The sequence below is a fragment of the Quercus lobata genome, chromosome 9 (assembly GCF_001633185.2).
Source record: "Quercus lobata isolate SW786 chromosome 9, ValleyOak3.0 Primary Assembly, whole genome shotgun sequence".
NCBI classification, from domain to species: Eukaryota; Viridiplantae; Streptophyta; class Magnoliopsida; order Fagales; family Fagaceae; genus Quercus; species Quercus lobata.
Window position 1 is genome coordinate 45,009,226 of NC_044912.1, and position 72,089 is coordinate 45,081,314.

At 36.7% G+C, this 72,089-nt stretch overlaps 2 protein-coding genes and 1 pseudogene across 3 annotated transcripts in view; 1 reads left to right on the plus strand and 2 right to left on the minus strand.

Annotated features, from left to right (window-relative positions):
• Positions 1-14,839: 14,839 nt before the first annotated feature.
• Positions 14,840-19,113, minus strand: LOC115961839 (annotated as a pseudogene). The gene is made up of 2 exons (XR_004085322.1): positions 19,081-19,113; positions 14,840-16,804 (listed from the first exon to the last, which is right to left on the minus strand). The product of XR_004085322.1 is annotated as a pentatricopeptide repeat-containing protein At5g48910-like (transcript).
• A 7,881-nt stretch (positions 19,114-26,994) lies between these two features.
• On the minus strand, positions 26,995-29,692 carry LOC115961841 (phosphatidylinositol/phosphatidylcholine transfer protein SFH9-like). Its single transcript, XM_031080753.1, has 11 exons — positions 29,613-29,692; positions 29,451-29,533; positions 28,748-28,847; positions 28,232-28,498; positions 28,059-28,136; positions 27,861-27,962; positions 27,724-27,773; positions 27,506-27,605; positions 27,310-27,384; positions 27,123-27,230; positions 26,995-27,057 (listed from the first exon to the last, which is right to left on the minus strand). The coding sequence occupies exons 2-11, from the start codon at positions 29,474-29,476 to the stop codon at positions 26,995-26,997; spliced, it is 969 nt and encodes a 322-aa protein (XP_030936613.1). The 5' UTR covers positions 29,477-29,533; positions 29,613-29,692.
• A 38,620-nt stretch (positions 29,693-68,312) lies between these two features.
• LOC115959767 (alcohol dehydrogenase-like) overlaps positions 68,313-72,089 on the plus strand; it is a 4,260-nt gene continuing 483 nt past the window's right edge. Inside the window, exons 1-10 of the mRNA XM_031078322.1 lie at positions 68,313-68,417; positions 68,646-68,782; positions 69,353-69,399; positions 70,270-70,595; positions 70,707-70,789; positions 70,893-70,968; positions 71,050-71,111; positions 71,226-71,321; positions 71,776-71,937; positions 72,054-72,089. The exon at positions 72,054-72,089 is cut by the window's right edge and continues 483 nt beyond it. Coding sequence (XP_030934182.1) covers positions 68,381-68,417; positions 68,646-68,782; positions 69,353-69,399; positions 70,270-70,595; positions 70,707-70,789; positions 70,893-70,968; positions 71,050-71,111; positions 71,226-71,321; positions 71,776-71,937; positions 72,054-72,089 — 1,062 coding nt within the window. The 5' untranslated portion in view covers positions 68,313-68,380. The remainder of the gene's footprint in view (positions 68,418-68,645; positions 68,783-69,352; positions 69,400-70,269; positions 70,596-70,706; positions 70,790-70,892; positions 70,969-71,049; positions 71,112-71,225; positions 71,322-71,775; positions 71,938-72,053) is intronic.

Here is a 72,089-nt window from a genome sequence, read left to right on the forward strand (position 1 = left end):
ACTTTAAGTAACTCGATTTTAGTGTCATCAAGTATCGAAACAGGGGTACGCTCCTATATAGTTTGAAAATAGGGGCATATTGCCAAATAGGGGCAAAAGGCTAGATTCTCCATAATTATAGTATATAAGAATATAGTGGTATTCTATTGCATTCTCTCTCTCTCTCTCTCTCTCTCTCTCTCTCTCTCTCTCATTTGTTTGATTTTTGTTTGACATAATAGTTAGTTATTTTGGAAGTGAGAATTTAAATTTATATCAAAATACAAATTTGGCTATGTATTGAAATGTGCCTATCTACTATTTCAATAATATCAACTATTTGAGAAATTTGAATACTATATTTGAAACTTTAAAGAGTTTATTTGTACTAAAAACAAATTTAGGAAAATATAATGCACCATAACATAGTTTAGAAAAATATGGACCACCTCAAAAATGAATAATATCAATCAAACACACCCAAAATAATAAAATAATATATTTGTAGAGATGGATAGATGGAAACAATTTTAGAAATTGTTTAATTTTTAGGAAAAAAAAATTATCCTCCACAAAATTTAAAGAACAAATTATACATTATATCACAATTACAAAATAATTATCTATTCCTACACATCATGTGAGTTTGTGTGGACACAACGGATGAGAGTCACTGCCTAGTTTTTGCAATGGTTTAGGAACCATATATATAGAGTCATCTCAAGAAATGACCTTTTGATCTTGTTACTAGAGATATGGGTTTGGACTTAAGGTATGGTTTTGGGAAGGTGTTAAGCATCCAAAACCACCTAACCCTAAGGCTGGTTTCCCTTCATTGTGTCTTATGCTTTAACCCTATTAAAGGCACACTCAACATTGCATCTACTCACACACACACTAGCATCAATCATCCCTAACCATACATCTATCATGGCAACCAAACGAAGCCTAACATTCATCTAATATGGCATACCCTAACATACATCTAGCATACAAATAAAACAATCTAACATTCATCTAATCATGGCATACCACAACTTCAAACTATCATACATCTAGCATGGCATCTCCTATCATATTACATCATCTAAGGTAGCAACAAAATAAGGCAGAGACACAAACATGAAAAGATTCATGCAAGCATGTGATCAAGCATAACTCATCAAGCAAGCATGTTCAAATATATTGTTAAGCAAAATCATATTTGAATATGCATATTCACGTGAATGCGTGACTTACCTCACTTACCTTGCAGTAACTCAGCACCTATGACATTATGCACAAACATATGAATGAATGGCATAGCATTTAACAAAGAAATGAAAACAAACCCTAATTTAAACATGTGAAAGGCAAATAAACAACCATACATGTGAAACAGAGACTCAAACTTATATACATATAAAAAGAGGAACAAAACAGAAGCTTAACATGTGAGACAAATAGAGAAAACAAAACAGAAACTTGAACAAGCCTGTGTATGCATAATTTGGCTTGCGTTCGTGTGCTGAATTATGCATACGCGGGTTTAGCCCAGAAACCCTTGCCAAAAACACAGCAACACAGAAAATAGAGTAGAATTTTAAAACAAAAAATCTAACAATCTAACATGCTATAAAATGTAAAAACTGCATAGACTTGACTAAACAAACATATTAAAACACATAAAAGCAAAAATTAAAGCAAACAAAAAGATCAAAGTCAAAAAAGAAAAAGAAAAAAAAAGAAAGAATATCTCAAAACAAAGCTCTTCAAGTTTGATTTTTGACCATTCCCCTCAGTCAAATCTATTTACAAATCAATAAAAATGCGATTAGTAATCTTAAAATTCAAAGATCAAGGCCAAAAATGGTCATAATCAAATAAAATTGACTTGAAGATATTTTATGAAAAACTCCCTTTTTGATTCACTATTTCTAGTGAATCTTAGTGTTTTCTAGTGGGATTTCTATGTGTTTAAAAAAGGTACAATGTATGGCTATTTATATTGTGAAAATGAGGGGTTGGAACGGCTTTTAGACGACGTGGGATTTGTTCCAAATCTCAGTCTTTAATGCAGCAAAATTGTCTTTCATAGGTTTCCGAAAGCCTACCTGCTTGTGCAGGCTTATGCCTACGTGTGCAGGCTTATACTTGTGTATGCAAGCCGAGGGTTATTTTCCAAAAATAGATTTTTTGCTCATTAAAAAGTTATATTTTCCTTTTTAACATCCTTCAAGTCAATTTGTAATTTGATTGAGCCCTAAACCAACCTTAGGTCTTAGGATTTTGGCATCATTGAAGAACAGGGGCTTGAGTTGCAAAAGGTACAAAATGCAGTGTCTACAGTTTGAAACTAGTTTAGAAATAAAAACTTTGACTTGAAATCCATAAGCATGAGGGGAAAAAAAGAGAGAAACCCTTGGAATCAATACTTATAGGAATGCTTGAAATTAGTATTGTGTGGGTCAAAAAATCTATTAAAATTGATAAAGAACTAACCGTCACAATTAATTTATAGATAACTTGTACAATAATGGAATCTGAGAAGAGAGAATCTATGTAAATGGGCAATACAAACACGAGAAGAAAAAGACATCAGTTGTATCATTCATAATTAGTCCTTGGGAGTGTTGATGATGGACTTTTGAGTACAATTGTTTCGCACTTACTCTATTTTATATTTCACACTTTTTACTTGAATTTTTGAATCCCTTATTTGTGGGATTCCCATCTTATTTATAGAGGAAAAGTTCCTAGAATGGAAGATACTTGTCTCATCTTGTTTTTTCCCTTCTTTTAAGGTGAAGGTGGGTGGAAGCCTGAGTGTATGACATTATTCTAATGAGTCATTCCATAAAAAATGCAACCTGACTAGTAGGTAGAAGGCATTTAATGTGAAGGTGATGGTTTTTGAGTTTTGACATTATCTCACCTGGCTTGCTAGGTGCACTCACTCTTTCAGCTAAGCAGAGTCTTCTATAGACTTTAGAGAAGATCCTTGGATGGATGGTCGAAAATAAAACAATCCTTGGTTGGACCTTCCTAATTGGGCTTTTTGTTGGCTTTGTATGCTTCCTTGAGGCCTGCAAGTTAGACTTATCTTGCCCTTTTTGACCCTTCTCTTTCCTTTTTGCCCTAGGTTTACTATGCTTATCTGATCCACCCCTTCACCCCCCCCCCCAAGTACCAAATACTAGAAGAATATTCCCAACCAAAATTTTATTAGCCCCAAATAAGCGGTTTTACAATAGTGAATCCAAGAGCCATGTTCCTAAATTACATCATAAAAGGAAAGAAAATAACTGGGAGGATTCTGGCATTTTACCCCTCATTTTATAAAAAAATTAGCAATATGCCCCTGTTTGCAAACTATATAGGAGCGTGCCCCTGTTTTGATACTCGATTATCCTAAAATCGAGTTCAATTAAATACTCGATTTGTAAAAAATCGAGTTATGCTCGATCAAACTTATAAAAATATATATAAAAAAAAAAAAATTCCATGGAACTCGAGTTTCAAGAAATTGAGTTCCATGCAAAAATATAAAAAAAAAAAAAAAAAATTCAAGGAACCTTATAGTGGCATTTTTATGCCCTATAGTGACGTTTTAAGGCCCTATAGCGGCGTTTTCCTGCAAAAATTTTTTGTCCCCTGTTTTGGGTGCCCTATAGTGGCGTTTTTAGGCCCTATAGTGACGTTTTAGATCCCTATGGCGGCATTTTCCTGCAAAAAATTTTTATAAGTCCCCATACCAAGTTCAACTGGCCCTATAGTGGCGTTTTTAAGCCTTATAGTGACGTTTTAAAACCCTATAGCGGCGTCTTGGAACTCGACTTCCCTAAAATCGAGTTCCATGTTTTTTTTTTTTTTTTTTTTAGTTTTATTTGGCATAACTCGATTTTCTACGAATCGAGTATTCCATTGGAACTCGATTTTAAGATAATCGAGTATCGAAACAGGGGCATATCCCTATATAGTTTCGAAATAGGGGCATATTGCTAAATTTTAAAAAAATTAAGGGCAAAAGGCTAGAATCTCCAAATAACTGGTAATCAAGTAATTGAATACAAAAATAAAAGTAAATTAAATTAAATCTCATCATCAATTACGATTAATGAGGTCTAGTAGAATCAATTAGCATAATCAAGTCAATGGATATAACTGGTTGTGAGTGATCGTGACCCCGGCTTACCAATTTGTTCTCAAACTGGGCCTAACCCGCCTAACGTGTGGGATTGTGATGCTCAAAATGTCGAATTTACTATAAAATGTACTCCCCTTAGATCGAGGGTTTTACATAGAGTCACCACTTATTTAATTTAAATGGAAAAATAAGAAAACATTCTCTATAAAAAATGCTTTTGTTGTATTAATATATATGTCAATTTACATCAATTTTGTAACAAAATTTACGATGTTTTTTTGGTCCTAGATACAATATAAGAAAGTAAATTACATTACTTTGTTTCCTAGTTACATTCTAAAAAAATGTAAAATTGCATATACAAGAGTCTAGTCTAGAGCCCTTGATCTTGGTTCGGAGGCTAATTTATGAGATAAGAAGGGACTAAGCACCCATCTCACCTGGTAAAATCGGTCTCCTAGGTTAAGTTGGTCAATATCATGTCATGTCAAACAAATGCAAATTCACATAAACATGTTAATTTTCAAGAATTGTAAACAAGCAAGTGTTGGGGAATTTAATGCAAAGAGAAACAAAAAATGAAATTTGTTAGATAACAATGTAAATGTAAAGAAAGCATGAAAGCAATGGCATGTTCATCCAAGAATTTAATGTAAAACAGAGAATTCCTAGATTAGACATGTTCATCCAAGCATGTTTGATAGATCAGAAAATTAGATATGTTCATCCAATCGTATTATAAAAAGTAAAAAATAACTTAGAAGTGTTTATCCAAGCATGTGAAGGAAAACAAAGAATTGTCATGTTATTTGTCATCCACACAATTGCAAAGAATTGTCATGTTATTTGTCATCCACACAATTGCAAAGAAAAAACAAAACGTTTAAGCATATTTGATCATTCAAGCAATTATGGAAAAAAAAAAGTAAAGAAAAATCACTTAGACATGTTCATCTAGAGAAAATCAGAATATTTAGACATGTTTGTCTAAGCATTTAAAAAAGAGAGTAAAACAACTATCTGGACATGTTAATCTAAGCATTCAAGTGAAAGTTGCGCATTAGCCTAGAAGTGTTCATCTAAGCATGTAAAAGGAACATCAATGAGATATTTAGACATGTTCATCCAAGTATATCACCAAAACTTTAGAAAATTTGAATGTCATGTGTCATGGGATTAGGGAATGTCATTACATTAATTTCATGTGAAAATGCATTGTATTACAAGAAACCAATTCAATATACATATTTGTTAAAAAAAAAAAAAACCAGCATGTGTTATAAGAACAAATTCAACATATAGAGGAAAGATCAAGGATTGGCATACAAAAGGAATTCGAGTATTTAGTATGTGACGAAGAACTAACATTTGAGAATGTTGGAGGAAAAAGGAAAATCAAGTATGTGGCAGAAAATAAAAGTTTAAACATGTTAGAAGGAAAATCAAGCATGTGATAGCAAACAAGAGTTTAAGCATGTTGGAGGAAAATGAAACTTAGGCATAGGATAACAAACCAAAGGTTTAAGAAAACTCAACATTTAAGCATGAATATCAAAATAAAGGCCGAATATAAAAAATGTATGAGATCATAAACTCAAGTCAATGCAATACATATAGTTTATATACATGTGACAGTACATATAGTTTATTAATATGATACATTATATAAACAAGATTAAAAAGAAAGAAACCAAGTAATGAAAAGAAAACTTAATCAAAATCTACATATATTTTATGAGAACATAAAGGAAAGCAAATCAGCAATTTGAGACAAATTATAATGAATCTTAATTTTTTTGAAAGACTAAAGAGATAGCAAGAAATATAAGGAATAATAAACTAGTGCAAAAATTTAAGGAACATAATTAACTACTTACTAGCATAGAACATAAATTAAAGGGGGAAGTGATCACTTAAAGGGCTAGAGAGAAAGTAAGGAAGTACTAAACTACAACCAAAGCAAGAACAATGGTTGCACAACAACTATTCTTTTCTTCTTTCTCCCTAGCTCACCAGAGGGAATATGGGTGCTAGAAATGGAAGACGTCTTCTTTATTTATAGGGGAAGGGATGGCTTAGCTTTAAAGCTAAGTTGTTAGCTTTCTTCTGAAGCTAAGGGAGGAGATAAGCCTATTAGATAAACTGGAACATACTTGGTGCTGATCCCTATTTGAAATTTGAAAGGAATTTAAAGATGATGCTGAACTTGTGTTATCTTCTGCACTTGTTTGGTGTTTTAGCTATAACTTTCTGCACAAAATTCCAATTGATTTGGGATTGATATTTTCCAAAAGGAAATTTAATTCTCTACAACTATTCCAGAGATAGAGAAAACCAAATTTCAATGTTTTCTAGGCCAAAAATGCGATTTAATTTGCTGCTGAAATAGTAAATTTTTTTGAGCATTTTTCTATTTTTTGAAAATTTTCATAGAATGTATCTTTTTCTCTATCCAACTTGTTTTTCAAAAGCTTTCTTCTGAATCTAAGGGAGGAGATAAGCCTATCAGATAAGCTAGAATAGATTTGGTGTTGATCCCTATTTGAAATTTGAAAGGAAGTTGAAGATGATGCTGAACTTGTGTTATCTTCTGCACCTATTTGGTGTTTTGGCTCTAACTTTTTGCTCAAAATTTCAATTGATTTAGGATTAGTGTCTTTTGAAAGGAAATTTAATTCTCCACAATTTTTCTAGAAATAGAGAAAACCAAATTTCAATGTTTTTAAGTTGCTGTTGAAAATGGTAACATTTTTTTTTAAAGCATTTTTCTGTTATTTTTTGAAAATTTTCATAGAATGTATCTTTTTCTCTATCTAACCTGTTTTTCAAAAGAGTTGATAAAATGCCATAAAGGAAAACTCTTTTTATTATTTTTTTAAAACTAATAAAATGAAATGAAATCCAATCAAAATTTACACTTAATTAATGTTAAATTAATTTTTGTTGGAACCAATCAAAATTTAGTGTTTAAAATAAGACGTGATCGGGGCCCATTGTGTAGGTGAGCCACGATCATTGAAAATTGTTTATATGATAACTTTTGATTAGGTCGTCTGATTAAGGCCCATGACGTACTATTGTGATTGTTAGAGCATCAAAATTTGTTTTGTATCACAAATCTGAAGATCTAATTATTGAAATTACGATCATGCCCTTGGTGCAAAATTACTGTTTTATCCTTGAATGTCAGTTAAATATAAATTGTAAAATGGGCTGTCTACACTGATGTCGTCAACAAAGTCACTCCATTGTTGTATGCATGTACTGTTAACCCATATTTGAGTCCTACATTTCCCATAATAAGCCAAAGCCAGTAGATTAAGTTGTGTTGCCATTTAGAATTTGTGAATTATATCTTTCTTTCTTTTAAATTTTTTCTTTTGTTATCAAACAGTAAAAGTTATAGTCATCTCCAAACACCTCGCTACAAAAAGGAATCACGTTTCTTTGCATGAAAAGAGACACTCACAACATATGGGCCTCACAACAATAATGAGGCCCATTTGTTTTGAGTGTCCTTCCGCAAGCAGTGAAAACACAAGATACCTTTTCCCTCACTACCCTCTTCAGTAATAAATTAAATTCTAATTGGAGATTGAACACGCCCGGTGCAATTCCAGTTCATTGCTCCTACATGTACTTGCGTACGTGTCCAGTGACCAGAGAGGTGCTAGAGCTACACATGATCTAACTTCTTTTTTTGTTGGTTTAAAACGACATTTAGTACAGGAATATTACAAATCTAGTTAGATTATTGAGTTTATTATATTCTTATTTTCAAATTTTACTACCTACTTATGATATGGATGATAATAAATTATTATGTAAATAATTTGACCTCTGGATCCCTTGGCTTATGAGTAGAAGTACCTCTAAAAACCGATAAACTAATCTATATATATATATATATATTAATAGGTAAAATTTATAGAAAGTTCAATTAAAATTTGAAATTAAAATCTAATTTTGCATCATGTGTCTATATTTATGTGGGGATTGTTGAGGGCTATTTGTGGAAGCCCAGCAGATAGAAATGCCCAATAATGAGGGCCACAAAGAATTGACAAGATAAAAAGCAAAAAACCCATTAGGCCCAAGCGGCAGGAATAATGGAATACATGCCCAACAAATAAATAAATGGGTCTTGAAGAGGTAAGCGGGCTCAAAGAAGGCAGGAAAGAAAGAAGTAGCATCCCATAGGCAGAATATGAGGTAAAAAAGTGAGAAAGAGCCACCGCAGGCCTAAGGCAATTGTAAACTAAGAGAATAAGGAATTTATGGCAGGCCCATGAACTCCAAAGATAAGGATAAGATTATTGGGCCGGGGAAGCCCAATGAAGTTAGTAAAAAGCCCATGGGAGTGTGCAATTAGCAAACGGGCCGAGGAAGCCCAAAGAAAGCAATCGGACCACGGATGTCCAAAGGAAAAGCCCAAAGGGACATAGGAGCCTATAAGTAAAAGCAAAACAGTGCCCATAATAGGCCATTGAGAAAAGGGATAAACGGCTGACTCAAAAGGAGGTCCAGCAGCATTAAGTTATTACGGCAGGAATAACAATTCAACGTGGCAGGTAGTAAAGAAAATCAAAAACTAGGCCAAAGAAATGTAAAACCCATTATCATATGAGGCCTAGCTCCTGAATGGAGCGAAAAACCAAAGAAAGACCCACATGAAAGGCCAGGAAATGCAGACAGAGAGTCTCTAGATCACGGCAGATGCATAAGCAGCAGACAGACTCTTGGACATATCTGAAAGGGAAGCATGCGCAAGGCCCAGGCACCACCAGCCTGTACCCAGCCAATATAGGACATGGTGCGGCCATGGGCCAGAGGTAAGACGTAAAGGGGGTATGGTTTGGTGGTGGGGAGAGGGGAAAAATCTATTTGCGGCTCCTGCCCAAGCCCTTTTGGGAGGTACGTCTTGCTGGGATGACAGACCACCCAAAAGAGGCAAGTTTGAGGGGGAACCGTTGGGTGCATGCCTTGAAGGTGGAGAGATAGAGCATTTATACCGTGGCAGGAAAGAAGTATTACAGTAGGGGGGAGAACTAAAACTTGCCTCTGTCTGGCAAGAGTGAGTGGCACACACCTCTGGTGGTCGGCAAGTACGCCCAGACCAGACAGAGGCGGTTAAAGGGCAAAATAGTAAAACCTTGGTCGCAGCAGGCGCTATAAAAAGGCTATTACCATGCCCTGTAAAGGGGATCGAAAAACAGAGTATATTTTCTTAAGTAAAAAGGAGAAAACAGAGCAAGAAGAAAGGGAAAAGATAAGAAAGAAAACAGAAAAGAAAAGAAAGGAAAACTAAGAAAAAAAAAAGGAGAGTTGGTTCAAATAGGGCATGCACCCATAGATCGTTTTCTCTCTCTCCCCCTCTGAATCTCACCTTCTTCCCAAAACGCAAACAAAGACTCTTTTCTTTTGAGCAATAGCCATTTAGGTTTGACTCCCTCAAAGTCATTAATCCCCACGGCAGGATCCTTTTCCTAGGGGGTTATTTGCATTGAGAAGAGGCGTTCTCTCCTCTTTGGCCTTGCTACGGCAGACTAAGCTTAAAACTTAATTTATTTCCATTTAAATTAGCCAGTATTATTTTCTTCATTCTTCTCTGTGATTGATATCCTTATGGCTGTAATTGTGCTTTATTAGCAGGGAATACATGGCCGTTTATTTAAATAAGTCAAAATACTCTGTTTTAATTATTATTATATCTGCCTGCCATAACTCGTTTGCAACAGTTTTGCTTGCCGTAAATTTGCTCCTGACAGACAAGGCATAAGTTTGTGCACAAACCAGCCCAAGTTGAGTTACAATTGGACCGGCCCAAGCTCCCTTACTCAGAAACACCAAGGCCCATCACCGCAGGAGGCAGCCCAGCCCATTACTGCAGGAGGCAGCCCAACATACCATATTATACAAAAAAGGCCCCTACAGGGATCACACCATAATTATTCATTTAAGTTTGTGTCATGTGTCCACTTAAGATTTTTAATTTTTGTACTGAGTGAGTTAATAAGTGAAAAATAGGAATCTATTTCTATAAAAAAAATTAAAAAAAAAAAAACCAATCACATATACTCAATAAAAATCACCATACAACAAAAATCAATACACATTTTATCTTATTAAAAATTAGAAAAAAAAATGATCATAAGCAGTATTAAATTTAGGTAAATTTTTTAATATGTGACTAATTACGATTAATTTTTTTTAAAAAAATTGAATAATTATTTATATTTTTATGATAAAAGTTGTGTTTAATTTTAAATGTATCTATACGTACGCATGTATTAAATGCTATTTTTTTTTAAATAATTTGATTACTTATTTATAATTTTATAATAAAAATTGTGTTTAAATTCAAATGTATTCATGTGTTTGCATGTGTTATATGCTAGTATATATATAAAAGCTAAATATATGAGATAATCCATTAGTTTCTCAATTGGATTTCACATGTGGACTAAGTTTAATTTGTCGTACTTGTCTAATTATCTAACTTTTTAAATTTTTGTGCCAAAGTGTGAAAACCAAAAGAGACATAATTGCCAAAATGTAAAACACCAAGGAGACACAATAATCATAAACCAAGAGCATTTAGACTCTAATAGTTCTTATTATTCCACCAGGGCGTTGAATAATAACATTACATAGTACATGCTTCGAAGGTACGTAGCAGATGAGACTAAAACAGCAGTTGATCAAAAGAGGAGGCTATGATATGATATGATGCTCCAAGAAAATAACATGCTTTAAGGGTAGCAGATTAGACCAAAACAGGAGTTTAATTACCAAAAGCGAAAGCATTCATTCTTTCATGCCAAATGCTCCCTAATACTTTATGTTTCATGTACAGGAAGTTTTTTACTTTTATTGTAATTCATATTTATTGTACTTTTTACAAGATTATAAATTGTCGGCATGCCAAATGCTCCCTAATACTTTATGTTTCATGTACAGGAAGTTTTTTACTTTTATTGTAATTCATATTTATTGGACTTTTTACAAGGTTATAAATTGTCGGCCTCTCTTTGAATCCTTGCTGTGTTCTTCTCGTCCTACGTAGTTATTCGTTACAATCGGTAAATAGTTGAATGGATAAATAGTTATTCGTTACAAGTCTCATTTTGCTCTTTTTCTCTTTTGATTTTTGTTTCACAAAATTGATTTACACTGTCCTCTTCTTTTATGAGATTTTTATTTCATTGGAACTAGAATGTGGATAAAAATTGTCGACAATGTCAGCAAAGCAAACAAACAATGTTTTATAATAATAAAAAAATGGAAAGAAAAATATGAAATATGATGATATGCGAATGATAGTTTTCTATAGTTTTTCTTTTTCAGCTAGAAATTTAAAGGTATTTACACTCATTTTAGTCATATAGATTTTATATTGTAGCACTAAAATTTCATTTCACATTTGTTTGTATCCTATATGTGCTTTGAATATATGTATAAAATTAAAATATTTGCTTAGAAATTGAATATAGTATTGTAAAAACACTGTTTTTGTATTTTTTGTATTTTTTTTTGCTCTCGTAATTTTATTCACTGTTTATTAACAGCTTATAGTATTGTTTATTGCAGCAACTGATAGAATAATCACAATCACAAGAATTCTAAGTTTTATTTTTTATTAACGTCATAAGAGCATCTCCAACAGGCTAGCCTTCTCTAAATTTTGGAGAGCAAAAGCCACTGTTCACGCAAAATCACTCCTCCAACAGACTCGGCATCTCCATTTTTTTTTTTTAGATTTGCTACAGTAGCTCTCCAGGAATGGAGAGCACTGTAACAATCACTGTAGCATATCTAAAGAATATTCACACTTAAAATAATACTCGGTTGAATAAAAAAATAATTCTTTCTCTCTCATCCCTTTTCTCTTTCGTTCTTTAATCTTCACTCTCTCGTGCTTCTCTATCTCAACGGCTACAATCTAAAACATACCACAATCAAAACAAAAACCCAATCGAAAGATTTGAAACACAAAAGCAATCTTTCTCATAAGCCTAATGAAATCTGAACAATAAAATAAAACTAATCAAACCAGAACAAAAAAAAAAAAAAGAAAAAAAAAAAAAGAAAACCGTGTAGAACGCCGATCTAACCAATATGGTGATTAAGCTGCATGTTCTTAGAAGTGGGGAGGACTCTAATCTTTGTTCTCTGCCGGCGATTTATGTGTGTTTGAAAGAGAGTTTGTTTGTGTGAGATTGAGGGAGAGAAATTTGTGTGTGTGTGTGTGTGTGTAAGAGAAAGAGAACAAAACAGAGAGGGAGAAGGGAGAAATGTTCTGGAGATAACTAGAAAGACAAAAGGTCAAACAAAGAGTGAAGATAGATAGTGGGGGTAGGTGGACGTGTGTGGAGGAGAAAAAACAAGAAAAAAGAAAAGAAAAAAAAATGTATGGATGATAAAAAAGAGTATGAAAGAAAGGAAAATAATATAAGGAATAAAAGAAATCAACATTGAGTAACATTACTACGGTATTTTCACAATAAATTTTAAGTGTAGATTATTATTAGTTGATATTGGTGAGTAAAAAAATAATTTAAATAGTGGGTTCAAATTAGAAGTAGTAACAACTTTTCACATAAGATTTTGATGTGATTCTTGTGAAAATATTGTGAAAAATGTTGTGAATATAATACTTTTCATTGAAAAATATAATTGTTGGTAATTAATATAGAAAGAATAAATTATGATAAAAAAAGAATAAAGAATGAATTAAGATATAATATTTAAATGAGATAGAGAATGTGATAGAGAGTCTGTTGGAAAGTGTATTTGAAAAAGTGGGTATCTAAAAGCTAAATGTCACTGTTCATTCTCCAAACAGGCAAAAATTTGGAGAGACTGCTGGAGATGCTCTAAGGATTTGTCTTCTCTCTTTTGTATGTGTAGATATACAATTCTTTAAACTAAAAAAGTCATGGAATTTTGATTATATTCAACTTCAAAGTTCTGAACAATATTATTATAACTGAGTTTAGATCCTTTGAATAATAATAATAATAATAATAATAATTGTAAGGTTGCAATTTGAAGCCCAACCCCAAAATGTATGGAGTCTTGGTCCAAGGAGCCCAATACAATGAATTTGTAGAGAATGGGTTGGAAACCTAGACTTTTGCGAATTAGATGATCGACCAATAGGTTTTGATAATAAAGAAAGAAAGATAACAAAAGTTTACTAGAGAAAATCGTCCTCGGATTTTACCCGAGGAGGTTGATTCTTAAATATTGTTTTTAAGACTTTGTTACAAGTCTAGCACCCAGATTGCTCCGAGCCCTTCTTTTTTCCCTTCTTCTCTATTTTATACTATCTTCCTCTCATTTCCACCGTCCACGTGTAGATTTAGATTGATAATGCTGATACTTGTCCAATCAGCCCCTCCTTAAAGTCTTTGGGAGTGGTTGTAAAGGCTGAAAAGTACGGTTCAGTTAATTGCAGAGCATTTAATGCAATAGTAGCAGCTTTCTCTTAGATATTTCCATGCCTTCTTTTGTCCTGTTCATTCTTAATACTTATCCTCTTCCATGGAACGGTCCGAAGTGTCACTCTTAATAGCAGACCATTCCCTTTGTCCTCGGCCTTGCCTATCCGAGGAGGAGTTATTCCTCGGATTGGGCCCTTGGCCCAACATATGCATAGATATGGACTTCCTGGCCTTTCACCTCACAATAATAATAATAATAATAATAATAATAATTATTATTATTATTATTATTATTATTGTGTTTCCATGCCTATTCACAAGTTACAACCTAGTATTGTTAATAGTTATGCAAGTGATCATTAAAATTAATGGTTACGTTTGCGATCATTAAAAAAAAAAAAAATTGCTTCTCAAAAAAAAAAAAAAGTATATGTGTAATTAATATCTCTTTTGTGAGGTTTTTAAATGGATCAGGGCTTGTAACTCTACTATTAGCTTTAACAAACTTATATTATGTCTAACGCTCTGTTTGTTTCAGCATTAATGTTTTCTGGAAAATAGGTCATTTTTCAGAGAACATTTTTTGGAAAACTATCTCATTTTCCAGTGTTTGGTAACCACCAAGTAAGCACCGGTCCATTTCTCAACATAGAATTGAGTTAATTCAAGTCAAGGATTCACAATTAGATGAGAGGAGAACATCTTTAAGATGATATTATTTCCAATTACTTTTTTTTTTTTAAAGGTTGCAATTACTTGTGTGTCACCTCACATACAAAGCTTCCAAGTTCCAACTAGTGCAATGCAAACTTGCACATTTGCATCTAGGTATCTAAAAAAATACCTATTATACACACAAAAGTTATTTTATATATTTTACAATCCAATTTTACAACTCACTCAACATTCCAATTCTTATTTTTCAACCCTATTCATTTATTTATTCATTTCTCTTTCTTCCTCCCCAACTCTTTCCTTCTCTTTCACTACTTTTCTATCTCTTCCTTTGAAACAAACCAAATAAAATAAAATAATTTTGTTTTACAACCATGCTACAGTGTTCATAGTTCCTAAAATGTATAAGCAATAGCAGCCCGGAAAAAGCATGTTTTGGGCTTTTGAGAATATAAAATAGCAATTTGGAGAGTTTTACACCCCGATGCCAATGCTAATAGACATACATCCACCAAATGGATACAAGCAAGGCTCTGTTTTGAAGAAATAAGACATTGAATACAATTGTTATGACTATGTAATGTTCTAAAATATTTTGAATCAATTGTGTATACGGTTGCACCAGAGAGTCGAGACTGCCAAATATGTACATATGATTGAGTTATTACCAGTAATCCTTACATGAACAAGACCCATGCTCAAAATGGTGAAAGCGCTTCCGGTCACTTATGATTATCTTACGTTTGTAAATTTTTGAGATTACTTTAATTGAGGAGTGACAATCTTCACATATACGTAGGTTCTTCACAATCCAAAGTGGTGTATGAGGACTTGTACAGATTAAGCCAAAGGCAACTGCAATCTTCTCACTATGATATTGCAAGGCACTTTCTTTTTCTTCTTCATCCAAGTTGAGCAAGACTTGTGAGGTGTCTGGCCTATAGCCTATCAACCTTAATTGGTTGGCAATTTCATCCAACATTGAATGGATTTCTTTGGCTCTAGAATGGGAGTCATCGTCTACTAGAAACTCCTGAATTTCTCCGTCAAGCTCTATCCAACTGCATCCAGGGTCTTTCCTTATGTCCATCTCCTTCATCATCAACCTCACATCTGCAACTGCCTCCCAATTTCCTGAAGACGCATACATATTTGAGAGAGCCACATAAGACCCGCTATCATGAGGAACCATATCCATCAAAACCTTTGCAACTCGTCTGCCCATTTCTATGTTACCATGAATCTTACAAGCACCAAGTAAGGCTTTCCAGATCACATCATCTGGCTCGATTGGCATGTTTAAGATAAGCTCTTCAGCTTCTTCTAAATGTCCAGCACGACCTAATAGATCAACCATACACCCATAATGTTCAATTTTGGGTTCAAAGCCAACTGCCTTAACCATGTGGCTGAAAAAAGATCACCCCTCGTCCACCAAACCAGCATGGCTACATGCACTCAACACACCAATATAAGTAACATCACTAGGTGTCACTCCAGATCTTTCCATCCTTGAAAAATAATCAAGTGCATCGTTTGCTCGACCATGCATTGCAAGTCCACCAATTATTGTGCTCCAAGTGATTGCGTTCTTTCTTGGCAATCTCTCAAAAATTTGAAGTGCCTTCTCAATGCTCCCGCACTTAGAATACATATCAACCAAAGCAGAACCAAGAACATCATCAATTTCAATCCCATTCTTTTCTGCATACAAATGTACCCATTTCCCCAACTCAAGCGCCCCGAAACGTGAAATTGCTGGCAGAACACTAACCAAAGTCACGTAATTTGGGCACACATCTCCTATCTGCATCTCACGAAACATCTCTATTGCCTCCTTAAATAAACCATTTTGAGCATACCCAGATATCATCACATTCCATGACACTACACTTCTTTGAGGCATGCTATCAAACAATTCCCTAGCAGCACCAAACTCCCCAAGTCTCACATACCCATCAACCATTACGTTCCATAAAACTACATTACCCTCTTCCTTTTTCTTATTATTCCTCACAACTTCATCCCCTTCATCAAATTCAATCAAATTCCTTATAAACAACAAATGGGCATCCTTCATAACCCCACACATCACATACATCCTAACAAGATTGCTAACTACAAACTCATCACTATCCAGTCCATACTTCACAACCAACCCATGAACTTGCATCCCTTCTTTAAGCCTCGACATTTGGGCACAGGCTTTCAACACAGAAGGAAATGTAAACTGATTGGGTTCCACAGAAGCATCACAAACCATTTGAAAGACCAACAACAAGGCAGCCAGTGGTTTACCATCGTCATTGTTCTCAGCAAGAGCTCTGATTATAGTGTTCCAAGAAAAGCAATTTGGTTGGTGCATTTGGTCGAATACCTTGCGTTAGTAGTGGATATCACGGTGATTCGAAAGAGCAGAGAATCTGAGAACTTCGGCAGCAGCCAGAGGATCGTGGATTTGAGCGGTTTTGATCATATGGGCATGGACTTGCTTCAAGTGTTTGATGGTTTTGCAGAGTGTGATGTTTGGGAAGAGTGAAGATGGGTGGGATGGTGGTGTGGTGTATATTGTGGAATTCTTGGCGAAAATGGGTAATTATCCATAAAAAACTAACTATATAGCTAATAGGGCCCGTTTACAAAGTATTTGGAATTTTAGCAACTCGAGCCTTAAAGGCTCGATTTTGGGCCTCTAAATCGAGCCTTTAAGGCTCGGTTTAGGTAGTTTGATGTGGCAGAAATTCAGGCGGTGTCTACGTGGAACTCGAGTTTCTGAGACTCAAGTTCCACGTAAACGCCACGTCCACACGCTTTAAACTCAAGTCTCTAAGACTCGGTTTACTTAAAGTGAAACTGAGTCTCAGAGACTCGAGTTTCAAACACGTACCTACACTTGTGTGGGTGAGATGGGGCTGTTCTTTAAACTCGAGTCTTTGAGACTCGGTTTACTAAAAGTGAAACCGAGTCTTAGAGACTCGAGTTTCAAAGCACTATGCCCTGCTACTCTGGTCATGTCTGGTTGTCTGGTCATGTCAAACTGTCTTTGTTGCTTGTGCTTTGTGCTAGTCTATATATATTAACTGAGTACGTTGTTTCTCAAAAAAAAAAAAACTGAGTACGTTGTTTGTCTGGTCATGTCAACAGTCTTTGTTGCTTGTGCTTGTACTAGTCTATTATTTGAGTACGTTACTGAAGGACATGTCAAATGCTTTGTCTGTTTTGAGACATATTCAAAAAATATATTAGACTAGCACAAGCACCAAAAACTTCTCTCAGACTATTTTGAACTAGTTTTGTCTGTTTAGGAATGTACTCAATGAATATTAGACTAACAATAAAAAACTCTCACACTACTCTCAGATGCAGAGAATATTTTGACTAAATACAACTCTCACGCCTTCAACAACTTGAATCACAAAACCTCAACAACTCTCACACTTTCAGCAACTTCAATCACAGAACCTCTCTCAACAACTCTCACAGAAACTCAAACTCTCATACATATTTAGCAGCAAAACATTGCTCCTCTCACTCTCATACAATCTCAGCAGTACATTTGCATATCATTATGTCAAGTAAGGGTCTCCTCACTCTCTAATTAGTTGTTTAGTGTATATAGCTGCTTTAAAAAGTGTTGCTTGCATTGAATTTGTCATGCCATTTCCTAATAAAATATTTGTTTGTATTAGGCAAATATATTTGTTTCCTGATAAGATATTTGTTTGTATTAGGCAAATATATTTGTTTCCTGATAAGATATTTGTTTGTATTAAAATATGTATATTTGTTTCCTTATAAAAAATACGTATATATATTTATATTTATATTTATACAACTATATAATTAAATATATATATATATACGTATTTTTATTTATATATTTATAAAACTATATAATTAAATAATTAAATATTTATATAAATATATTTATATTTATATATTTATACAACTATATATATAAATACTTATATAAATATATTTATATAAATATATAAATATTTAATTATATAGTTGTATAAATAGGCTAAATATAAATATATTTATATATATATATATATATATATTAGAGAAAGATACAGGAATCCATTAATAATCCATCCACATAGAAATATGGAGTAGACATGCATAGGTTCCAAATATGGAGGGAGATTTTCTTCTTTTTCTCTCTTATTCAATCTTGCACACAAATTCTTCTACCCAATAATGGATATGTGAACCTGGCGGTTGGCTACTTCGCCCATTGTGGACAAATGTTTAAAAATTTAAAAACTTAGGCATATAGTTCGAAAGCTGTTAAAAGATGTTGAGTCTATCAAAATATGACAAGTTGATGATTTTTTGTTCATAGCTTTTTCTCCATCTATATATAATGAATTTTGCAGTGAAAATTATTTCATTGAAAAGTAGGCATATAGGACTTCAAAACGAATATAATTTGATTCAATGGTGATTTTAAATAAGTGAGATGCGACCGTTTGAAATTGGCACAACTATATTTTCTTCAATATTTTCACTTGAGTAAAATGTTCTTGTTCCTATGCAAATTTTTAGGTTGTGAATTCTCATTTGTAGAAAATGTAAAAAACGTATACAAGGCACAATAACAACAACTTTTTCGTCAGAGAGGGCAGTCACGAAATGAAGATCTTGAAGCCTTTCTCTTACTTAATTTAGAAACAAAAAATAAAATAAAATAAAAAACTTGGGAAAAAAAATAAAAAAACTCATCTATGTGCTGTGATCCAAAAAAACAAGTTATTAGAATTCTTGACAACACCTTAAGCCTTAAACCTTTAGAAGTTAAATCCCTAGAGTTGTTTTTCCTTTCAAGATTTAGTGTTTTACCTTAGTTACCAAATCTTGTGCTGCATAATTAGGCTTTATCATTATTGCTTTAGATTTTGAAGTTATCTGCTTCCTTTCTCCATAATTTGGATGAAATTTGAGTTTGTATATCACATCTGGTATATTTGATTGTATATTAATGCCTTGATTTTGAAATTAGATGATATGTCTAATTTGATTGATCATGATTATATTCACATTAGTGTTTTTTTTTTTTTTTTTTTTTTTTTTTTTTTGTTTTTGTTTTGTTTGTCTGATGAACCCTGCTCTATGTTATTTCATCAATAGTAGTGTAATAGGGTATGGCATTAATTTAAAATTACTTGAATGATGTTGTTACATAATTGCACTCATTCATTTGCACATCCTCATGACTTTTGTTGTTTGGTTTGATATTTTTATTTATATTTTTGTTAGAGCCGAGTTTCAATTTTGTAATGGGGGTGAGTTTTGTCTTTAGTTTTTTTATTTGTTTAAGTATGAAATTATAATGATTGAGTGTGTTTGTATGTGATGTGGGGTGAGTATATGCAATTGTTACACTTTTAGAAGTTGTGATTCTTGTACTTTGAGTAGATAGAAAAGGTTTTGTAATTGATGTTAAATGAAAGAGATCAAATATGTCACTAACATAAATTTACTTGGCTCTATAATAGGTTCACAATCTTTTAAGAATATTGACATAAATGTATACTTCGGTGGACTCCTTTACAATCCTGAAGGGATTGACGGATTCCCATTTAGAGGGGAGGGTATCGAATGCTACTACATGATGTTACGTCGTAAGTTGAAGACGTTGACTGATTTGAAGAGGAAAATAATGGATGAATTGAAATTGAACCCTGCTTGGTATGACATCAAGATTATTTATCGTTACCCACAAGAAGTCCTTCATAAACGGATAAATTACGGGTATATGGCGATTAAAGAAGATAAACATGTAAAGATGATGTTTAATAGGATCCAGAAAATGCCCAAAGTAAATGCTGCTGAGTTATATGTAAGTTTGGAGGCGGGTGTAGACAACACTACTGAGGTGGTGCAACAAACATCTATAGCTTTACAATTTACAGCCCTAGATGATGGATGCACTACAATGGGAGGGTATGCAATGGGAGGTTATACGCTCCCATCTCAAGATTATGTTGCGAATACTGGTGAAACCCTCTACTCTCAAGAGACACATTTAGAGGAGGAAGACGAAGACGAAGATCATGCTGCGAATTATGGTGAAAATAATGATGATATGGATCAGTACGAAGAGAGGATTGAGCAAGGTGACTTTGAGAACGATGTGGATGAGCATGAAGTCGTTCCTAATTTTGAAGAGGAAAATATGGAGTACCATGATGAAGGTGATGCAGATGATGATGATATTGGTGTCCAGCATGATACAGATACGACCACTGGCTACAGACCTCCTGTGGACTCATTCTACGCAAATACTTGGGAAGATATGGTTGATCCTTCACGTCTTCAGATACCATTTCTTTGTACTTGGAAAGATGTGATGCATTTTTGTAAAGGGTTGGCTTTTGCAAATAAAGCTGCGGTGAAGCGTGCATTGATAATATACGCAGCAAAGGATAATAGAAATTTCTCCATCCAAAGGTCGACCACAACTCAATTGTGCGTCGCATGCGTTAATGACAACTGCAAGTGGTACGTTGGGGCATACATGAAGCCTAAATTCAATGGTCTGTGGATGGTCACGTCTTATGTGGGTCCACACAGTTGTATACCTTTTAGGCTGCGAAGAGACGGTAGAATGATGGATTCTAATTTTGTTGCATCAGAAATTATGGAAAGATTGCGAAAAAGCACACTGCTATTATTGATGAGCTTTGGGAGATCATACGTACTAAGTATGATCATGAGCTTTCTTACTATAAAGTATGAGATGCAAAACAAAAGGCAATTGCTAAGATTTTTGGGGATTGGGAGGAGTCTTACCAAAGGTTGCGAAAGTTGTTACTGGCATACTTGGATCAGGATTCGGGTACCCAGTACAGCTATCACACCATACCGAAGCCATTAGAAGGTACTACGTTACTGTGCTATGTATATTGGGCATTCACTCCATGCATTGCTGCATTCCAGTATTGTAGGCCAGTGATCAGTATTGATGGAACTCATTTATATGGTAAATACAAAGGGGTATTGATGATTGCAATGGCAACCGATGCTAACCAAAAGGTTTTGTCTATCGCCTTTGCTGTTGTGGACAAGGAGTCAGGGCCTAGTTGGGGGTGATTTTTAGAGTGTCTTAGGACTTCGATAGAGCGTGTTATACCTAACAAGGACATTTGCATTATTTCTGACCAACATAAAGGTATCAAATGCGCCATTCGAGAGTGGCCTAGAGGGCAAGACGGAAGAGAACGGGTATATCATCGATATTACCTTTGACATGTTGCTAGCAACTTCAACACATACTTTGATAACCCGACTCTAAAGGCATTGGCCTTGAAAGCTGGATATGCGACTCATGATACTAAATTTGTGTCCATAATGCAAACCATTAAGGAGGCCGAGATTAATTTACTGAGGGGTGTAGACCCTATTGATCGCCGGATTACACGTTATATGCCATACACATATCTAATGAGTGAGGATCTGGACAAATGGACCCAGTCACATGATGGTGGAAGATGTTACAGGGCAATGACAACCAATATCTCTGAGTGCTTTAATGGGGTACTTAAAGGTGTCCACGGTTTGCCCATTGCTGCAATGGTTGAGTTCACTTTTTTTAAACTTGTTGCATATTTCCACGATCGACATAAACAAATTACTTCTGATCTCTCTCGAGGTAAGGTGTGGAGTAATTATGCAATGGAGATCTATAACAAAAATGAGCAGAAAATTACAGGACACTCTGAGGAATTATAATCATGCAGAGGGTATATATCAAGTGGTTATCCCGTATAATGACCATAGAGCTGGAGGGGGAAATCACAGTCATGATGTGTGCATATTTGATAGAACCTGTGGTTACGGAAAGTGGCAAAACTTGAAGATCCCTTGTTCACATGCAATTAAAGTTCTTAAAGGTCTACATCTCGATGCGCCCAGCTATATTGACCTATGTTACAGTCTGAACAATGCCATTCTCACATATTCACATAATTTTGTGGTGCCAAAGTCAGAGTCATTATGGACAGACATTCGCGGACCACGGTGGGTGCCTGACCCACAATTGTTGCGAGCCAAAGGTCGTCCTACAATGTCAAGAATAAGGAATGAAATGGATAGGGTACGGCGAGAACGGGGAAGCCGGAGGGAAGATCCGGACTTAAGGGAGATTCAATCAAGACAACGATGTAGAGTGTGCCATCAAGAGGGGCATAACCGCAGATGCTGTCCCAATTCCCGTGGGGCTTTGACAAGTGGTAGTGCTATGAACTAGGCAAGTGCCGTCACTGTTTTTATATAATATACTCAGAATGTCATTTGGTTTTTGTTCTTTGCATTTGGAAACTAATAACCGTATTTAATGTTTGTCAGGCAAGCGGAGATTTGATTTTCGTAAGTGATATTGTACGTGAGACTTGTCGTTATCTTCTGTATGGACAAGTGCTAGGTGATTATGTAGAGTATGTTGTATCATTATGGACAAGTGTTAGGTGACTATGTATAATATGTTATATCAGTATGGAGCTTCCGCTAGGCGAATATGTAGATTATGTTGTATTAACTTAGTTGTTATTTTGTTTATTGTTGTAAATTACGGATAATTGAACTATTTGCTATCCATTGTACTCATTACATTAGTTGCGTGATGCAGCTTTTTCCTATAATACGAACAATGATATTACTTTGGCAAGTTCAACCACAAGGCCCTTCTAGTATTGAACTGCCATTGTGTGGTAAGAGGGCAACTATAATTTTATTGAATAGTTACTGTTTTAATCTGGTTGTAGAATTTTAATGTATGCTCCCTTTGCCTATCATATGCTTGTATGTAGTTGTTTGATGTGTTCTGGACCCTGGAAAATCTACTGTAGGGGAAAAGTAATTTTGGTCCCATGCTGTGAATACCTCCGCAAAAAAAAAAAAAAAAAAAACATCCCATAGAACTCGAGTATCTTATACTCGATTTCCATAAATAGAAATCGAGTCTCTAAGACTCGATTTCTATTTATGGAAATCGAGTATAAGATACTCGAGTTCTACTGTGATTTTGTTTTTTTTTTTGTTTTTTATTACCCCAATTTGGGAACTAATTTTAGGTAATTTGAAGTACAGATAAATTTAAACTATTCGTCCCCAATAGTTTTTTTTTAAATGTACCACATTTATCTAAATGAGTAAAACATCCTTCTCCAAAAAAATGAAAAAAGACAGAAAAAAAAAATGTACGTTGTGACCAAGAAGAAGAATAATAATACAGGTTATTTTTTTCTTTTATTACTCTTATATCACACACAAATATATATATATATATATATATAACCGTATTAGCACATCAAATCAAAATATATTAAATATCTTTTTTCTTATATATATAAAATTATAAATTCATTATTTTTATTTTTTTCTAATTCGATACGTACTAAAGACGGAAATTTGATTCTACAAGAAAAATAAACAAAAAAAAAAAAAATGCTCTTCCTTGTACTCTGGTTGTTTTCTACTAAATCGCCAACATTGAGGAGTAAATACCTTGTAAATCCAAAAATATAACTGAAAATAAACAAAATAAAATTATACAATCTGGTTTTTCTGTTTTCAACTGCCAACATCTAAGTAACCCAACCCTGTAAATCCCAAAAAAAAAAAAAAAGAAAAAGAAAAAGAAAAAGAAAAGAAAATCAACATCTCATGTCTTCACAATCCAACAATACACAAAAAGCACACATTCAGTATAATTTCATATCACATTGTAATGCACAAACTATAAGCAAGAAAATTGAGTGGAATATTAAAAGTTCAAACTTGTTCTTTTCATTTTATTTTGAATATAATTGAAGTTCTAACTCTAATTAGCTCATTTACAACCACTACATGGTATCATTGATCCCTGAGTGCTATGTCCCATGCTACAGCTACACATGCCCAGAAAACTAAGCCACATGTGCTTGTCCACTAGAGGAAATAATTTTTATTAATCATTCTGGTCGTCTAACCAATAGATTGATAAAAGATTGACAGTCATTGTCTACGGACATTCTTGTCAGATACTTGAAGTAAAACACATATTACATAAAAATGTATCACAAAAGAATATTTAACAAAATAAACAGAGATGCCAGTGGTATTTAAAAAACTTCAACAAAGTGTAGGCACCCCCGCCCTGTTTTTTATATCCATACAAAGAACAGAACTGTTGGCTGTGTGTGAAGAACAAAGCCACGGATCAATGGCTCAAAGGGTGGTGGAGTGAAACAAAACATTAACATGGAGACACACTACTTCCATAGCTTCCGCAATGACATGTTTTTCTCGGTCTCCTTCTTCATTACCTTTGCCACTACCATCTCAAAATCTTCTTGTGTTACATCAACCCTCCTCTCCCTCAGAGCAAACATTCCAGCTTTTGTGCACACAGCTTGCAAAAAAAAAAAAAAAAAAAAAAAAAAAAAAAAACGAAAAAATGTGTGACAATATGATTATGCACAAAGAAAACACACAATCTTTCACTTCTGAAGACTTTAATAGCCCAGTGCAATAGCTCGTTATGGAATTAACAAGACTATACTTATCATTCTGTCCAAATCCATCCAAAAGAGTTGAGATTGTTTAAATAGAATAAAATACTGGCAATCTTTACAAGAATGAACACTATTTTGACATGCTTGCCAAATACTTACAATAAGAGATGAATCTGTTTAAATAGTTAGGTCCCAATAAAGGAAAGTACCAAAAACTAAACAACCCAATCTGCATAATGAAAACACACACGATACCTTTATTTTATTTGATGCTTCAAATCCATCCAGCTGGTTGAGAAGCTCCAGCATAGTCCGCTGCACTTCACTGTCACCATTGCCACTACCAAATTCCATTTGAGCAGATCCAATACTGTCTATTTCATCCATAAATATGATTGATGGAGCATGTTCCTTGCCAAAGAAAAAGAGAAGTTGATATCCAAAATGCTTAGTTTAAAAGAGTGTATGATTTACAACCTAATATGCCTCCCTAATCAAGGAAGTAATATGGAGACACAATAAGCATTGGAGTTTAAATGCATAAAATAAAATGGTACACGAGGCAAACCTCCTTTATCTCTTTAATTTGCTGGTCAAGACCGCCAATCATGTCATATGTGGAATCTGGAACCTTTTCAACTTTCATGAGGTTGACCAATGGATCAACTTTGCTTGGCAAGATTAAATGAAGCACATAACTGTCATTACGGAGAGCAACTCTTGTTGATGGAGTTATCTTGGTGATATCTTCAAGCTACTTGAACGTGAGAGGTAGGGTCCAAGAAAATTGATGAAAAGGCTGATGAGGTTCTAAAGTTGGATAACTTGGACTGTTGGACTCTAGAAAATCATTACAGATGGTCTAAATCTAGAAATGTTTAACACTTAGATTCAGTTCATTCGTAGTGATTTTCTGGTGTCCAACAATCCAAAATATCCTACTTTAGAACCTCATCAGCCTTTTCATCAGTTTCCTTGGACCCTACCTCTCACGTTCAAGTAGTTGCACTAATATCCACTGCATGTGATTGAATCCCCACCTAGAAAGAGTCATACAGTAGTCTGTGAGATATACATAATTACTTTTACTAGAACAGGTACTCTCTCTCTCTCTCTCTCTCTCTCTCTCTCTCTCTCTCTCTCTCTCTCTCTCTCTCTCTCTCTCTCTCTCTCTCTCTCTCTGTTTATAAATTACCAATTTTCCCAAAAGTTTAAGCTAGGAAATAATGAATTCAATCACTTAACTAAAATTCTAACACTCTGTCTCATATGTGGGCCCAAACTCCCCCATATCAAGTGGGACTCAACACGTAGGATTTAAACATCATGAGGAATTAATTATATGAGGAATTAATTCCAAAGACAAACGACTCATCTGATAACATCAAGGTACCAACCTTCCAGTAAATATATGTTCCCTAAGCCCAAGAATTGTATGGTGCCTCACACCATCATGCTTTTTAAGAAATTCTTGAAGCAAATTCCTCATTTTTAATGCTTCCTCCATGTAGTTATCCTAAGAAATAGACACTTTAACCAACTGATATATGTTAAGAGAGAAGGTAGGATGTATATTTAGATTTAATAATATATATACCTGGTTCATATCTATTGTTTGCAAGCCTTCACCACGTGTAAATATAATGGCATGGTTCTGATTTTCTGGCTTTCCCTCACCTAAGATTGCTGGTCCAGGAAGTTTTTTTTTTATAAATAATCTGCATGGACATTGAGACAATCAAGTTGAATATATTTTAATTTGGGAGATTGATAAAGACTAAAGAGAGTTTGTGAAGCTACACTCATACACACACAAATTGACATTAAATTAATAAAAGAGTAAATGAGTTTGAAATTTTTTAGAGAGAGTGAAAAGAAAATGAATTTATAAAAAAGAGTTATCTGCACAAAAGTCAACTGCTTCTCCCAGCCACTCACTCAACATTTTATCTCCACACATTTGGCTGTCACAAGGACTACTGTATACACATAAGATGGTTGTTCATTTTTTTTTTTTTTTTTTTTGGTAAGCAACAATAATTCATTCTTCTGGGGAGCAAATTTTCACCTCATTTACTCCCATCCCTTAAACTGTGCTAGCGAGCAAGTGAGAGAGGGCCACAACCTGTTATGTTATGCATATAAATGGATCTACTGGAGTCAACATAGACAGGCGATGATTCCTAGGTTTATTTTTATTTTCTAATCTTATTGAATTTGTCCTACATCAAAATATCTTCATTGGGAGATAATAAATAGAGACTATTAGTTAAGCACCATTACACTTGATCTTAGCCAAAAGGCTGAGAAAGGAATTACTAATAGTTACGCACTATTAAGATCAGTTCAGTAAAACAAAGGCTAATACAGTAACCAGGAAGGGCAAAGAAAACTAACTTCAAGCACACTCATTTCATGACCAACTGGCATTTTCTGCCTGACGCCAGAAGCACTTGTTGTCTTGAGTAATTTTGACCCAGCAGCAGATATTTCACCATGTGAAACCTTTAAAAATAAATAATAATCTGAGAAAACAATATATGACTAGGAAGATGATAGAAGACAGTGTGAAAACTTAAGTCACCTTGGAGGAAAAATCATCATGATCAGAGGAACTTTTAACTCTTCTTAGATACATTGCTTCTTCAGCATGTACCAGCTGTAAATAGAAGTGACAAAGGATGATTCAAGATTTTAGATATGGCATTGGTTTGACATTGACATCTCCTCAGATATCAATATTAGTAATGAACAGTTTTGTCAACTGACTAGGAACTTACTTTCACTATTTCTCGATCATTCCAAGGCCCCTTGTCAGATCTAAGACACCCACCTTCATTTGGGCATGAGCAAGTTCCACCAAGAAAATCTGGTAGTTGGCTGTTTTAGCAGATAGATGTTCAAATAATTTTTGTAATGAGTAATAATAACAGTATGCTTGTAATTAAATACCAAAAATACTATGGTAAATGGTAAAAGTCAAGAAGGAATCCCAAACCTTGAGTCTATAGCCTCCAACAACTTACTATGGAATCTGCTGCCTAAAACCTGTGGAATTAGTGAAAGAACAACTATTGATGAGTTCATATAGTCTCCATAAGTAAAAAAACACGAATATAACAAAAGAACTTGTACATGTATCTTCGAAGTGGTCATTGGGTCTAGAAAGCTTTTTGCTGTATTCCATAGTAGTTTGAACCCACTACCAGCATTAACAATGAACATCTGATGTAATGTCTGTAGAAAAAATGCTAATATCAGAAATGATTTGCAGATTCATAATCCAAGAATTCACATACTATATTTCTTTAGTTTCATATGCTATTAAACCACCTCAGGATAGTTATCACCATCAATTTTCTGCATGTGCATAACAAGATCATGGGCAACCTTGCCAAAGCTAACCCAATTCTGCAAAAAATAAAAAGAAACGGAGCAATGAGAAGCAATGATATTGTACAAACATATGCAGAGGTGAAATAGATACAATAGTAAGCTCAAATTACCAGCCCTTGCACGTCCAGTACTGTCGTTGTAGAATCTATGTGTCTCTTGGCTGCAATGGAACATGCTGGGAACTTCTCACTGAAGACCTTCTCAAACCCCTGAACATGATACTCTAAAAACCGGTCCACCGTAGTGACATTCATCAGCTTGCTGAGTTCAATTTTACCAAGTCTTTCAATATAAACAGGTCGCCCCGCTTTGTCTACACCATGGTAGCCATGTGGATACCAACGCCGAACTTCTTCGTATTCATCATATACAAAATCCTAGACATAAGTCATTACAATGCAGAATCTGTAAGAATTGGAAACATTATTATAAATTACTACTAATACAACAGGTAGTTCAGGAAAAAATTTCAACAAAAATACTACAAAGGTTTAATCCCAACCAAAACAACATGCCTTGACTGCCCATTCTGAATCCTAACATTGGCCAAGACTCTTTAGCTTCTATATGTTAGACCATTCTTCTTATCAAATTCATATTTAGGAGAAACCCTGATGACATATTACCTTTAGAATAGAATCTACTCCAAATTCTTTCCTCCAGTTAAGCATTTCAACCCACATATAGAGAGTTTTATCCATGTCAAACTTCCTTGCCTTTAGAAACCTGCAGCAAGATATCATTAAGTAGAATAAACAGGAAAACAAAACATAACATGCATTAAAAAAACACTTATTCAGGAAAATAAATTACATGGTATTACTAATAACTCATGATTACTTCTAAAATAATGATAAATAACAGATATAATTATAGATTACCCCCCCCCCCCCCCCCCCCCGGGCAGGTGGTGTAGCACATTTGCACCTTGCCTACCTATGATTTAAAAAGTTGCACATTACCCACTCGATTCATTGAAAATTTCTAAATTTTTCCTAATGTTCCATGACTTGGTTATCAAATCCCAAATTTCTCAATTCTCAAAATAAAATGATCAATTTTTTTTTATTAGGAGCTTGTAGTAGTACTCCAGAATGATAAGTGTATTGAGATTTCAAGTCAGCCAAACAAATAAAAAACACCAAAACATAAGCACAAGAGAACATTTTATTAATAAAAATAAATAAATTCATTTCACTTTCTTTTTTTTCTTAAAAATTCTTGAATCAACCATTAATTAATTACATCATATACTAGAAGTGTGAATGTAGTACAAACAAAAAGCAGAATATATATAATATAATATAAAGAGAGTGGTGTTGGTGTTACCTTCTGCTTGAGATAAGCAAGATCATTTAGATAAGCTTCGAGTGTAGCCAACCCATTTTCTCCGATCACATCGGGATGTGCCTCTGCAGAGACCAAATATTATTAAGCAGCAGAAACAAAAGAATCAAACAAAAAACACAAAAACAAAAGAAGAAAATAAACCTGGATAACCAGCAACGGTAATGCCAAAGTAATCACCATATTGGAATATCTACCTCCAGCTAATGTCCTTATTTTAGGCATTTACCTAGTTCCAATAATGTACGTTCAAACCATATTGAAAACATAAATAATCTTATTGAAATGTGAAAAGAGAAATAATAATGGAATAAAGTGTGTTGTTTCACATTAAGCTTTCAGATACCTTTTTTGAATTTTACGCCGTCTCGTATAATGAGGAGGAGGTCTTGCATGTCCTTCGTCAGATGCTTCGGGCCCAACATTGTGTCCATGTTTGTGCCCCCTGTCCCACACGGAGGTGCCTTTGATATGCGTTTAGGCCGACCTTCAGCCGCTGTAGGTAACCCAACTGCCTGCTTAGCCTGAACATGGGGTGGGTCAATGGCTGAAGAAGGGGTACTAAACGAACTATGAGAGGGTGGCTCCTGCTGCATGTCAGGTGGGGTTAGATTAATACCCAGGTCAAAGGACGGAATGGGTGACAGCTGAAGAAATGACTATGGGGTGGGTGGACGAACGTCAGACCCAGGACAAGGAAGTGGGGTGGGTGGAGGGATGGTGGGGCAAGGAGATGGATGTGGGGTGGGTGAAGGGATGGTGGGCGTAGGGGCTGGATGTGGGCTAGGTGAAGGGATGGTGGGCGTAGGAGCTGGATGTGGGTTGGGTGAAGGGATGTTGGCGGTAGGGGATGGATGTCAGGATGGATGTGGGGTGGATGAAGGGATGGTGGGGCTGGCAGATGCATGTGGGGTAGATGGAGAGGGATCGGGGGTAGGGATAAGCTGAGGGGTAGCAACAGGCGGACGAGATTGACATCCGGCCGGAGCTGTGCTCGTGCTTGGGCCGGCAGGCATAGCTGCCTCCTCAATCGGGGCCTCAGGGTTAGGAGGTTGGACACGTGTCATCGCCTGCACTGCCGTCAGCACCTCAGTAATGTCGTTGTGGTCCTCCGTGCCCACTGGGTGATGCCTCAACAAACGGACGTATCCTTCAATCTGCACATAGAAAAACCACACATATTAGTAATGCAATACGAAATCAACAATGCCAATCGATAATAAAATAAATGTGGGTTCTGAATTGGTTCTGCTACTAATAATTGCAAATTAAAGGGAGATGAAGTGCTAAGCAAAAAATGTAGTAACAAACATCATGCTCTCTAAACAGTGGTTTCATAGTAAGAAATACGGTAAGATGTAGAAGACATTGAGAAGTTACCAGCAGAGTCATTACAGCACCAGGCCTATCGATGAACCTCTGAGTCACCCTTTTGAACCAGTTGTGGTACTCGTGCTGTGGAGGCATATCACCAAGCACTGCTTCATAACGCCGATAAAAGCGATTACCCTACTCAAGGATATGCACAGCATGTTTCTGCATCCAATTAACACCGATCTTCCCCCTCAAATCAATGCCATGAAGCACTCTGTCAGTGTCAACATCGCGGGGAATTTCTTGGATCATCCCAAATTGACGAACTACACAATCCGGTGTATGTCTCTCTACTAGGTGGAAACATACAAGTGGAACCGTTGCCGTCCATACGGCCCTCCCTGCAACGCACCACGGCAGGAGGTCGTCAAAATGAGCTTTATATGGCTGCACACCACCTACAATAGCCACAAAAGAAGTACACAACACATTAGGGAACAATGTTTATATTTCAAAGTTCACGAAACCTATATAGACGTTCGTAAAAGTGTAAAATAAGGCATTTTCATACTTGGTCTGGCAATATGGAAGCTAGTTGCTCGCGATACCTGTCCCTGAAGATGTGGGCGGGCCTATTTTTCTTGTTTGGGACCCACAACCACCTACAATCAAGAAGAAGGGATCAATAAGTACTGAGATAATCTTAAAACTATAATGTAATCACATATAATGTAAAAACTATAATGTAAAACTAAGATAATGTAATCACATATAAGTACTGAGATAATCTTAAAGATGTTAAACTAATTAATAATATCACTAGAATAAGAAACGGCCCTTTTAAAAGACAAAGTACAAACCAACTATATTGAGAGTCACAAAATTATAGTAGATTAACATAATCATATACATTGAACCTCGGTTTAAAATTTTGTTATGTTGACATAAAAAATTGCTAGAAGCCTTTAAAATCAATAAATAAAATCAAGTTACATGATTGTGGGGTTGGTAATGATCACATAACAGTATGTTATAGCAATATGAGGTAGAGACTTACTTCAGGGATAGTGGACCACGTACTGGAGGACCATAAGCACCCACTGGCGGGCCACGCTCAACTGTCGGGCACAAATAAGGGGACCTGGCCCATGCCCAGTACTGGAGCAACATTAAGCACCCACCAATCTGACTGGTGTCCTCGCTTGCCCTGCATAGCTCTCGATACAACCATGCAAGGCAAGCACTTCCCCAACTGTACCTCTGTGGGTTGTGAAGGTCTTCCAACTACTTCACCCACATTAGATGCACCCTATCGCCGAATTTGTCCATGAATATTGTGTCCCCCAATAGTGCTAGGATGTAGCATCGTGCGTACTTATGCAGTTGATCCTCTTCAGCATCAGGCGGCAATGGGTTAGCAACTTCCTACAAAAGCCGGTTGATGAGAATCCTTTGCCCATCAAGTTGCTTATGGTTGTTTTGATTTACAGGTCGAAAGCTAAGGAAGTCCCGGCACACATCCACCCAAGTTTTTTGTGTGCTCCCTGTTATAGCGTCACCATCAACAGGAAGCCCGAGAAGAACCTCCACATCCTACAATGTGATGGTGACCTCACCATGTGGCATGTGAAAGGTGTGAGTCTCAGGCCGCCATCGCTCCACTAAGGCCGTTATCAGGCCATTGTCAATCTCTCTACCCGGGACCTAGAGGAGTCCCTCCAAACCAACTGTGTTGATGATGTTCCTCACTCGATCATCCACCATTGGAGGTTGCTTGGAGAACTCTGAACTATGGCTACGACAGGTAATGGACCCTGGATCCTGCACATAACAAAACCATGGATTAATATATGACAACAAATACATGTACATTGTATGGATTAAATGCATGTGCACAAGTAAATATTTAGTGTTGTGTTTTACCCGCCCATTCCAAATAGCTTCGGACCGATGCTTCGCCTGCTGTGACAACACCAAGTTGTCAATGGGTCCAGGCTGTGTATAGTCAATCCGTCCAGCATTTGCAGCAGCCATACTGAAGAAGAATGATAAGCAGTTAGTTTCAGAATTGAACACACAATATGCTTAAATATATAGGTATGAGTTAGAGCAACTAAAGCCAGTTTGTACAATGAGAATTCAGTAAAAGATGAAAGACTGAACCAAAAGAGGCCAATATGAAACAAAGCTTTTTAGACTTAGGATTTTATTTTTAAGGTTATAGTTTTGAACACATGCAGTTTTTGTATTTATTTTTATTTTTTAGAAGAAGATCACACACAGAATAATGCTTGGTTACAAATACCACAATACAATGAAGGGCTTTGATAAACTTACTATCAAACATGAGATTAAAGGGTAATTTAGGAACATAAAAAAAGAAAAAGAAAAAAAGAAACTAATGTATTAATAAATATGATTGATTTCATATCAACAACTAAATAAATTAATTTTTGAATGAAAGAAACAATTTTTTTATATCAATTTTATTACAAAATGCTTACAAATTGACATGATAATTCTTCTCCAAAAAAAAAAAAAAAATGACATCATAATAATTGTGATTGATGTCATGACAACCACATAATAAGTAAATTTCTTAATTACTTTTTTTTATGTGTTTTAAATATCAAAATTATTAGAATTTAATTATTATCTCATTTAAAAGTATACATAAAACATAAGTTCATGGATTAGACAATAAAAAAAATCCTATTAATACAAAAATAGGTGTCCATAGTAAGAACAAATAAAATATATAACACAATTGTGGAATTTTCAAAATATTAATCCAATTAAAGGTTATTAAATAGTGTGATAATTAGCAGCTTTTTCCTATTATGAAAAGTGTAACTTAATGCTAACTACCTAAGAAAGGGATTTTTTCCCTTTCTCTAAATTGGTTTGGGGGAAATTTTAGTTACATGACCAACTTAATAGTCATGTAACTTGATTAAATGATTTAATTAATCATGTGATTTTATACATAACGATGTCATTATAAACCACCCCTAATGAGTGAGGAGATTCCTCCATCTTGGATTGAAAGAAAACTTTATCCCCTAAGCAATTAAATCACTAATTTTCAAAATTCCAATCAAATCCTACGGAGAAGTTAAAATAGGAGAAAACTCATATTAGAGTTAAGAAACCAATGGGATTAAGAAACCAATAATTTAATTCGTTAGAATTTAACCATACATATCATCATTTTGGATTCAAGCCTCTTATATATTTTGCAATGACAAGCATTTAGTTTTCCTAGGTGAATGACATATAGTACAGAGATTGAAACTTTTTCATTGTTTTGTGACCTTACTTATTCACCCTTCATGACCCTTTATGAATAAAGAGCAGTCATGGTTTTATCAAACTTGAAGATTTGGACTCTCTCGAAGTGGTCCATTTTATCAAATTAGGAAGCCTTGGTTCGCTTGAAGCAAACAATAAAAGAATTGTGTAAGTAAAAGTTAAAACTAACTTCCTATAATAAATCAATAAGACTCATCATTCATCCTAATCTAAACTAATCTAACTAATCCTAATTCAAAGTAATTTAATTGAATCAATAAAACATCGTTTTGTTAGTGAAGTCTTCCAACAAATTGATAGTGAATTCAACTATCAAGTAACTAGATAGTTGAATTTTTCAAGCATCGTTTTGTTTGATTTCTCTTTATCCTTTGTACACTGCCTGTGTACTTGGATTCATTGCACTCTTTCGGTTTTATCAATGAAGTCTTACTTATAAAAAAAAAAAAAAAGAGTCGTCCAAGTTTGCGCCCAGAAGATTATGCCAATATCTCATGGTCTTCTACTCCTCCTCCTGGTACCATCTCTCACAAATTCTCTCTAAGAGCTGAAACTACTTCAAAGGAAATTAGAAAACAACTTAAGCTCTAGATTTGATCAACATTGGCATTACAAAAGATGAGAATATCGTCGGCGATCAGAAGATGTGATATCACCAAAGGTTCTCCTTCTGCACAGTTAAGAAATCCATTACCACACCAAAATTTTATGTTGCTCTCAATTGGAGTCTAGTAGGCTACTTTAAAGGGAGGAATTAGCTTAGGCACAGTGACTCTCTGTGCACTTAACTATTTGCAATTGCAATAGAGGCTTTTACTACGATTATGCAGCTAAGTGTCAAGGAGTACAAGGAAAGCAGGTTGCTTTTTCGGTACCCATTAATATCAGAGAGATTGAGCTTTCATGATCATCTCTGATTGATAAAATCAATCTGGATAGCTAAAAATCTCTCGGCAGGAAGACCTCAGCTCCTTCAATCAGTATTCTATAGAATCCATGTTTATTTGGCTAGTTGTTTGAACTGCCTAGAAGTTTGTAAAAGCAATCGAGCAAGAATTCAATAGCTTTTTGTAGAAAATTTGAGAGAAGTATGTTGGGGTGCTACAGTTGTTTTGGGCTTGGATTGTGTGCCAATGAAAGGAGGTTTGGGGTTGAAAAGGATAGAGGAATGGAATAAGGCAGCCGTTCTAAAGCATAATTAGAATTTGTTTGTACAAGCAGGTTCTTTATGTGTGACCTGGGTGCACTATAACATTCAAAAGGGGAAGAGCTTTTAAGTTGTTAGGGTCCCTCAATAGTGTACCTAGGGCTGGAGGAAGATCCTAAGCTTGAGAAGCCTTGCTAGACCTTATCTGAAGTTTCAGTTGGGGATGGGATCCTTATTTTCCTTATGCATGATTGGTGGCATGCTGATGGGGGGCATATGAAAAATATGGATACAGAGCAGTATATGGTTCTGCTAGCAACATGGATGCCAAGGTTGCTATGTGTTGAAGGGTTCTGACTGGTGTTGAAATCATGCAAGGCCAGATGACTTAGTCTCCATCCAAAGAAAAATATATCTAATTAAGCTAGAAGATGTGGATCAGCTTATTTGGGTGGTTTCTCTCTCTCTTTTTTTTTTTTTTTTTTGGTGGAGAATCTATTTGGGATGGAGGATCTTAGCAAAGTTGTTTGTTTTTTTATGCTTTCTTGTCCTTTGCTTCACATGCAGCATTGAAGCTGCGTGTTGGTGTTTGAACTGAGTTTTTCAATAATATTTTTCTGATTCATTAAATAAAAATTATAAGGAGAGAGAGAGAGAGAGAGAGATAATTTTTTATGTTTTGCTTCCACACATAAATACTCTTTAAGTTAATAACTTTTCTTTGAAGAACCTGCATTGTATGCATTGTTATCCCTACACATTGGTGGTACAAGTTGAATTATCACCTGTTAGTGCTTGTTGCTACTTTTGTAGCTCAATTCAGACTTAAAATGGTTGAATCCTCTTGTACTCTGTTATCTTGCACATGATAGCCCATGTTAGAATCCTTTCTTAGTTGATATTTTTAAACAGAAGGAATAATGCCACACAAGCTGTTCTGGTGGGTCTAATTTTTATCATGTGTGAAAACAAACTGCTTTTCATGTTAAGTTGAACTACCAATTCAAGATTTTTTGCAATTTAGATTTAGAGTTCTTCGAATGATGGGAAAGGTGGTTATTTATAGTAAAGTATGGTATGAAACTTATAAAACTTATGCAACATTGGTTAACTAATAGAAAAACTATGATCTACTAGTACTATGGAAAAAAATAAGAAGGATCTGCATTTTAGTTGATAAATTCATATTAGTCTGGTGTAATCATTTCACCTAAATCATTTCACCTAAAGCATTCATTTCAGAATGCTTTAGCAAAAGTGCAGGAGTATCTAGAACCAGCAGATATCCCAATTGATTTAGAAACTATAACTGATGAGGAGAGACTTTTATTTTGTAATGCCAGATCAAACAGATCAAACAAGCCCATTCCAATACTTGGATACCCTAATGCTAGATCAAACAGATCAAACAAGCCCATTCCAATATCTCCTAAATGTTTCAATCAATCTATTATAAGTATATTTTGATCATTATCCAATTACAATTACACTAAGCATATGCTTCATATGGAAAATTTAAAATTACTAAATGCGAAAAAAATTTAAAATGACAACCCAATTGAAAAATTTAAATGTAAATAAAATTTAAAGGAGCACAGATGCAGAATTCACAAAATTAGAAAAATAAAAAGGGGTTTAAGACATTATCAAATTTACCAAGAAGAAAGTCATCAAACTTTCAGTAACATGGATCAAATTAAACACTAAATCATCAACTTTAACAAACCCTAACATCAACAATTTAATTTAACAAAGACCCAGTTAACAAACCCTAACATCATCACTGCAAAACAATGCATAGTTCAAGATTTGAGTATGAAATTTCCCTCATATCAACACATCAACCCATGAACAGAACAAAGCACCAAACAAAACCAAAAAAAAAAAAAAAAATCAAACCCACAAACCAATTCAATCTCAAAACACAATAAAGTTTCGCTCTTTTTTAGCAGGTTTAACAGTTTTATTACAAATTCAATACAGAAACCAAAATAGAAAACAACTTCGTGAAACCAAACTTTCTTTAATTTTTCATGCATGTTTCTCGGCAACCAAACAGTGAACGATGGGTACAAAGAAACTCATCTTTTTCTTTAGTTTTGAGAGACTGCGTAGACTCAAAGCTTGCTGTGGCTTGATCAAAGCTTTTGGCGAAGGCTGACTGAGACTGAGAGTGAGACTGACTGAGAGAACAATGAGATGGGGAAGCAGGTGAGTGAGAGCGTGAGTGGAGAAAGTGAGTGACGGATCAGTGTGTGAGAGGGTGAGACAGTGAGTGAGAGCGTGAGAGTGCGCTACGCTCTGTGTGAGAGAGAGGGTGAGGGTGAGTGACAGTGGAGAGTGATTTGTGTGAGGTGAGTGAGGTGTTATTTTTGAAAATGCCTTATTTGAAACTCGAGTCTCTGAGACTCGGTTTCACTTTAAGTAAACCGAGTCTTAGAGACTCGAGTTTAAAGCGTGTGGACATGGCGTCTACGTGGAACTCGAGTCTCAGAAACTCGAGTTCCATGTAGACATCGCCTGAATTTTTGCCACATCAAACTACCTAAACCGAGCCTTAGAGGCTCGATTTAGAGGCCCAAAATCGAGCCTTTGAGGCTCGAGTTGCTAAAATTCCAAATACTTTGCAAACCGGGCCAACTAATTGAATAGTTAGTTTTTTAATGCTAGTTACCCATTTTCGCCTGGAATTCATGGATCAGTATGAGTATCAGAGTCAGAGGTTGAGAAGAGACTTGTTTTAGTTAGTTGTGGATGATTCTCTGTTGGAGATAACTGTTTACTGTAAATGGTCTTTAGGCTTTCCAATCTCATCTAGTGGAAATGAAGGATTTGTCTTTTTATTTATTTTTAGTGAAATTAGAACTAAGGATTTGATTCATTTGAAAAATCACACTCTAGAATTTACTTTGATTTCTTTCTTTCTTTTTATGAACCTATTATCATTTAATTTTTGGATTTATTGTTAAGTGAGAAAAAAGGGAATGTGAAATTCCAAAAAAAAAAAAAAATGCTTGCTAGACTAGACATTAAATATATTATATATATCTAGACTTTTGTTGAGGTCTAAAAAGGATCATAGTGAAGGAGGCCCAAAAGAATGAGTCAGGCCCAAAAGGAAAAGATCAAGCTAAGTCCAAAGTAGTAGATGCAGGGGAACCATGAAGGAATAAAAAGGCCCAGGAGACTTGAAGCCCAGACGAAGAAGCATCTAGAAGAAAAAAGAAAACCACGGCAAGGGATAAGAAGTCAGGATTCTCAGCAACCATCAAGAGGCGCGGATCCTTTCAGGCACAAAGACAAAGGAAGACTAGGATAGCTCGAAAAGAAAAAGACAGAAGAAGAAAATAAGAAACAAAGCAAAAGAACACAAGCGCCAATAGAACCCAGCGACCTCCCATGGCACAGACAGAAAAAAACCTCGGGGAACCAGAACAGGGAAGCACAAAAAAAAAGAATGATAACAAGCGGCTTTTAAGTTGGCAGAACAGGATTCCGCCCAGATGGGAAAGAAAAGGGAAAAGTGGAAACTGCTAAAAAACGGTGATGCCGAGAAGGGCATACCTCAGCACATCCCAAAGAAGGTGGCCAATCAGGAACTTTCAAAAGAATAAGAGCTGAAAGAAGGAAAGAATGAGAAAAAATGGGAAATGGGACTTACCGAGTGATAGGCACGGAACAGGCTCTGTTCACAAGAAGGCAAAATAGGGGAACCAACGGTTCCCTGGAAAGACCAGAACTCCATTATAAAAGGAAGGGATGGGTTGCGAAGAAAAGGGCAGCGAAAAGAGAGAAAAAAAGAAGAGATTTTCTAGAGAAAAACTATCAGTAAATCTGTGGTGAAGAGAAAAAAAACATTAAGGGAAAAATGAATATTGCTTCCCGGTATCCTGTAAAAGCCACTATTGCACATACTCGAATTCAAAGAGAATCAAACTTTGCAAGTTTTGAAGGCTGAAATAGCCACTCAAGACTGTAATTTTTGAGCTTGATTGAACCTTGTATCACGTCCTAGTGAGCTTTCTGTAACTTAACAAACAACGTATTAATGAAATATGTCTCAATAATCCCAGGATCCCCTTAGCATTAATTTTGTACCACTTTGCTAATCCTGCTTCTTTCCTTTTGAATTTACCTTATTGTTTTGGCATTCTTCAATACGAATATCCTTGCTTGTCATTTTTTTTTCTTGTATTGTTAGGAGCATCCCCTGTATATCACTTGATTCTTAAACAACTTGTTAGCTGTGGTGAGTCAAGGCCCGGTTCACCAAACCTCTTATTTAGGCTCGGGATCCTTGGGCCTGAGTGTTACAGAAAAAGGCACTCTCACATTTTGGCGACTCCGCTGGGGACTGGGCAAAGAAGAGGGAAGAAGCAATCCCTTCACAGAGTATGCCTCCAAGACAAAGAAACAACAACGGAACTAATATGCCACCTACGGCCTCTGAGCTCGTAGGAGAGAACGAGGTAGCTTCTAGGCAAGAAGGCGGGATACCCCTGGTAGAACAGGAGGTTGTGTCAGAACAAAGACACATAAGGAAGGAACCAGAACTCATGGCCAAGATGACAGCAATGTTGAAGGATCTGGAGCAAGAAGTTCGTCTTCTCAAAGAAGGCAGGACATAGGAAATCAGAGACAATGTTCCCCCTACTGGTCACCAAGATGGAACGCAGCCGGAATGAGGGTCAGCAGTGGGAGGAAGAGCTAACCCTCAGTACTTAACACTGGCGGATGTCAATGCCCTTTTGGAGCAAGAAAGAGAAAAACTCTCAGGGATTCCCAAGCAATTCTCTCGGGATCCCTCGTTCCTTCTAGAACTTCTTGGCAAACCATATCCTAAGGGGTACGAACCCCCAAAATTCCATCCTTTCGATGGAAGAAATGAAAGTGTTGTGGAACATGTGAGTAGGTTAATCTACACTATGGGCCCCTATGCAGGAGACAGAGAATTATGTCTAAGGGAATTTGCCAAGTCCTTAGTGGATAGGGCATACACTTAGTACACCACGCTGAGACTCGGGTCCATCAAAACCTGAGATGAGATGATGGAAAAATTCTGCGCCAAATATTATCCTGGTGAAGACAAGATCACTTTCCAGAACCTACAAATGGTGAGGCAGAGACCTGGAGAGGATCCCGTCCAGTTCATTAAAAGATTTGAAGATGTGTCCCTAGACTGCTATGGGGACCACGAAGAAAAGGAGCTCGTGGAAACCTGTGTAGCCAACATGCTTTTTGATTACAGGCTCAACCTTGAAAGTCTATGTATCACGCAGTTTGCTGACCTGCTACAGAGAACCAGAAGGATGGCGCAAACCATGAGGACAAAAAGGCTGCCCGTGTCCCAAGCTATGACAACATCAGTAGGAGAGAAAAGGAAGAGACTAGATAGGAAGGTGTTCGAGGAACCACCGGTGATCCCATGTACAGCTGAAGAGTTAAGCCATGTCTTAGACAAATGGATCGAGATGGGGTTGTTAGGCCATTTACTGTGTCCAGACCACCAACTGAAGAAGAAAGAAAGAACCCTTTATTTTGCAGAATCCATAATTATGTCAAGCACTCCACCAAGGATTGCTGGACCCTTTGCAGACTCTTCCACAAAAAGTTGAGGGAAGGAACCCTGGAACTCACTCAGAAGGAGCCAGAAGTGCAGAGGAACCCCTTGCCTAACCACAAAGGAAAAGGGGTGGTAGCAGTAGTAATACATGGAAACCCGACAGAAGCAGGTGAATCTGAAGGATCCTTCCACCTGAGCACAGTCAGGACCCTCCAGAAGAATCCCAAGTTCAGGTCACTATTCAACCAATTAGGATTCGGACTAGAAGTAAGAAGAGTGGCCACAAAGTCTCTCATGAGCATAGCAGTAGATTCAGGGATGGAATGCTTTACAGCAAAGTCACATGCTAGTCGAGCTTTCCTGGAGACAACCAATGCAATAACTTTCACTGATGAAGACATGGAAATTGAGCACCCAGACCACCATAGACCCCTTTATCTAATGGCCACTATAAACGACGTTCAAGTCAGAAGAGCACTGGTGGACACGGGGGCATCGCTCAATCTCATAGCCTTGAGTACCCTGGAAGTTGTAGGCTTAGTTGACAGAAGGATCCTGGGGGCTCCTATGGAAATAACAGGCTTTGGAGGATCGGTGGAATCAACAGAAGGATACGTGCAGCTAGCCTTAAGGGTAGGGCCAATAGTAGCCCTAACAAGGTTTCATGTGATTAATGCAGAAGTTTCTTATCATGTGTTGCTGGGACGCCTGTGGCTTCATAAACATCGCCTTATTCCATCCACGTTCCATCAATGCATTAAAGAGAGACTGAATGAGAGGCCCATAAGGATCCCTACCAACTATAATCATTTCAGCCAGGGAGAAGTGAACTTTGCAGAAACGATGTTCTATGATGAATTGGAGCCAGATGCTAAGAGCCCTGCCCCGGGGACCCCAGGGGCACCCATCCTAGAAGAAGAAGAAGGAGGGAGGGGCACTCGTGACCTGAGGAACCTTCTGTAAAGAAAAAGACAAAAGAGGGAGCCCAGCTCTTCAGGATCCTGAGAATGTGTGGTGGTGCGGGAACCCGGAGGGAGGCTAATCTACCGTTTGTGAAGGTGCGCGGGACCCGAATGCATTATGCAGGAAGGTCCCGGACCACCAAGCTGCATGATGGCCCAAGAAGAAATTCCAGAAGAACCAGTTAAGGAGGCCCAGATTTAGCCTGAGGAAGAATTAAAGGAAATAGATTTGGGAATCGAACCGAGATCTCGAAAGCCTGTCTTCATTAGCAGTCAACTGGTGGCACAAGAAATGGAACAACTGGTAACCTTGCTTCAAAAATACAGAGATGTGCTCGCATGGACCTATGATGAGATGCCTGGTTTAGACCCAGGATTGGCATTCTCTTAATGTGGACCTAGGGATGAGGCCAGTAGTTCAACCGACTAGGGTCTTCCACACTGAGGTAGAAGCTCAAATAGTTCAAGAGGTCAAAAAAATTGCTAACAGCTGGTTTTATCAAACCCATCCAACACCCAAAATGGCTTTCCAACATTGTACCTGTGAAGAAGAAAAATGGTCAGATCCGTTGCTGTGTGGACTTTCGCAACTTGAATAAGGCATGCTCTAAAGATGAATTCCCCTTACCCAATATCAACCTCCTTGTAGATTCAGCTGCAGGAAGCTCAATGTTCTCATTTATGGATGGGTATAGTGGGTACAACCAAATCCGCATGGCTGCCAAAGATGCAGAGAAGACGGCATTCAGAACTCCAATTGGGAACTTTTACTACACTGTAATGCCCTTTGGCCTAAAAAATGCAGGGGTTACGTATCAGCGGACCATGACAGCCATTTTCCATGACATGATGCATGAGGAGATGGAAGATTATGTAGATGACATTGTGGTCAAATCAAAGACCAGAATAGGACATTTCCAAGTACTTGAGCAAGTCTTTGAAAGATGTAGGAAGTACAAGTTACGTATGAACCCAATGAAATGCACCTTTGGAGTGTCTGCTGGAAAGTTCCTTGGGTTTCTGGTACATCACAAAGGCATAAGTGTGGATAGGCCACAGCTATCGCCACAATGAGAAGACCAACTACTGTTAGGGAACTCAAAAGCTTCCTGGGAAGGGTCTCCTATATTAGGAGATTTGTGCCTGGTTTGGCCTCAGCTACCGCAGGTCTATCCAAATTGTTGAAAAAGGGGAATGAATTTACCTGGGGAACGGAGCAGCAGGAAGCTTTTCAAAGAATTCAGGGCATCATGAATCAGTTGCCCACCCTCCAGGCACCAGTACGTGGGCGACCTCTGCTGCTATACTTAGCATCAAACTCCCAGGCAATAGGAGCTTTGCTGGCACAAGAAGAAGACCAAGGGAATGAGCAGCCTGTATACTATGTAAGCAGAACACTCAAGGATACCGAGACCAGGTACCCCAGAATAGAGAAAGTCTGCCTAGTAATCATTTACGCGTCCCAAAGGCTAAAGAGGTACTTCTCAGCTCACCAAATTCTTTTGGTAACCAAGTCCCACCCCATAAAAGCACTCCTGCATCAGCCCCTTCTCACGAGAAGAATAGCACAGTGGCTAGTTTTGCTCTCTCAATATGATATAGGTATAAGAACTCGCAAGGCTGTTAAAAGCCAGGCCATAGCAGATTTGCTAGCTCAATTCCCAGGAAAGGAGGAAGGCCCGCTAAGCGAAGAAATCCCTGGTGAGGTAGTAGTAATGGAGATCCTAGGGAAGAAATGGACCATGAGATTTGACGGGTTGGCTACAGCAACTTCAAATGGGGTAGGAATTGTACTAAGTTGTGAAAATGGGGATATCATACCCTTGTCTTTCAAGCTTGGTTTCTTGTGCTCTAATAATGCAGCTGAATATAAGGCATACTTAACCGGGTTGACTATAGCACTCAGCATAGGAGTGAAACATATGAGAGTGTTGGGAGATTCCAATCTTGTAGTCTTCCAAGTGAAAGGTGACTTCACGTTACGGGAACAAATCTTAGCAGCCTACAGAACTTGAGCAAAAAGGTTGGAGCTGGAATTTCAGACCTTTAGCATAGAGTACACTCAAAGAAGTGAAAACAGGTTTGCTGATACGCTCGCCACCCTAGGATCCCAAATACCATTTAATAGGAAGACAGAAACATTCTATTGTAAGGATCCTCCAAGGGATGTACCCCAGAGAGTCCAAACAATGGGATTGGAGGAGCGAAGTCAAAGAAAAGATGAAAGAGGCAGGGCCTAGAGGGAACATCAAAGAACTAATGGATTACACTCAGATAGAAGGGGAATTGTATAGAAGGCTGCCAGGAGGAATATTGTTCAGATGTATCACCGAGAAGGAAGGAAAGTTGAAGCTAGAAGAATTACACACCCAAGCATGTGGAGTTGCAGAAAAGGTCAGCCTATATAGAAGGATGCAACGCATGGGGTATTACTGGCCAAATATGGACAAGGAGGCAGCAATTATACAGGAGAAATGTCAAGAGTGTCGTTTGCCAATAGATAAAAAAGAAAGCTACGCGGTGTTTATTATAGAAGATTGACGAGTTCCTTTCATAGGATACCTGGCTCAGGGGATCCTACCAACCGACAAAACACTAGCCCACAAGCTCAAGAAGCTAGCAGGCAGATATTTCCTGCAAAACGACATCTTATTCAAAAAAGGATACAGTGGGGATCCCCTAAGGTGCCTAGGGCCAAAGGAAGCTAGAGAAGTAGTCAGGGAAGTACATTCTGGAGATTGTGGAAGTCACCCGGGGAAGAGAAGGCTGTATAAACAATTACTGTTGTTGGGATATTACTGGCCAACGATGAAAAGGGACTCTGAGGAGCTGGTCAAAACATGTTATGCTTGCCAAGTACATTCATAGGATACCCTATACTACCCACAAGGAAACGACCAAGTTGAAGCTACTAATAGAGTAATGTTGAAGATTCTTAAGAAAATGAAGTATGAGTATGGAGGGAAATGGAGTGATCATCTGGCAGATGTACTTTGGGCATGTAGGAGCTCTGTAAAGACAGCCACAGGATTCTCCCCATTCTCCCTAGTCTATGGAACAGAAGCCATCAGCCCCGTGGAGTTAGTCATTCCTACACCAAGGGTAGGCCTGGAGGAAAGCCAAGGAGAAAGTGAGGACACAAACAATGAAAGGAGGCTAGCAGATCTGGAAGGGGTAGAAGAAGAAAGAGTGCTGGCCAAGAAAAGAAGCCAGAGGTACCAACAAAGAATGACTAGAGCATATGCACAAGCAGTACGCCTAAGAATGTTCACTAAAGGGCAATTGGTATTAAGGATGGCGGAACACGTGAGGAGGAACCTGCCAGGGCCCTCCAAGTTCACCCCAAAGTGGGAAGGACCCTACATCATTAGTGTAGCTCATGAGAGTGGGTATTATTACCTTACCAAGGAAGATGGGACAGTCCTGACAGAACCCATAAACGGGAAATGAAAGAACCAATACTATGCATAAGGACGAGGGGATCCCGGCACATCAGGATCCTTTTACCAGCTTCACAATCTGCTAAGTGTTTTTATTTTTATCTTTTTTTTATTTCATTCAACATTTGTCATGAATTCTAGTCTAAAATGATTTTGTTCAGGAACCTATGATAGATTGACACTTTGTGGTCAATACTGCACTAAATGATTTTCTTTGTTCCTTAAAAGATGACCATGTTTTAATGAAGTTTCTTTTTCTTCAATATTTAAGTATTTCTTTTAACACTGCAAAGTCCAAATTTGGATAGATTTAAGGAAGGATACCTGAGTCAAAAAAAAAAAAAAAGGCATGTAATACCCTTTTGCATATGGCCCAGGATTCACCTCGCAGATAATTTCAGATACCCCACAGACAGTTCCAAGTGCATAGGTCTAGGATCACAGGCAAAAATAAAATACCCAAGATACCTAGCCTAGCACTTGGCAAAAGAGGGGAACCTGTCAAAGTTCATGAACTGGGACCGTATCTCAAAAAAAAAAAAAAAAAAATATATATATATAAAACTTATACAACCCCAAATTGTTTATATAAATCTAAAGTAAGCTAAGGAATGAGGCCGGCCAACAGGGAGGCATCCGGAGGAATAACAGGCACAGTCGAAGCAGAAAGGATCCTTTGCCGCTTGACCTTCAAATCTTGTAAAACCCTGTGAGCACGAGCCAAAGCTTCCTCAGCAGCAGCTATCTCGATGTCTATACTCTTGGAGATTGCCTCTGAAACAGCATATGAGCCAACAGACGCAAGTGATCCAACAAAAAAGACAAATTGAACTTGGCCTCCAGAAGGTCTTGGACCACCCCTCTCCACTCCAGAAGCTTTTCTTCAGACAAAGAATCCACAGAAGAATTCCTCAGGGAAACCAGCACAGCACATAGCAACTCCATCAAAATATTACCCAGAAAAACGCCTCCCCTGAAGCCACTGGTGAAATCCCCGTGACTCTTGAGCAGACTCTCTAACAGCGGCAGGCCTTCAACAGGAACAGAGAAGCGCAGGAAGCTGCCATAAGAAGACCCAAAAGCATGGAAATGGCTGGCAGGAAGACTGTTAAACTCCAAGAGGTCAAAGCGAGCTAGGAAGGAGGAAAGCCTTGAATCAAGATCTGAGGCAGCCACTCCCGAGGCATCCCCCATCGCTGTGTCACCACTTGCAGAGACTGGAGGACTTGTAGCCTTTTGCTCTGGCTGAAGATCAGCAATTCGAACGGATCTCACAATTCCTTCAGGGATAACAGGCTCAGAATCTTTAAAGCCTGTATCAATATTCAAAAAAAAAAAAAAAAAAAACAAAAAAAAAAAAAAAAAAAAAAAAAAAGAGAGAGAAGAACAAACCAGTACCAGCTTCTTGAGGCAGAGCCTCTTCTTCTTGATCCCCTGATTTCCCCGAAGATTCTGGGAAAGAACATAAGGCAAGTTGAAGAAAGGGTAAAGAACCAGTGGAAAAATGGCTAAAGGAAGGAAGAGATGCAGGGGGCTTCGCCATAAAAAAAAATAAAAAAAAAAAAGAAAAAGAAAAAGAAAAAGAGAGGGGCGTAGGGAAGGAAAGAAAGGAAAAGGAAACACAGTGGGAGTAGCTCGCACTCACCTTCTGAGCTTTCTGATTCTAAGGAAGAGGCAATACTGGGAGCAGACTTCTCACTGGCTTGACCTAAAAGGAGAAAGAAAAGAAGGAACAAAAAAAAAAAAATTTGGAAAAGAAAATAGAGATGTAACACTATTTCAAGGAAACATGGCTCACCTGTTTGTTTGGATAAAGGAGTGTCTCCCAAAGCACCTTTATCTGACAATGTTTGAGGAAACATAGTCCTGATAGGACTAGGAGTGCGCTCAAGATGGGGACTTTGAGGTGCAGGGATCTTAGAGGCTTTGGGATCCTGAGAATCCTGGGAACCTTGCATCGGTTGCCTGGTTTCCTCAGCCAAACCACCACTAGGGGGCTCCTCCCCCACAATAGAAAAACCAACAGAAAGAGCTGTAACAGTTTCTTCTCCCAGAGTCTTGCCGGTCATAGGAGGAGATATCTCCACCTAAAGGAAAAAGGGGAGGGAAAAGCAGTGCCAAGTGAAAACAACGGGGTAATACTAACAACACAGTGCCAGAGCAAAAGGGAGAGAACATGAACAAAAAAAAAAAAAAAAAAAAAACACACATACCACGTCGTCACTAGAAGATTGGCTTTTGCCCTTCTTGTAATCAGACTTGCATTTGGATTGCAAAGGAAACCATCACTCGTCAGCAAAGAGGAAATAAGTGCAACAATGTGAACAAGTGAAAAAGAGAGAAGAAGGAAAGAAGTCTTGCCCTTCTCTCTCTCTCTAAAGATTCTCTAGGAATCTTTTGCTTACTACGAGTACGCCCAGAGGGTCCTAAAGGAGGCTGGGATACAAAACCAAAGGATCCTAAAGAACCATGGACTGAAGCAGTCACAGGAACCTGGGAAAAAGAAGACTCTACCTTGGTCTTCTTCCGAGTCCTTGAAACTAAAGGTTCCCCGACATCCTTGCCTTTCTAAGATGCTAAGTGTGTTTGAGATTTCCCAGTTTTTCTTCTTTTCGTCTCAGGACCTATCTTCACACCCTTTGTGCTTTCCTCAACATCAACAACTTTCATTTTTTCCGGCCTGACATCCTTACCTTTACTTGGAGCGATGGTAGCACCTATTGTCTCCACTGCATCTTTCTTGATAGGCACTCTAGAGGAAGTGCCAATGATGAGACTACAACCCAGCCAAGTCTTAGGAAAATCCTATGCATAAGTCACCCAACCTCCCCTGGAAGCATGCCACTCTACGAACCCAGTCTTGCTGCTTACGGCAGCAGAAACAATCCCAGCAGTAGGAAGGGATAAACGCCTATTGGATGTCAGAGTAGAAGCAATACTAAGATTCGGGGTTTCCCGAACTATACTGAAGCCAACATAGTCAATGAAAGACTTCTGTACTCTTCTCTAATAACTAGTATAGCCACTAGAAGCAAAGACTCCTTTCTGGGAGTTGGGCACTGCAAATTAGGGGCTCTTTCATGACCAATAAGAAAAGGCCTGCAGCTTCAAGAAAGGATCTAAAGAAGGAAGGGACGACACCACGTCCTTAAAAACCGGAGGAATGTCCTGGTCAAAACCAAACTGCCGGAGCACCCGGTGTCCTGAATAATGGGTATATTTTGGGCCACTCGAAGAAGGCACAAGAAGCCAAGAGGGGCTAATGCAGACAAGATAAGCCAGACTGCCCTCATCACCACAGCGCAAGTCGAAAGTATTACCTATAAAAGATAAAAAAGAAGACAATACAGAATCACACGCAAAGCCAGGGCCAAACTCATGATGGGATCTCCAATGTAAGTTCCCTGCTTGATCAAATAACTCCACAAGATTAAGGCCACCACCTTTCAAGCTAATCCAACGAAAAATAATGGGAAAAGCATCAGTCGAATTGCCACAAAGACCCTTCACTATGTCAGGGGATCCTTGGAATTTATCCTTCACAAATTTCAAATTCCTACACTTGGCCAAAGTAGCTACAGAACGGTCCCACATGAAAATCTAAAGGATAGCACAGTGAATAGATGAGGTAATCACATAACAAGAATCACTCTCGGTCTCATCTCCATGAAACTGGTCCAATTGAGAGTAAACATGACCCAAAAATAGAGGGGCCAAAGGATATTGGGTACCTCGAGCCAACTTGATCGCTAACGGAAAAAAGGAAGACTTAACTCCATACTCAGGGAACTCACTGTACAAGAACTTGCTAAGCCAAAAAGGCAGAAAACCAGCCCACCTCACTTCCTTATTTTTCTCACGAGAAAGGGTCATCACCCATCTCCCCATTCTAGCCAGCTTATCACCAGAAGAGGCAGCACGACCACCAAAATGACCAAAACGTTTATCTTCCACCACGAGATCCTCCCTAGAAAGGTTAATATCAAAGGGGCTCTCGTCACCAAATACCGGGAGGAGGAAGTTATTAACCACATCCTCCAAGGTAATCGTCAATTCACCAACCAAAAAGAAAAAAGTATGAAGGGAAGGGCACCAACGACGTACCAGATGCCTGAGCCCTTTGGCGTCTCTGAAACCCTCAAGGTTTCTGGAAATAGCCACTGCCTTTAGGATACTAGCGCACTACAAGCGACCCACAAACTCAGCATCAGACAGTTCCTTGTCTACCCAGATGGGCCAGCCCTGGATTTTTTCTGGGACAAAATCAAAGAAGATAGGCACCGCCTCTCGAACTCCTTGTCTAATTTGAAGGTCAAAGATCTCTCTAGGGTCAGGAACCTGGGCAGAACCGGCGAAACCCGCTTGGCTAGAAAACATCCAAGCATGAGGAGATGGAGGAGCCTTGCCATGAGATACATGAGGGAAAAATGGACTGGGAGAATACCAAGGATCCCGTAAAGGAAGGCCGGACGTTAAGTAACCTCACGAGAATCACTCGGAGTAGAACCAGAAGAACCTTCGCCCTCAGAAGGACTGGGGGTATGCTCTCTCCTCTTTCGAGAAGAAGAAGAAGCCATTGGAACAACACATACAATGAGAAAAGAAGAGATTGAAAGTGCGAAAAGGGGGAAGATCGGAGTAACAGAGAAGAAAAGAAAAAAGAAAGAGAAACCCAAGAATGAAAGACTCAGAGAAGCAAAGTGATAAGGTGAAACGGCTACAATAAAGGCGCAAATAGCAGTTGGGGAAGACAGTGTATGGAAAGACGCGCCAGTTGCCAAAAAATTTAATTTGAAGAAGGGATTAATCAGCGGTTATTAATGAGAAGTAACGGGAAACGAGAAAAGTGGGTAGAGGAATTTTACCTCAAATACTCAACTGCCACGTCCCGTGCAAAGAGGAAACTGCAAAAAATAATAATAATAATAATAAGGGAACGCAACACAAAAAAAAAAGGTGACCAAAAGCAGCAGAAAAGGGTTGGGATCCCAAGTAAAAAGGAAGGGAACCCAGGAGAAGTTAAAAAAGGGGGGGGGGGATCCTACGAAAATCTTAGAAAACCTGAATTACTCACGCGTGGGCTTCAGGCAACCCACGAGCTCGGGGGGCTAAATGTTGAGGTCTAAAAAGGATCATAATGAAGGAGGCCCAAAAGAATGAGTCAGGCCCAAAAGGAAAAGATCAAGCTAAGTTCAAAGTAGCAGATGCAGGGGAACCACGAAGGAATAAAAAGGCCCAGGAGACTTGAAGCCCAGACGAAGAAGCATCCAGAAGAAAAAAGAAAAACAAGACAAGGGATAAGAAGTCAGGATCCTCAGCAACCATCAAGAGGCGCGGATCCTTTCAGGTACAAAGACAAAGGAAGACTAAGACAGCTCGAAAAGAAAAAGACAGAAGAAGAAAATAAGAAACAAAGCAAAAGAACACAAGTGCCAGTAGAACCCAGCGACCTCTCATGGCACAGACAGAAAAAAACCTAGGGGAACCAGAACAGGGAAGCACAAAAAAAAGAATGATAACAAGCGGCTTTCAAGTTGGCAGAACAGGATTCTGCCCAGATGGGAAAGAAAAGGGAAAAGTGGAAACTGCCAAAAAACGGTGATGCCGAGAAGGGCATACCTCAGCACATCCCAAAGAAGGTGGCCAATTAGGAACTTTCAAAAGAATCAGAGCTGAAAGAAGGAAAGAATGAGAAAAACGGGAAATGGGACTTACCGAGTGATAGACTCGGAACAGGCTCTGTTTACAAGAAGGCAAAACAGGGGAACCAACGGTTCCCCGAGAAGACCAGAACTCCATTATAAAAGGAAGGGATGGGTTGCGAAGAAAAGGGCAGCGAAAAGAGAGAAAAAAAGAAGAGATTTTCTAGAGAAAAACTATCAGTAAATATGTGGTGAAGAGAAAGAAAACACTAAGGGAAAAACGAATATTGCTTCCCGGTATCCTGTAAAAGCCACTATTGCACATACTCGGATTCAAAGAGAATCAAACTTTGCAAGTTTTGAAGGCTGAAATAGCCACTCAAGACTGTAATTTTTGAGCTTGATTGAACCTTGTATCACGTCCGAGTGAGCTTTCTGTAACTTAACAAACAACGTATTAATGAAATATGTCTCAATAATCCCAGGATCCCCTTAGCATTAATTTTGTACCACTTTGCTAATCCTGCTTCTTTCCTTTTGAATTTACCTTGTTGTTTTGGCATTCTTCAATACGAATATCCTTGCTTGTCATTTTTTTTCTTGTATTGTCAGGAGCATCCCCTGTATATCACTTGATTCTTAAATAGCTTGTTAGCTACGGTGAGTCAAGGCCCGGTTCACCAAACCTCTTATTTAAGCCCGGGATCCTTGGGCCTGAGTGTTACAGAAAAAGGCACTCTCACAACTTTATATCATGTTTCATACTAGGTTACTAAATTTTAAATTGTTTGTCAATTTAGTTTATGATCTTTCAAATTTGTCAATTTAATCCCTAATCTTTTGGTATTATGTTAAAAATTGTCCCTACCGTTAACTAATGGATGAAAAATGCTGACATATCTAACGATCAAAATATAATATTATTTTCATGCCAACTAAGATGACACGTGGGAACAAGTCTTAATTAGTTTCTTTGTGAAGAGAAGTTGGGTTTTCTCTCTAACTCTGCTTTCACAATAGAATTTGTGTGTCCCTTCGACGAAGGTGTTGAGTATCCTGGGAGTAACACTGTTGCTTCTAGGCTTGTTGGGTTCTTTTTGGGGGTGTGGGAAACTGTTTGAGTGAGTGTGAGGATGGACGAATTGGCTCAGTCATGGAGTCGGCTTAAGTTGTCAGATAGAGAGGGACTAGGGTGTTGCTTGCTTGATGATGATAGTAAGGAGAAGTTTTCCATTGCTGCAAAGTTTTTGACAAAGCGAGCCATTAGCATGGAGGTCATAGCAAAGACGTTTAACCCGCTATGGAGAGCCAAGAACGGTTTCAAGATCCAGAGTTTTGGAGATCATAAAATTCTTTTCACATTTGATAATAGGGAGGATGTGGAGAGAATTTTAGTGGGAGAACCATGGACTTTCGATAAACAGCTGGTGACAATGAGTTGATATGAGAATGAGTCCTCGCTTCAGGATATAAGGTTTGAGAAGACGAAACTATGGGTCCAAATGCATGGAATTCCAATGAAATTTATGACATTAGAGGCTGCGAAGAAAATTGGTAGTGTTTTGGGGGATGTTTTCATGCTCACGAATCCAAAAATATTTGATGGTGGTCATTTTATCTGAATCCAAGCCTTCATTGATCTATCATTACCATTATGTCGTGGTAGACTGATTTCTGTAGGTAAAGGAGGTAAGCAGGTGTGGATATCGTTCAAGTATGAGAGGTTGCCGAATGTGTGCTACTGGTGTGGACGACTAACTCATGATGACAGAGACTATGAGTTGTGGATTAACAGTGAAGGAACTCTTACTCCTGAGCAATGTGAATTTGGTCTATTTTTGAGAGCTCCATCATTTGTTGTTGCAAGACGAAGTGCAATATTAGTCCCTGGGTTCTATGCCGAGAAGAAGAAGAGGAGTTCAGGTACACCGGAAGACATGGATTCAGGCCGGACCTCTGATTCTGGTGGAGAAAGTGTACCAGAGCAGCCACATGGAGTAACGGCTAGCAATAATATCAGTATTGAAGACGAGGAAATAATTGGATCATTAAGGCGTAATGAAGTGGATGGGATTAATAGGGAAGATTCGGTCAATCAAAATGGAGTTAAGGAGATAATTATTAAGGATTCGAAGACTCCTAAGGAAACCAAAATTGCTGGTGAGGGAAGTAATGAGGAGTTAAGTCTGGCTCAAGAGTTTGGGGCAGCTAATTTGCTTGGATCGGGAAGAAGTTTGACAAGAAGCCCTAGTGCACGTGATAACTTAAGTGCACGTGACAACTTAAGTGAGAATCCAACACTTAACAAATCACGTGCTGCTAAGGAAATTAAGGTTCACAAATCACCTACTTCACGTGCTTCTTCTACCTGGACACGCAGAGAAAGGAAAAAGCCTAAGGGTAGCACGGTAGTAAGTTTTCAGTTACAAGGGAGGAAAAGAATGGGACAGAAGCAGATCACACTGAGGTTTCAGCAAAGCGATTCCAAATAACCCTCAGTGGAGAAAACAAAACTTTTGTAATGGCGGGAGCTGATGTTCAGCCCCGCCAACAGTAATGAGTTGTTTAGCTTGGAACTGTTGTGGGCTTGGGAATCTGCGTACAGGGAGGGAGCTTATGGAAATCATACGGGCAAAAGATCCCATTGTAGTGTTTTTAGCCAAGACGCTTACAGATGATGCAAGGCTAGAGTTTGTGCAAAGAAGTATTGGTTTTGATCATAGATGGGTGGTACCAAGAGTGGGAAGAGGTGGAGGATTAGTTCTGTATTCGAAAGCTTCGATCAATCTAAAGGTGGAAGATTCGGATAGGTACTATATTGATGCGGTGATTGATAAAAATACGGAGAATGAGTGGAGATTAACGGGTTTTTATGGTGAATCGGATACAGCAAGACGTCATGAAGCTTGGGCAAAACTTAGGGCTTTAAACTCGAGACCTGAAAAACCATGGCTTTGTTATGGGGATTTTAATGAAATTATCAGACAAGATGAAAAGCTTGGGGGTGCAAGAAGGCCTTATAATCAGATGCAGCAATTTAGGGAGGTGATTGATGAATGTGGGTTCATGGATTTGGGATTTGAGGCTCTAAATTCACTTGGAGCAAGCACTTCGAAAATGGGGTTTCAATTTGGGAGAGGCTTGATAGGTGTTTGGTAAATAATAGTTGGTTCATGAAGTTTGGAGGTTCAAGGGTGTACCATTTGTCATGTAACTCTTTGGATCATGTTCCAATTATTTTATCACTATCAGGCCTGAACCCACCTACTCGGAAAAAAAATTTCCGGTTCGAACAAATGTGGCTCTCAAATTCCAGTTGTGAGGAGGTGGTAGTTTCGGCTTGGGGCAGTGGGTATGAAGTTGGTGTTGAGGGTGATATACTAAGAAAAGTGGAGAAGTGTGGAAAGAAATTGGGGCAATGGGAGAAAAGTGTTTTTGGGAATGTGAGATTGGAATTAAACTGGTTGAAAAAGGACCTAGCTAGAGAAGATAGGGTAGCCATGGTTAGTGGGAATAATTTTAAGGTGAGATAGATTAAAAAAGAAATTGAGGTGTTGCAGGATAGGGAAGCTATGATGTGGGCTCAACAATCACGAATTCTATGGGCAAATCAGGGGGATAAAAATACAAAGTATTTCTATAGCTATGCCTCAAAGAGATATAGGAAGAACTCAATGGAAGGTATTAGAGATGGGGGAGGTGTATGGAGAACTAGACAAAAGGATGTTGGGGAAGTAATGGTGAACTATTACAAGGCTCTATTTACCTCAACAAATGGGAGGGTCTCCATAGGCATCTTAGATTGTGTGCCTACAGTGATAGATGAGGAGATGAATGAAAGTTTATGTAGAGAGTTTGAAGCAAGTGAAGTAGATACTGCCCTCCAACAAATGGCGGCCCTCAAGGCTCTTGGACCAAATGGCATGCCTCCACTCTTTTATCAACATTTTTGGAGCACGGTAAATCATGATGTCACCTCATCCATCTTGTCATGGTTGAACTCAGGTACTATACCTACTCCCCTAAACCATACTTTTATCACACTTGTTTCAAAAATAAACTCCCCTGAATATGCACACCAATTTCGCCCTATTAGCCTTTGTAATGTCCTCTACAAAATTTATTCCAAAATTCTTGCAAATCACCTCAAAAAATTACTTCCATCCATTATCACTGAAATTAATTTTTGATAATATTTTGGTGGCCTTCGAGACCTTGCATAGTCTACAAAATTACAAGGGGGGTAATTATGGTTATATGGCACTGAAACTGAATATGAGTAAAATGGAGGGGATAATGAGGAAAATGGGTTTTAGGGAGAGGTGGATAAATCTGGTTATGGGTTGTGTGAAAACAGTATCATATTCTGTTTTAGTAAATGGAGAACCCTGTGGGATGATTTTTCCTACAAGGGGGATTAGGCAAGGAGATCCACTTTCCCCCTTTCTATTCCTTCTTTGTATGGAGGGGTTGAATGGCTTAATTAAAAAGGTGGACCTACATGGTGATATCCATGGCTACTCCCTTTGTCGAAGGGGCCCAAAACTAACGCATTTGCTTTTTGCAGATGATTGTCTTATTTTTTGCAGGGCAACAATGGAGGAGTGCGACAATGTCTTGGAGATACTAAAAGAGTATGAAGAAGCCTCGGGTCAAAAAATGAATAGGAGTAAAACCTCCTTGTTCTTTAGCAAAGTCTACTCCAGAGGGGGTGAAGCATGGAATTAAGGCGGTTTTAGGTGTGCCAGAAATCTTGCATTATGAAAAATACCTTGGGCTGCCCTCCTTGGTTAGGAACGGAAAAAAAGAAAGTTTTAGCTACATTAAGGAGAAGGTTTGGCGGAAACTTCAAGGGTGGGAAGCAAAATTACTTTCACAAGCCGGAAGGGAAGTGCTCGTAAAGGCAGTCATACAAGCCATCCCCACTTACACTATGGGATGTTTCAAATTGTCGGTGAGTTTGTGCAATGAAATTGAGGCTCTAATCAAAAGATTTTGGTGGGGCCAAAGGGATGACCGTAGAAAAATCCATTGGATTAAATGGGAAGAGATGACAAAATCTAAGACTATTGGAGGTATGGGCTTTCGAGATCTTGCTATGTTCAATGATTCCCTCTTAGCAAAGCAAGCATGGCGGTTATTGAATAATAAATCCTCACTCTTCTACAAAGTATTTAAAGCTCGTTTCTTCCCAAATTCATCGCTTATGGAGGCTGCTGATTCAAGGATGGGGTCTTATGCTTGGAAGAGTATCCTTAAAGGACGAGACATCATTCAAAGGGGGGCATTATGGAGGGTAGGAAATGGAGAAAAAATAAACATTTGGCAGCAACGTTGGTTGCCAAGAAAACACCCAACATTTCTGCCTACTTGCCCATTGGAGAGTTTTGAAAATTATACCGTAGATTCACTTATTGACCCAAGCACAAGAAGATGGAATGAACAAATGGTGGATGGATTACTTGTGGAAGAGGATGCTAAGTTGATCAAGAAAATTCCCCTAAGTCGACATGTGACAGAGGATACTTTGTATTGGCCTTACTCGACCTCAGGAAATTACACTTGTAAGTCCGGATATAGGTTCCTTAAAGAAGAAGAGGAGCTGCAATTAAATTCTCAAACTCCTCCTATCTGTCATAAGCAAGTTTGGAAGGAAGTATGGCAAATGCAAGCTCCTCCAAAGATAAAAAATTTTCTTTGGAGGGCTTGCCGCAATGTACTTCCAACCAAACAAGCTTTGATGCGTAGGAAAATTTTAGAGGAACCAATTTGTGAGAGGTGTAAACTGGTAGTGGAGGACTCGGTGCATGCTTTGTGGTCATGTCCGGAGCTGGATGTAGTGTGGGTTGATCAGGAAAAATGGGGATTTAGGTGTGAAATTGAGTCACATGTGTAAGGGAGCTGCTGTCATGGATGATATAGGAAGGGAAGTCTTTGGAGCTGCTGGCTTACACGACCTGGACTGTTTGGAATCAAAGGAACAAGGTGAGGCTCAATTTGCAAGCTTGTCCGCTGCACCATGTTGCTAAACAGGCAGCTGAATTGTTGGCACAATACCAAGCCAACACAGAAGCATCAAGTACACAGATAAGGAGTAACGGAAATGGAGGAAACAGGTGGAGAGCACCGCAAGCTGGTTTCGTGAAAGTTAACTTTGATGGAGCGGTCTTTGATGATGCAAATAGGTCAGGTGTTGGTGTTGTAATAAGGGATAGCTATGGTGCTGTATTAGCTTCTTGTTCAGAGAAGATTTTTCAGGCGTATAAAGCTGAGGTGACAGAAGCGTTGGCTGCTCGGAAAGCTTTGTCATTTGCACATGAGTTGGGGTTCCAAAATTTCATTCTCGAAGGTGATGCATTACGTTTGATTCAAGCTTTGAAATCTCAAGAACAGAACCTATGCCTATTGGGTCTGCTGGTGGAGGATGTGAAAATTTACTCAAGTAATTTTCAAAGAGTGTTGTATTCTCATGTAAAGAGAAACGGCAATAATGTAGCTCATAATCTGGCGAGACATGCTATAAGCATACCAGATTTTTGAGTATGGATAGAAGATGTACCTTCTCATATTGTGTCGGTTTTACATTCGGATGTAACTCATTTACATTAATTAAAGTACTCAAGTTCTTTCTCAAAAAAAAACTAAGATGACACGTGTAATTCCATGTAGATTAAAAAAAACAAAAAAAAAAATGGTTAAAAAGTTAGAGATAATGTCATATTTCATATTAATAGAGGAGTTTATTTTAGAGAGATCATTTGAATATCTCTAACTCTTTCACGGAGCGTAGTCCTACACCCACCTTGGTGGCTCCTAAGTCCTATCTTATAATATGGCATAATTTCATGCATTTGGCCAAAATTATTAGTATTCTACTACTGTTTGAGAAATATTTAGCGATCTATCACTTTTTAAAACTTGAGTTCGTAAAACTCGAGTTTTACATATAAGTCAAATGCTAAAAAAATCAAGTTCCTTAAAAATGGGTCATAGTGATACCTATTAATTTGGCATTTTTTAATTAAAAAAGTCCACTCAGAACTTGAGTGGGTGAAAGTGCCCGTTTGTTTCAACTTTTTCAGCCCAAAAAGCCCATTTTGAAAAAAGCCAGCCCAAAAAGTCCGTTTGGTTAGTATAAAATGCAACTTTTTGGAAAAAGTTGTGTTTTATACTTGTGAAAAGAACACGCAAGGAATGAAAGGAGCTCTTCAGGTTCATTTTGCCAAAAGTCCATGCATGTTGTCATATATCCATTGGAAGATTTTGAGCAATTACCAAATTACCCTTCAATAAATCATGCTCATGTCCTCAGTTCTCACACCTGTTCTTCATTCCTCTCATCTCATCTCTCTGCTCTACCCTTTGCCATGAAACTCACTCACGCCTCTCATCTCTTCTCTCAGCTCTGCCTTCTCTGTGCTGCTACAAGCCTCTCTGTGGTAAAAGTCTCTCTTTTCTTTTGTAATCCATTGAATCTTCTTCCTCTTCTTCTTCTTTCTTCGTCTTCTTCAACGCGCATTCCTCCGTATTTTTAAAAAAAAAATTATTTGTCTAATCTGATCTGAGAAATCCATTTTGAAGGTAGAGTTTTGATCAACAAAACACCAAGCAATACTGATCTGCTACCAAAAACCACCACGTACCAACACTGATTTGATTTTTTTTTTTTTTTTTTTCCAAATCTTGCATGCTTTGTTCTTGCTAAAGATCTATTTGTTCTCTTGCCAGGTACTGAAAAAAATTCGTGGGTACATGCTTTGTAATTTTTTTATTTATTTTGTGGATGCTCTGTCTTTCTAAGTTATGCAATATCTGACAAAAAATCGGAATTGGGTATTTTAGTTCCAACCCCCCTTTCTTTGTTCAAGTCACTTTGGATTGAGATATGATTTTTTAAGTTTAGCATGATTTGGGTCTTCGTTAAATTGGGTATTTTAGTTTTCGTTTCAGGTTTCACATCTTTGGAATTGGAATTAGGTATTTTAGTTCCTGTGGGGCAGTATAGATGTTGGGTATTTCAGTTGGGTTTAAATACAATAGAGCAGTTTTTCATTTTGGGGATGTATGACTGGTACATACGCTCTACATGATTAAATACGATAGAGTACTTGTGAATATTTTGTCAACATCTACTTCCAAAAGAATACTTAAATTCTCTCTTTGTTGCCTTCCACCATCACCTATCTTGAGTTATATTTCATCTTATCCATTTTTGTTGACCTGATTTCTTACATATAGCTGTGAGGAACACTAAATAGAGTAGATGTGTGCTATACTTAATTGGCCTTACCATTATGATAACATGCACAAACTCTCTCTCATTCATCTCCAAATGGTAAATGGGAAAGGCTGGGTATAGGTCTTTTGTTTGTTTTATCACTTGTGCATGCTGATGTTGAAATGGTATTGAATACTATTTGCCTTACTCTCGTACAAATCTTCTTTAATTTTGATGCGAATACACATAATGTTTGCTGCTTAAACATTACAGAGAAGTCTTTAATTGGCCTTACCATTATGGTAACACGCACAAACTTTACTTTTTTACATAGTTTCTAGCTATGCATCCTCCATACTTTGTAGAAAACAGAAAAGCATTATGGGAAACTGACTGTATACAATAATAAAATGAAATGTTTATTCTAGCGGTGTGAAATGTGTATAATACAATAATACAAATATGTCTATGAAATGTTTTTTATGTGACCCTTAACATATAATGGAATCTGTATTTACTGGTGGTGTGATTGGCATTGTGAAATTCTGCAATTTGAATGTGTCAAAGATGTGCCATGGAGCCTATATGTTTATGCAAATACATGTTAGTGTGTCACATCTTAATGTTAGGAGTGTATAGGTGTATATGTGTGTGGGGTGCTGATGGGGAGTGCATGTGGTGCTGATGAGGCATGTGTGTGTTGCTGCATTGTGAGGTGTTGCAGGGTGTGCATGGGTTGCTGATGTGGGGTGCATTTGCTGCTGATGGGGCAGCTGATGGGGCAGCTGGACAGCTGATGGGGCAACAACACACGCATGCCTAGGGTTGGGTAAAAACACTAGATTATGGTTGCTAGTTCACTAGATTGGAATATTATGAATTTATTAGATCATGTTTGTAACTAGTTCACTAGATTGTGGATGCTAGTTCACTAGATTGGAACATTATGGTTGTAACATTAGATCATGTTTGTAGCATTATGGTTGCTAGTTCACTAGATCATGTTTGTAACATTATGGTTACTAGTTCACAAGATTGTGGATTTATTAGATCATGTTTGTAACTAGTTCACTAGATTGGAATATTATGAATTCTATTTTTAGCATTTCTTATGGTTGCTTAACTCTATAGATGGATAAAAACACCATTTCCAAATCCGAGGCAAAAAAGGGTAGAGCATTATGGGGAGATCCAAGTTGGACAACTACTTTTTGTAACCTTTGTGTGGAATAGCTTGAAGCCAAGAATAGAACAAAAGATGCTGCCTTTAGTCCCAAAGTTTGGACCATTTTGGTGACTAAATTTTGTGATGAGACCAGTCTAAACTATGATAAGGACCAATTAAAAAGTAGGTGGGATGTATTAAAAGTTGATTGGAGAGTGTGGGAACAATTGAAGAGTCATGACACAGGTTTAGGTTGGGATGCAGTGAAGGGAACGATTGATGCTAGTGATGATTGGTGAGACCGAAAGTTGAAGGTGAGTTGAGTATTTTATTAATATGTACTCCATCTGTCCCACTTTGTTTGTCCTTTATTCTATTTTGAGATGTCCCAAAATATTGTCCTGTTTCTAAAAATAAAAGTCATTAATTTACTAATGTTCCTTTTATACCCCTATTTTATTAATAATTCAATTTTTTGATAAATTTATTTAAGGATAGTTTTGGAAACTTATACATTTTTAAAAGATAGACAAGACAATAAATGATGTCCCCTTAAAAAGTTTGACTTTTCAAACAGGACAAACAAAGTGGGACGGAGGGAGTAGTTAGTTGGAGATAGTTTTTTTATATTATTCTAATATGAGTGAAATGACAATTACATTTTGTAGGAAATACCCAAAGCTACAAAATTTCAGCAGAAAGGTCCACAGAATCTAGAACAACTTGATAGAATGTTTAGAGATGTTGCAACAACTGGAGTAGCTGACAGAATCGATATTCAATTTCTAGAAGAGAACATTAATAGTGAAGCAGGTAGCAGTTATGAGTAGAACTCAGGATCTTTAATAGACCCTGCGATGGTGGTTCTTCGTGATTCCATTGCTAATTCCATTTGGGGAGATAATAATTAGTAGTTGTCTTATATATATATATATATATATATATATATATAATATCATGTAGTGCAATTTAAACTTGGGTTATTGGTATGTATTTTATCATCTTTTTACATTTTATGTTGTACAATTTAAACTTGGGTTATTGGTATGTATTTTATATCTTTTTACATTTTATGTAGTACAATTTAAACTTGGATTATTGGTGTGTATTTTATCATCTTTTTACATTTTCATTTTGTGCTTCATGATGATGAAAATTATTTAGATTTAATTAATATTGATAAGAAGCCATTAATGGTAATAACAAATAATTATAACACTAAAAAAGAAAAATTGCCCAAACATTATTAAAATAATACCAATAATATATATTTATTATTATTATTATTTTTTTTTTTAGTAAGTATATGAAGTAGTTAATTTAAGTATGAATGCTATCAATACAAAGGAGCCATGCCATACTCTATTTGGCCACATCATTTAAGAAATATGGAGCTGTACTACATCTCTAGTGACATGTAATTTCCAACATGTGAGAAGGGAGGGAAACAAGTAGGCACACGCCTTAGCTAGAAGAGCAGTTATATCTACAGACATTGATGTATGGGTAGAAGAACTACCTTCAGATTTGGATGATGTATTCAATCTTGATTTAGTTTAATAAAGTTCACTTGTTCCTCAAAAAAAAAAAAAAAAGTATGAAATAAACTCTCTTATATATACATTGTCATTTTTAGTAATTTATCCCTCAAACTGCCACTTTTGTAAGTGCTAGCCAAACACTCAGCTTTTTTAAAAAGCATTTTTTAACAGCTTTTACCAAACACTTATCTTTTTGAAAAAACATTTTTTCATTATGCACTTTTTGAAAACTTCACTTTTATCAGAAATCACTTTTTCAAAAAGTTGAACCAAACTCACTCAAAATTGAGCTGTGTGGAAAATTTAACATAGAACTGGACAAAATTGGCCTCTGCCCTTTTCGGGAAAAATAAATAACATTCTACCCCCTTTCCCAAACTAATTAAGAAAATTCCCCTCTTTTGAAAATCGAGTTTCTTAAAATCAAGTTTAAAAAAAAAAAAAAAAATTCTGGAGCCTTATAGTGGCGTTTTAAGGAGCCTATAGTGACATTTTGATGACCTATAGTGGCGTTTTGTAACTCGATTTCCATGAAGTCGAGTTATATGCAATTTTTTTACCTATAACTCGATTTCATGGAGCTTGAGTTAAAAAACACCACTATAGGTCTTTAAAAACGTCACTATAGATCCTTAAAAAGGTCACTATAGGACTTAACTCGATTTTGAGAAAGTCGATTTTCAAAAGAGGGGCATTTTCTTAATTAGCTTGGGGAAAAGGATAGAATGCTATTTATTTTGTCGACATAAGCCAATTTTTTCCCAAAGAACTTGAGTTTAAAAACCGGAGATCTTTGTACTCAGGACTTAAAATTCTACTTTATAAGCTGGCCATATACTTTAGCTGATGGCCCACAAACTAGCCGCCTAATATGACTCTTCTTCACTATGATGAAAACTTTATAAGCTGGATCATATACTCTTCACGTGTCCTACTTGGTAATATCTGAGATGAAAACTTAGGCCAAAATGGCCAAATACCACGAATTTTTGAAATATTTTGTAAAAAAACACTGTTTCGGAACTATATAGGAAAATACCACTTTTTATGGAACTCGAGTTTCTTAAACTCGAGTTCCTAGGAGTTTTGCCACCGTGGCGCTGCTGAGGTGGAAATTGGGTCATTAAAAAATGCTTTTTTTTTTTCTAAGGTACTCGAGCTTGGTGAGCTCGAGTACCTTGTAAGGAACTCAAGTTTAATAAACTCGAGTTCCTTATAACTTTTTTTTTTTTTTTTTGGTTGTTGGGATTATTGACAAATAAACATAAACAAAAAAATAAGTAACTTTTTTTATGTTTTTATTTATTTAAATAGAAGCATTGTAAAATATAGAGATTTTAATTTCAAAATATGAATTTAATTTATACATTAAGTAAAACTGTTCATTGTATTCTCATAAAATTTTTCCCGGGGGCATTGCCCTCGGACCCCCAAGAGGCTTGTCCATGAGCGCTCCGGCTTAGACCTGTCGGCCCAAGCCTCCGCTCCATGGACTAAGCCTCTAAAAATCTCCCATTAAAAACCACACAAAATTATTCGAGTCGTCAACATGAATCAAATGATATCCTTAAAGTGTGGATGAAATGTTTTATAATGCTTAGATTTATAAAAGATACTAGTGAAAGTTCCATGCGTTGCATGGCTTTAATCCTGAATTTTCTTTATATATTTTTTTGAGAAATTATAACTAAATGAGTTATTATTACATAATTTTAGAATTATTTTCTAACTATATATAAGACAACTGATGATTTTGTACATTCAACTTTTACAAATCTAAAGATTAACTGTTCATTAGTTTTGGCTAAGTTTATATGAAATCATTGTGTCATTTTTTTCCCTACTATTCTTTGTTGCTACATATGATTCTTGTGCTTTGGTTGGACAATGTCCTCTGCTTTGTAATGTAGGAAACACCTTAGGAAGTGAAATGCCTCCAGTTAGATATGTTGATGTTTCCAATATTTGTGTAATTTGAAATGTTAAACACATAACACTTATCACCCAAATTAGATTTATTGTACATTACTTGTAGCAAAAATTAATAAATTCAATACATACAGACTCATCCAAACCACACAAACCAACCACTCTTTCACAAAAAAACCATATGGCTCCTAAAGTAAGGACTTGCCACGTGAATACACAGATATGCAACCCTTTGTAATGCACCATTTTCAAGGATGCAGAGCATCCCTGTAAAGTTTATGCATCAATTTTGGGGGTGAGTTGTCCACCATTACTACACTGATGTTCGTAATGCTGCATGTGCTGCTCAACAATTTGGTACGTTCTTTAGTTTTCCATTGAGCTTACAAGATTTTCTTCATTCAACGATTTCGAATTTTTCAACAAATTCAGATGATCAATACATTAGTACACAGTTTTCCATTTAATTTTCACGATTTTGTACATTTAACGAATTCAAACTTTTCAACAAATTCAAACTATCTGTACATCTAATTTACACAATTTTATTTTGTACTTTCAAGATTTTATAAAATCAACGAAATCAAATTCGAACGATCTGTACATCTAAATTTTGTTTTTTACAAATTCAAATGATCTGTACATCTAATGTACACAATAACTAAATGAATTCTCATGATTTTGTACTTTCAACGAAATCAAATTTCTCAACAAGTCCAGAATATTTGTACATCTGTACATCTATTCAAATCTACTTACTACATTCATAAAATTTGTTTTCTGCATTAATTAAAACTATTCATTGTTTTCTCATAAAAATTGTTCACTGTTTTCTACATAAACTATTTCTAGGATTTTGCATAAAATTATTTTCTATTCAGCATTATTTAAAAAATTGTTCACTCTCTTTTCTGCATAAATTATTCTCTATTCACTACATAAATTGTTCATTGTTTTCTCATAAAACACCTAGTGAAATCGTGTTTTCTAAATTTAAACGTCAAATCTGAATGCTTTTTCTTGTTTGAATTTCACAATAATCGAATCTATTTTTCTGCATTGATAAAATCTATTTCTACATTAATATAATTTGCTCTCTGCACATCATGTTTACTGCATATTCAAATCTGCTTACTGCATTTATAAAATCTTTTTGAGGGGGAGAGAGTACAAAAGTCTTTTTGAGGGAGAGGGAAGGCTATTACAAAAGGCTTTCTAAAACTTGGAACTTAAACGCTTAGAATCTTAGAAACTTAGAAACTTGTCTTCTGTCTTTGTAGTCTGTCTCTTTTATAGGTGAAATGAACCATGGTAAAGTAGGTAAATTTAACTCAAGTTAATCTGTCGGTGGTATGGAAATTAGTACTGATGAGTAGTAGTCTGTCTGCGTCTGTCTGGAAATCTTTCAGATCTCGGGAATCTATCAGATCTCTTTTTACGCATGCTAGTAAACAGTAGTAACTTTTGAACATCTGTTTGGACTGTCTTGATTTGTCTGGAATCTATTCACGCGTGTTGGTGAATAGTAATCTGTCATGGATGCCATCTTTGGTGGTTCTACCCAAGCCATTAAAGATGCAATGGTTGTCCTGAATCAAGAAATTATGTAACTGTGGTAGTCAATGTTGATGTGAATTTGAATTGGTTCAGAACCTTAGGAACAAATACAACGAGTCCATGGCTTAGGTGATTATCTTGTTTTGTGTTTCATTCTCTTTTCCCTTTGCATACAAATTTCATTCTAGATATGATTCACATTTATTTGTTCATTCTAATGATTTCTGCCTTTATATAAACTACAAAATGACAATTCTTTGTTTGGGTTCTTGATTTTGAATAAACAAAGTAATATCAATAACATTCTGGTGAATGATCATTATTGACAACTACCCTCTACGAAGCTGTTTTATATTCAAGTATTTGTTATTTTGTTAGCTTTAACACATTATTAAATAATTTACGCAAAAAAAAGAGTAAACAATTTTTTAAATAATGCTGAACATAAAATAATTTTATGCAGAATACTAGAAATAGTTTATGCAAAAAACAAATTTTATGAATGCAGTAAGCAGATTCGAATATACAGTAAACATGATGTGCAGAGAGAAAATTTTATTAATGTAGAAACATATTTTATCAATGCAAAGAAAAAGAGATTCGATTATTGTGAAATTCAAACATGAAAAAGCATTCAGATTTGGCTTTTAAATTTAGAAATCACGATTTCACTAGGTATTTTATGAGAAAATAGTGAACAGTTTTTAAATAGTAAACAGAAATAATTTATGCAGAAAAGAGAGTGAACAACTTGTTATAAAGTTTACACAGTAAGTTGTTATTAATTCTCATCTGGACCTATTAGTGACATTTTATTTTTCCCTACCATTAACAACTTGTCATGCAGACTTTATTGTGAAATTTTTGAAAAAATATTGTGTCCATAACTTGCATAAAGAGAGGTAATTAAAACATATATATTTATATATATCTTGTCTTTTTTGGTAATTTACAAATCAAACCGCCACTTTTATAAGTATTAGTCAAACACTCAACTTTGTCAAAAAAACATTTTTTGATGGTTTTTACCAAACATGCTACTTAAAATTAAAAAAATAAATAAATAAATAAATAAACTCAGTTTCATATTTTACTTTTTAAAATTTCCACTTTTTCCAAAAGAACTGTTTGAAAAAGTTGAACCAAACTCACCTTAGTAGAACTAATAGATTGTGGTTTTTTTTTTAGTTACAACTTACGCATATGCAAGTAACAATAATATGCAAGTATTTATAAAAAATTTAATTGCTTGAGTTTCAAATCATCTCCTTCATTAATAAATAAGGAGTTATAAAAAAATTAGAAAGGTTTTTTATTGATAATCTTAATTAAAGATATTATATATAAGGACAAATATACAAAATTATGCATGTGTATATTATAATAATCATTCATTTAGTTAGAAAATAATTCTAAAATTATGTAATAATAACTCATTTAGTTATAATTTCTCAAAAAAATATATAAAGAAAATTCAGGATTAAAGCCATGCAACGCATGGAACTTTCACTAGTATCTTTTATAAATCTAAGCATTATAAAACATTTCATCCACACTTTAAGGGTATCATTTGATTCATGTTGACGACTCGAATAATATTGTGTGGTTTTTAATGGGAGATTTTTGAAGGCTTAGGTTGATAGGCCCAAGCCGGAGTGTTCATGGACAAGCTTCTTGGGGGGTCCGGGGGCAACGCCCTCGGGAAAAATTTTATGAGAAAACAATGAACATTTTTACTTAATGTAGAAATTAAATTCATATTTTGAAATTAAAATCTCTATATTTTACAATACTTCTATTTAAATAAATAAAAACATAAAAAAAAAAAAGCTACTTATTTTTATGTTTATGTTTATTTGTCAATAATCCCAACAACCAAAAAAAAAAAAAGTTATAAGGAACTCGAGTTTATTAAACTCGAGTTCCTTAAAAAAAAAAAAAAAAAAAGCATTTTTTAATGGCCCAATTTCCACCTCAGCAGTGCCACGATGGCAAAACTCCTAAGAACTCAAGTTTAAGAAACTCGAGTTCCATAAAAAGTGGTATTTTCCTATATAATTCTGAAACAGTATTTTTTTACAAAATATTTCAAAAATTCGTGATATTTGGCCATTTTGACCGTAAGGGAGATCCTAGCCTTTTGCCCTTAATTTTTAAAAAATTTAGCAATATGCCCTTATTTCGAAACTATATAGGGATATGCCCCTGTTTCGATACTCGATTAATTTAAAATCGAGTTTCAATGAAATACTCGATTCGTAGAAAATCAAGTTATGCCGAATAAAACTTTAAAAAAAAAAAAAAAAAAAGCATGGAACTCGATTTTAGGGAAGTCGAGTTCCAAAACGTCACTATAGGGCTTAAAAATGCCACTATAGGGCCCCTTGAACCTAGTATAGGGACTTATAAAATTTTTTTGCAGAAAAACGCCGCTATAGGGACCTAAAATGTCACTATAGGGCTTAAAAACGCCACTATAAGGCTCCCAGAATAGGGCGATTACACTTATAAAAAAATTTACAGGAAAACATCACTATAGGGCTTTAAAACGTCACTATAGGGTTTAAAAACGCCACTATAGGGCACCATGAATATGAGCCAATCACACTTAAAAAAATTTGCAGAAAACGCCGCTATAGGGCTTGAAAACGTCACTATAGGGCTTAGAAACGCCACTATAGGACTCCCTAAATATGGGGTGATCACACTTATAAAAATTTTTTTTGCATGTAACTCGATTTCCTGAAACTCGAGTTGCATGCAATTTTTTTTTTATTATTATTATTTTTTTTACAGTTTGATCGGACATAACTCGATTTTCTACAAATCGAGTATTTAATTGAACTCGATTTTAAGATAATCGAGTATCGAAATAGGGGCACCCTCCTATATAGTTTACAAACAGGGGCATATTGCCAATTTTTTTTTAAATTAAGGGTAAAAGGCCAGAATCTCCGACCGTAAGTTATATCAGTGTACAGTGTCATCAAAAAAATATCTTTGCACAGTGGTATATAAATGTATAAGCGGTTGGGTCTTTGGTGTCCTATTCCTATGCTCATAACTCTAAACTCCTCACACAGAAACATTTTCGCTTCATTCATTCTGAAATTGAACCAACCATGTCTGCTACTTCTGGCCTTGTGATTCCCTGCAAAGGTATGAACACTTTTATATTTTATCATGCATTTACTTTTTGTTTTTATTTTATTATTTCTGTGCTTTTTGGTGGTTAGAATCTTTTGTTTTGGCCAAGTGGGTTTTTTGTTCACTATATTTTAGGACTATGTATGTGCTCAGTTTTTTTTTTTTTTTTTTTTCACCTTGTTTTTTTCAATGTATTCGAATTATAATTGGAGGTGTAATTTTGTACATGTTTATTTGAAGCTGCCATTGCGTGGGAGGCAGGGAAGCCACTGGTGATAGAGCAAGTGGAGGTGGCTCCACCACAGACCATGGAAGTGAGGATCAAGATCAAATATACTTCACTTTGCCATACCGATCTCTACTTCTGGGAGGCCAAGGTTGGATATGAAATGTATTTGTATCAATTTTTTTTTTCCTAATGGTTTCCTTTCTTCATATTTCTTTAAAAGAATACAGTTGCTACTTGCTACAGAGTCCTATGTTATGAAATTGCACAGTTCTCACTCTAAATTCGATAGAGATGTCTTGGTTCAGCCATTCACAATAAAGTGAAATTTAAGATTAACTTAGGAATATGGTAGTCGAAAATCTCCTGGACCTCCATGTTGTGCCAAAAGTAGATTGATGTATTGATTACAACAGATGCAGTTGGCCTCTATACTAAAAAAAAAAAAATGCGTCCGTTGTTTCCTTCTTGAATGCATTGAGTTAATTGTCCAGTTTGTGATTGTCATTACAACTCATATGTCATGGAATCTAAATTATCTAATAGAATCAATACCTTCTGGCCTTAATTTCTCTTCCTATGAAAACAAAGGCGTAAACTTGGTGATTCTTGTTTGAAACAACAATTTGAGTTGGCTTTTATTATTAATCCTTTGAGAATGCACTTAATTTCTCTCTCTTTTGTTTTTCATTTTTCATTTTCTCTTTTCTTTAATTTTCAGGGCCAGACTCCACTGTTTCCTCGAATATTTGGCCATGAAGCAGCTGGGTAAGTTGTAGATTTATATTGCTATGGCACATTTGTTTTTAATTAGTAATACTTTACACTGAGTGCCACATTCCCTAAGCAAATTTTCTGAGTGAGAAATCTTAGGTTTTTGATGGAATTAACCATGATCTATGTCCATGAGTTCTGTTATGTTTGAATATTGCAGTAGTATGAGTCTTCAAGTAATGCAGCAGGCTACACGGACAAGTTTGCCAATTAATCCCATTATTCATTTAATACTTATGTGTATGTTTGGATTGCACTGAAAACAACAGACGTGCACGTCTACGTATTTTTGTGTGGGTCCCACGCACTGTTTACGGGACCCATAAGTACGGATTTCAGCAAATTTTTCTTTAAAACTAGGTCCCATGGTACTATTCACACATTTAAAAATTATTTTGCTACAGTATTTTTAGTTTTCAGTAATAAACGGTATCCAAATAAACCCTATGTGGGTTATCTTAAAAGCGTCCCCCCGGGTGGCGGGAGCTCGCAGGCATGATGAATATCTTACCATCTTAGAAGCTTTTGAAGCAGAAATCCTCTAGAATGAAGGTGTTACATGATGAAATGATTCATTATGAAGAAAACAAGTCATCATAAGAAATGAACAAAGAATTTGCAGCAATTTCACATCATCAAGATGGATTGCATGCTCACAACTCTGACAAGCACATAAATCCTGCATTTGACTACTAGAAAAAAAAAAAGGATAATTTTGTCCCCATGAAGTGTCTAATTACAACTTGAGTCTTGATTCTGTTCTTCATTCATTTTCTTAATTGATGAATTTTTACAGTTATGTATTTTACTCTAGTTTGTTATGAATGCAATAGCATGTTCATTGCCAAGATTTTATTCTAACAGGGTTGTAGAAAGCGTTGGGGAAGGTGTATCAGACCTCCAAGTTGGGGATCATGTGCTTCCGGTGTTCACTGGAGAGTGCGGGGACTGCAGGCACTGCAAGTCTGAGGAAAGCAATATGTGTGACCTGCTGAGAATAAATACAGACAGAGGAGTTATGCTTAATGATGGAAAATCCAGGTTTTCTATCAATGGGACTCCTATAAATCACTTTCTTGGTACATCCACATTCAGTGAGTATACTGTTGTTCATTCAGGATGCCTAACTAAGATTAGTCCGCTAGCACCTTTGGATAAGGTTTGCATCCTCAGTTGTGGCATCTCAACAGGTTTTATGTCCAATGAAATCTTGTGTTGGTGATTTCTGTATTACATCTGAAACTTCCACCTAGAGGTTTATGTAAAATCTGATTTTTTTTTATAAATTTTTTTAATTTCAGGATTAGGTGCAACTTTGAATGTTGCAAAACCAAAGAAGGGATCTACAGTTGCTGTTTTTGGTCTTGGCGCTGTTGGGCTGGCTGTATGTTATGGAAAATTTTGTTTGAAATCTTTGTTCTGTTTATTCTTTTTGTAAGATTTGGATCCTTTCTACACTTTAATTTATTTCTGTTCTATTTCTTTAGGCTGCTGAAGGTGCAAGAATTGCTGGGGCATCAAGGATTATTGGGATTGACTTGAGTCCCAAGAGGTATGAGGAAGGTAGGTACTCTTTCATCATTTTTGTTGATTGAGTTTTTATTTTCCATGATATTGAGCTTTATGATTCTCTCTTATTACTAGCCAAGAAATTTGGAGTAACTGAGTTTGTAAATCCAAAGGACCATGACAGACCAGTTCAAGAGGTGTAAAACTCTTCTGCATTCTGAAGTTCACTTTTTCTATAGTATCTTGCTGCATGAATTTCCGTAGTATAAGTGAGTCATATTTTAGATTCCTAATACCTTGTAACTACTCAGGTTATTGCTGAGATGACAAATGGTGGAGTTGACAGGAGTATAGAGTGCACCGGCAACATCAATTGCATGATCTCTGCTTTTGAGTGTGTTCATGATGTATGTTTTCTAGATAATTTAACAATTAACTCATCTTATTTATTGGTAATAATAAAGATAGAGCTTGGTCTGACATTAGGTTGGTTCTATGATAACAATGTAAACTAAAGTAGCTTGAATGTCCTATTCTTTGTATGATAATTATTCAATACTATGAGTACAACAATGTGATGCTTCCTCCCTGTCAGATAATAGTAGATGTCTTCTTTAATTTCATTATGGAAATTATCATTTATATGAGAAGAGGGAAAGAGGGAATACCACGGCGCTGTACTCTGAAAGTACCAAGTTGCTGTCCTTCAGGAATTGCTTATAATATTCCCTGTTCTTTTAATTATAGTTTTAGTAGTTATAGTTGGAGTGTGTGTATTAGTTTTAGGCCAATACTTGGCTTGGTACTCCAGACTCGTACTGTCAAACTTTAACCTGAGTCTTGTTTTTTTGGTTAATGCAGGGATGGGGAGTAGCTGTGCTCGTAGGAGTGCCCAACAAGGATGCGGTGTTCATGACCAAGCCCATTAATGTGCTTAATGAGAGGACACTCAAAGGAACTTTCTTTGGAAACTACAAACCTCGGACTGACCTTCCCTCAGTTGTTGACATGTACATGAACAAGGTACTCTCATTTTCTCATGCTTTAACGAGTTTTGGGTTTTTATATACTTGTCTAATGTCATGAAGAAACAAAGAGGAAAAAAATACCTTATTTTTAAAAAAAAAATTTCCTTGCAGAAATTGGAAGTGGAGAAATTTATAACCCACCGGGTC

Bases quoted from the DNA above. Each gene is read 5' to 3' on its own strand.
- LOC115961841 (XM_031080753.1), bottom strand. From the start codon at position 29,476: ATGATCTTGCTTATCTCAAGCAGAAG. The intron at 28,848-29,450 runs GTAACACCAACA...ATCTTGCTGCAG, and splicing joins TTGCTTATCTCAAGCAGAAG to GTTTCTAAAGGCAAGGAAGT. The intron at 27,385-27,505 runs GTAAGTTCCTAG...TTCTATTTACAG, and splicing joins ATGATCGAGAAATAGTGAAA to CTGGTACATGCTGAAGAAGC.